This window comes from Vipera ursinii, assembly GCF_947247035.1.
Source record: "Vipera ursinii genome assembly, chromosome: 1".
NCBI lineage: Eukaryota > Metazoa > Chordata > Lepidosauria > Squamata > Viperidae > Vipera > Vipera ursinii.
Genome location: NC_139512.1, coordinates 114,723,307 through 114,795,395, shown reverse-complemented (window position 1 = coordinate 114,795,395; position 72,089 = coordinate 114,723,307). Strand labels below are relative to the sequence as shown.

The 72,089-nt window shown below is 41.5% G+C and overlaps 5 protein-coding genes and 1 pseudogene across 6 annotated transcripts; all 6 read left to right on the top strand.

Moving 5' to 3' along the window:
- Nucleotides 1-1,848: 1,848 nt before the first annotated feature.
- On the top strand, nucleotides 1,849-2,790 carry LOC310632560 (olfactory receptor 9G4-like; annotated as a pseudogene). Its single transcript has one exon. The product of its transcript is annotated as an olfactory receptor 9G4-like (transcript).
- Nucleotides 2,791-16,185: 13,395 nt separating this feature from the next.
- Nucleotides 16,186-22,431, top strand: LOC310632483 (olfactory receptor 9G4-like; the record flags this gene model as incomplete). The annotated part of the gene is made up of 2 exons (XM_083349703.1): nucleotides 16,186-16,645; nucleotides 21,944-22,431. 2 exons carry the CDS (start codon nucleotides 16,186-16,188, stop codon nucleotides 22,429-22,431), a joined length of 948 nt encoding a protein of 315 aa, XP_083205829.1.
- Nucleotides 22,432-31,782: 9,351 nt separating this feature from the next.
- Nucleotides 31,783-32,706, top strand: LOC310631907 (olfactory receptor 9G4-like; the record flags this gene model as incomplete). The annotated part of the gene is made up of 1 exon (XM_083348693.1): nucleotides 31,783-32,706. One exon carries the CDS (start codon nucleotides 31,783-31,785, stop codon nucleotides 32,704-32,706), a length of 924 nt encoding a protein of 307 aa, XP_083204819.1.
- A 12,033-nt stretch (nucleotides 32,707-44,739) lies between these two features.
- LOC310638616 (olfactory receptor 9G4-like) lies at nucleotides 44,740-45,681 on the top strand (the record flags this gene model as incomplete). The annotated part of the gene is made up of 1 exon (XM_083359828.1): nucleotides 44,740-45,681. One exon carries the CDS (start codon nucleotides 44,740-44,742, stop codon nucleotides 45,679-45,681), a length of 942 nt encoding a protein of 313 aa, XP_083215954.1.
- A 13,508-nt stretch (nucleotides 45,682-59,189) lies between these two features.
- On the top strand, nucleotides 59,190-60,131 carry LOC310644298 (olfactory receptor 9G4-like; the record flags this gene model as incomplete). The annotated part of the gene is made up of 1 exon (XM_083369146.1): nucleotides 59,190-60,131. One exon carries the CDS (start codon nucleotides 59,190-59,192, stop codon nucleotides 60,129-60,131), a length of 942 nt encoding a protein of 313 aa, XP_083225272.1.
- Nucleotides 60,132-68,042: 7,911 nt separating this feature from the next.
- On the top strand, nucleotides 68,043-68,987 carry LOC310632132 (olfactory receptor 9G4-like; the record flags this gene model as incomplete). The annotated part of the gene is made up of 1 exon (XM_083349121.1): nucleotides 68,043-68,987. One exon carries the CDS (start codon nucleotides 68,043-68,045, stop codon nucleotides 68,985-68,987), a length of 945 nt encoding a protein of 314 aa, XP_083205247.1.
- Nucleotides 68,988-72,089: the final 3,102 nt, after the last annotated feature.

Here is a 72,089-nt window from a genome sequence, read left to right as displayed (position 1 = left end):
TTAGTTTTGTGAGTGCAAACTCTTTGGATGAACTAATTATGTATATGTGACAGAGACTATCTTCTCCATATGCAGAACATGAATGGGCTCATCTTCCTTCTTCCAATTTGAGACTTCATTTGTCCAAAACTGGCATGTAATAGACTACCAAGGTGCCATATTGCAATGATTAAGGCAGTGATTCAGGTTTGCATCCTGCTCAGCTGTGAAGTTCACTGACTTATATCTAATTTTGTCACATTCACTTAGTCTATGATACATCACAACACTCTAGTACAGGGGTCTCCAACCTTGGGAAGTTAAGACTTGTGGATTTCAACTCCCAGAATTCCTCAGCCAGCTGGGAGTTGAAGTCCACAAATCTTAAAGTTACCAAGGTTGGAGATCCCTGCTCTAGTAAAAAGAATGGGGAGAAATCAACTGTACGTCTTGAGCTGATTGGAAAGAATTTTACTCAACAGATAATTTAAATACAACATGATTTCCCCATTAGTATAATGATCTGTGCAGGTTCACATATGCAAATGTAGACATTACCAAAATGCATCTCAGGGTCATAGGAATCTAGATATAAATTGCTAACGATTTTTTTTAGGAAGATATGCTTACCTGCTTAAAAGATACATAATTTATGCATCAGTTCTCCCACTTAACTAGAAAGCATGGTATTCACTAAACAGTTAGACTACTATTCCCATAAGGCATCTTGAGGAAATAACGTTTAACCCTGTAAATGCTGCATGTTCTTACATACAATGCTACTAAGAGTGTTGTATTAACCCTGTAAATGCTGTATACACTAACATAGTTCCTAATTCCTAAACTAGATATAAAATGGAGCAGCTGAATATATACTGGTCTAGCACATGTTCCTTGCCAGTTATGGGGAAATGTTCCTTATGATGGTGACTTGCTAGAGTTTATGGTATTCAGTTCTTTGCAACATTTAAAACAACTGGACTAGTTTAGAGGAATTTTTGGCTTTGCTCCCAGAGGCTAAAGTTATAAGGCTGAAAAATGCCATTCATTTCTACTGTTCAAAACTTACTATTTTTTCATTTTCCATAGAGAAATTCCCAAGCATCACTTTTTATTTTTTCCCCCTTGAGTAAATAGAGAGATTGTTGGCAGAAGAGTTTTCCTGGAGAATCAGGAAGAGCTTTGTCAAAAGCCTCAGCTGACTGACAATAATTTAGTATCATTTACTCATTTGACCCAATCTTTTGAACTTCATCGGTGATCCACAATGCTTACTGGGGATTCTAGCAAGATTCATGAGAAACATATGGAAAGAGTCCAAAAAGAAAAAAATCCATGGAGCATGGGAGGAGGAATCCATGGAATATATACCTCCTTTCCACTTTCCACTTCATCCCTTTAAAAAAAAGGCAACATCTCTTGAGAAATATGCAGAAGTGTTTTTTTATTACTAATCATAGATGATTTCTCCAATTTCACAGCCTTCTTCATGACTGTGAAGTTGGAGAAAGTATATATGATTAGTCTTCTTCATAGTCTTCCAACCAATTTCTCTTCAGCTCCAGCCTTGTTAACTGTCTAAGTTCCAAGAAGGTCCATCAAGTACTCATATATGTTGAGACAATCTTCAGAAAAGACTAGGCAAATACATGGAGAGCTACTAAGCAATGAGGGCCTTATAAACGTTGAATCCTATAATATATCCATGATATTAAAAAAGCAGATGCAAAAGTATTCTGGGGCAAAATTGGTAAAATCAAAATGTGTCAAGGAAAGGGGATTCAATACATAATTCAAAACATTAGCACACACTCTATATCAGGGCTGAAAACTGCACAATTTTTTTTTCAGGTTGTGCTTATAAAAATGATGGAAGTGAAAGGCAATCAGACACTGGTTACTGATTTTATCCTGGTTGGGTTTACAACAGACCCATTTCTACGCATAATCTTCTTTGTGCTGTTCTTGGCCTCCTATAACCTAACGCTGACTGGGAATCTGGTCCTCATAAGCCTCATCTACCTAGACTCCCATTTGCACACACCCATGTACTTCTTTGTGGGCAGTCTTTCCTTCCTGGATATATGGTACTCCTCGGTCTACACTCCTCGGATCTTATTTGACTGTGTTTCTAACAACAACCACATGTCCCTTGCTGGTTGTGCAGCCCAGTTCTTCTTCTCTGCTGGTTTGGCCTACACTGAATGTTTCCTATTGGCCTTCATGGCCTATGACTGCTTTGTGGCCATCTGCAATCCACTCCTTTACCACACTGCCATGCCCAAGAAGCTCTGTCTCCAGCTGGTGATAGGAGCTTATTCAGCTGGCTTTGCCAATGCAATTGTACACACTGGCAACACCTTTCGGCTATGTTTCTGTGGGAATAATGTGATCAACCATTACTTCTGTGATGGGCCACCACTTGTTAAAATGTCCTGTAATGACATAGGTGTCTATGAACTCATTGTTGCTGCTGTACTGGGTTCCAATTTGCTAGTTATAACCGCTATCATTGTGAGCTCGTACATTGGCATTGGAGCAGCCATAGTTCGCATCTGATCAGCTGCAGGGAGACGCAAAGCCTTCTTCACTTGCTCAGCTCACTTGATGTCAGTGTTCCTCTTCTATGGTTCTATTTTCATTATGTACCTCACGCCCAACTTTCATCATACTCCAAACTGGGACAAGACAAATGCATTGTTCTATACGGTGGTCAACCCTCTTGCCAACCCTTTCATTTACAGCTTACGCAACAAAGATGTGAAGGCAGCCTTCAAGAAAGTCTGGGGCAGATTCATAGCATCCAAATGAATGCCATCGATTGTCTCTTTTCCCAGATTTTACTTCAGAGAATTTAAACTTCTCCCTGTACGGTCAGGCTTCTTTGGGGGGACTTGTTTCCCACATGTGCATTTCCCAGTCCTTTTCCTACCTGAAAGCATTTCCAAATATGGTTCACAATAAGGGAAACAGAATGGAAAGGACTTCTGGTCCTGCGTGCAGCACAGCAGGTGAGGGGTTTGGGATTCTGTGCCCTCCAGCTGAGTTTCTTCCTCTTAGGGGACCCTAATGGGCCAGAAGCCACCCTGGAGAGGTGGCAGTGAAGGAAGGAAGTCCCAGGGACCTCGGAGAGAAGGCAGTTGACCCAATCAGTCTAGGAGAAGCCTTCCAGAAACCAACAGGAGAAAGGCTAGCCTAACTCCAGAGTCTAGCCTAAGCTGTGAGCAACCAAAGTCAAAAGCACTATTTTAAGCTGATCGTAAATAGCACGTTTGAATCTGGGTAAGAACATCAATTTTCTGTATCCTACCTATCAACTTTCCTGAAGGAGAGAAATTTCCAAGAAAAAAACCAAAAACCTTCCGAGAGTGAAGGAAGGGGGTTTCTGCCCCACCCTTTTGCTGATGGAATAAAATCTGAAAAATGAACCAGTGCTGACACCTACTGGTGGATGAGGATTATGACAGTCATGGTAAAATCTGGGGGGGGGATTAATCTGTACTTGTGACCTTCAAAGCTTTAATAATAGAGAACAGCTGTGTAGATAAAGTGAGAGTTACAAACCTGAAGGAACAAAAAAAAGTACTTTTTGAACTCTCTGGACTATAAGGATTTACTCAACTCTGACTCCAAAGCTATTTCCAGGGGGGGGGGGTGGAAGGGAAATCTGGACTTTTGGTCATCATGGAAAATCAGAGATTTATAGGAAATACTTATCAAGAAAAAATGAATATTTTTCAAGTTCATGTGGCAACTAATTCAAATAACAATGATCTCAAATCTCAAAGAAACTCAGAATAACTTTGAAAATATAAATCAACTCACCTCCAATTCAATTCTATACCAAAAAGACCCTCGGGAAAATACAACAGAGTAGGAACAGACGAAACAGATGACTGAACATAAATTTGAGGATAGAGACTTCTACAAAACAAAGAAGTATGATTTAATCCAAGTGGAAAAAAAATTACAAGAAATACTACATTTGGAAAATATAACTTATATTTCAACACTACAAAACAAACTTGAGGACAAGAAAAAAGACTGGATAAAACATACTACAGAGATACCAGGGAAAACACTGGAACTGGAGAGACAAAAAGTGACAAGAGAAGCAGAGAGAAAAAGAAGGAAAAAGATTCCCAATAAAAATGAGTGGACAAATGCCCCTAATAAAGATACTGATTTGCTTTTTATATCTACAGCAACATTTATGAACATACGGAAAAACCTTTTGATTCAGCAAAATACATGGATTAAGAAAGATACTGGCCAAAGGAAACCAAGAAAATAGAGGATGGGACTTATCAGAGAGAATACTTAAAAAAGAAATATTTGTTTGAATATGGTTAAAGAAATAGAAAATTTTTAGAATATATATGCTATTCTAAAAGGGATGAATTCTCCAAATAATATAGTATGCTTTTTTCTCTTTTGTGTTCTTTTTCTTGATATGAGTAATGCAAAAAAGTTGAAATGACTTAAATAAAGGAAATGTTTTAGATACTTAAACGTGACTGAATTTAAGAAAATTATAATGGATAAAAAATGTTTTGAATAAGAGTTAAAGGAATAGATGACGATGTATTGAATGGAATGTTTAAAGATCAAAGATATTCTTAATTATGGTTAAAAAGAATAAGAAATTGAGGAAATAAATATATATTAGCCTAGGAGGGATATATATTTTAAGTAATATGTTATTTCTTATTTTTCTTTACTCTTCCTCTCCTTTCTTTCTTTTTTATCATTTTATCTATTTCTTAAGAAAGGTAAAAGTTTGAGATGGCTTATATGGAAAAAATAGAGTTAAGTTTGTAAATGTAAATGTAAATAATCTTTAAGAAAATCTTCACCAGTAAGAATATCTAGAATTTGGTGGGAGAAATAAACTAAAATAAGGATTGTAACAGGATCTATGTTAAGGCAACCAGAATGACTGAATAGAAAAGAAATATTATACTGATATGATTATTATTTTTAGGAATATTGGAATATAATTATATATTTAATTGTTATTTATCAAAACAATAAGAATTGTATTAACTCAATGATTGCAAAAGAGGATATTTTGTGGAAAGAGGAAATCAACTAAAATTATGTGGAATATGGATTATAGAAATTAATAGCTAATGATTGTTTTACAAATGTAACCCAAACAACACACTGTTTACCAATTATTAAGTGATTTATGTTTTTTTAAAAAAATCAATAAAATATATTACAAAAAAAGAAAAGAATGGAAACATAGCAAGCATGATGATGGACATATATGGATGAAACATGTACTCTCAAACTCTACCCACCATTTGGAAATTACCTCAGGGGTATTCTCATAGATGTCATGGTTCTGACAGATGAGACCATTAAAAACAGAATTCCAAGGCAAGAGGTTTCCTTAATGAACATATTTATTGCCTACAAAGTATTGGCACGATCAAAAGTGAAACCAACTCTGATGTTCCCTCGCAAAGGTTATAAAGTTACAAAGTTGAACTTCCCACCCCAATAATATATCATTAATCACATTCCCCAATAAACTACTTTGGCGGGCTTTCTAACAGAAAGCTCAGTCCACCAAAACCCCAGCAGCACTGACCTTGATTCCCACTGGACAATTTATTTGTTTTGTCTAAAATTAAAAGCACACATTCCCCCCACTTTGGCTGTGGCAACCGAAAATGAAGTTGCAGTGTTGACAGTAGAGCTCTCCTCACAGCCATGTTCACATATGTGTTCCTCCACTGATGTAATTATTTTAAAAAGTGTACCAGCATAAATTGCATTGCCTCAAAACTGAGTCCTATCCTGCTTCAGCAATCTGGCTTGACAGTCCTTACTGGTTTCCTGTGGTATAATTTAAAGGCAGCCATTGATATATTTGTTCAGCTTCACTTCCTTCCCTACTGAGGATCATCTTAACTGAACACAGGTAGCTGCGATCCAGGATTAGCCACCTTTCAACTCACCAGAGTGACAGGAAAGAGCAACTGTGTGGTCTGTGCCAGTAACCTGTCATTCAGTCTGTTGTCGAACAGGGTGATGCACTCTTTGCATTAGCTGAAGCAAAAAAGAGCTATTTTCTCCTATGAACCTTTTTCTCATTTGTATATTCAGTTTTTCAATTTCCTTTTTGTGGCCTGTTGTTTTTCTTTTTTTTTTTTTTTATTGAAAAGTTTTACAATACAATTTTCCATTAAAAACCCCCATCCCCCTCCACCCTCCCCTCCCTACCTCCCCCCTACCTCTTCCCTCCCCCCTTCCCTCCCCCCTTCCCCCCTCCCTCTTCCCTCCCCTCCCTCCCCCCCACCCCCCTCCCCCCCCGGACTTCCCAGAGCTAAATACAAGGTATATATATATAAAAGCAATCATAAGCAACCATATACTAACAACCATAAATTCTAAAAACCATAACTCTCTAACTTATATAAGAACAAACAAAACTTAACATTATTAAATATATATAAAAAAAGAAAATAGGAAAAGAAAAGAAAAAACACGAAGGAAGACTTATTCGAATGCTAGATAAAACTTCTTAACCCTATACTTGTTCTGGATAAACTCAATCCACTTTCTCCATTCCATAATATAACGTTCTTGCGAGTGATCTTTCAAATAAGCCGATATCTTCGCCATCTCTGCCAGGTCGGAAACCTTTAAAGTCCATTCTTCTATAGTCGGCAGCTCCTCTTTCTTCCAATATTGTCCTATCAAAAGTCTTGCTGCCGTGACTAAATTCAGCATCAACTTGGAGTCCACCACTGTAGCATCAACAATTATTCCCAACAAAAAAAATTGCGGACAAAACTTTATCCTCCTTTTAAAGATCTTCTGTATATTCCACCAAATTTTAATCCAAAAGGCCTTAACCTTTTTACATGTCCACCATATGTGAAAATATGTTGCATCTTCAACCCCGCACCTCCAACACTTAGGCTGATAATTCGGATACATACTTGCAAGCTTTTTAGGATCTAAATGCCATCTATAAAACATCTTATAAAAATTTTCTCTTAAATTTTGAGCTTGAGTAAATTTCACATTCCTCACCCAGATCTTCTCCCACATGTCCATTGTAATAACTTCCTGGATATTTTGGGCCCATTTTATCATACAGTCCTTAACAAGCTCTGTTTCTGAATCAATCTCTATCAATGCAAGATATATCCGTTTAATATGTGCAGGTCCCTGATTTCTAATTTGCTTTATCAGATTTTCATCAATCGTTGCAAATCCAATTTTCTGGTCTTCTTTCCACCTGGCCCGTAACTGAGTATATTGAAACCATGTTTGAACAACCTTCTCTTCTCGCAAGAAGCTATATGATTTCAAGCACCAAACATTCCTTTCCAAACTTAAAATTTCCTTGTAGGTAGTCTCATCGTGTTTGAAACCAGCATGTATATTTTCTATTGCGTGTTTTGGAATTGCCCACAATGGTATCTTACAACTTAGCTTATGTCTATACTTCTTCCAAACTCTCAGCAATGCCTGTCTTAAAATATGCGTCCTAAACACAGTACCTACCTTCTTATCATACAACAAATATGCATGCCAGCCAAACAACAAATCATGGCCCTCAAGATTTAATAACCTCGATTGCGTCAAATTGATCCAGTCACTTATTCCTACTAATGCAGCAGCTTCATAATATAATTTAAAATTAGGCAATTTAAGGCCACCTCTCTCACGAATATCCTGCATAATCTTAAGTTTAACTCGTGGCTTTTTCCCTGCCCACACAAATTTATTGATACCACGCTGCCATTCCTCCAAATTAGAGTCTTTCTTAAGAATCGGTATCATTTGGAATAAAAATAAAAATTTGGGCAGGACATTCATTTTCACTGCTGCAATCCGCCCCAACAAAGTCAATTGTAATTTTTGCCAACTCTCCAATTCTTTTTGAATTTTCCCCCACAATTTTTCATAATTATTTTTATATAGCTTTGTATTCGAGGGCGACAAAATTACCCCCAAATATTTAACCCTTTTAACAATCTCAAATCCAGTTAATCCTTCCAAGAAGGCCTTCTGTGAAACTGTCATGTTTCTAGCCAAAATTTTAGTTTTCTGTATGTTTACTTTAAATCCAGAAACCTTCCCATATTGTGTTATTATCTCTATCAGGTCCACAACAGAGTTCTCTGGCTGGGTCACTGTAACAACCAGATCATCTGCAAATGCTCTCAATCTATAGTCCTGATCTCCAACTTGTATCCCCTTAATTTTTTCCGAATTCCGAATCTTGTTCAATAATATCTCTAAAGTTAATACAAATAACAAGGGCGATAACGGACATCCTTGCCTTGTACCCTTCTCAATATTACATACTGCCGTCAGACTATTGTTAACTATGATTCGGGCAGTTTGCTTTTGATATAATGCCCTAATCGGCTGTAAGAAATTTTCCCCAAAATCCATTTTATCTAACATTCTCAACAGAAATTGCCAATTCAATTGATCAAAAGCCTTTTCAGCATCTAAAAAGATTAGCGCTGCAGAGATCTGGTTGTGCCTTTCCAAATACTCTAACACATCAACTATATGTCTAACATTATTTTTCATTTGGCCTGTTGTTTTTCAAATCCACATTTGAATCAATGTCATGATTCCAAATAAAGCTGTCATTTGCAATTGACTGATGATGACTTTGTCATGGTGTTCAAGTGAAGCTCCAGCTCCAGCCACTGGGCCTGCTGGAGGATTAGGCTCCCTGTCCTCAGACCAATTAAGACAGTAAAATATTTTAAAACAGTAAAAAACCTCCATCCAAAATAGCTATGCATAGCAGCCAAGATACTTGACCAGTTAGTAATTCAGCCAGGAAGTGGGCTCCTGACATATTCAGCACCCTAGTTGCACAAACATAACCAGGTGTTTAGGGTCTTATTAAAGGTTAACAGGGTTGGGGCCATTCTAATCTCTGAAGGGAGGATATTCCATGGATAGGATTTTCTGACAGGATCTGTGGCATGCCCATTCTGCTATATTGAGTTGGATGGGTAAAGTCTCTTGGAGAAAAGCACTCCCTCAGGTAATCTGGTACCAAGCTAACCATCGCTTTGAATTGCACTTGGAAATACACCCAGTAACCAATGCAGCTCACATGAAAGTGGTATTATGTATGATGTATATTTGGCACCATTTATTACCCCCACAGCCATATTCTACACCACATCAAGTTTCTGCAGGGGCGGCCCCTGTAGAACATGTTGTAATAGTCTAAACAAGAGGTTACAAGGGCATGAGTCCCTGTAAGCAGCGCCTTCCAGTACAGGAATGGGTGCAATTGGTGTGCCACCCAAAGGTGTGCAAAGGCTCTCCTAGCCAGAGCTGCCACTTGCTCTTTGAACAGTAAATAAATAATGATCATAATAATTTAAAAGGATTCACTATGATCAAATGTATATTTCAAAGGTTTTTTTTCCGGAGAGGGCCCAAGAAGGTGGTAATTGCAGCTAAACCTCTGCGTGCCCTTAAGGTGGAAGATGTTTGTTTATCTGGAGAATTCAAGAACCCTCAGGGATGGTTTGTCCCTTTTCTTTTCCCAGAGAAACCACCCTCTGGAGAATTTAGGAAAAAAAGTTTAGTAATGCTCATAATATTCCCACTTCATATCACCAAGAGGGATAATTTAATCTATGTGCTTCTACAGGGAACTGAGGCTGCCTAATTGGAAACAGGGATGTGGGCACCTTATTCAACTCTCATATAGGCTGATCTATTGGCTTCTCCAGCAGACTTGGAAGGAAAACGTCCACAGCTTTATCAAGGTAAGTTTGGCATATCTGGGAATAGTTTAGATGTCCAATAAAATTCTAGGACTTGACCAATACTTACAAATCACCTTTTTGTCTCCTCTGGTTGTAAAGGGTCTCAGAGTCATGCACCAACCCATCCATTCCTGCCCTTCTGTGAATAGAAGGTGTTCATAAGTTGTTCATTTTCTGATTTCTGCTTCCTCCAGAAGCAGCTCCATGCATCATGTGCATGACGGTCACTTCTTCCAACCCTTTCTCTAAAGGAATGCGAGAGTCAATCCTGCCTCTGACAAAAGCCTTTGAATGGAAGATAATAATAATAATAATAATAATAATAATAATAATAATAATAATAATAATAATAATAATAATAAGTTGGAAGGGACCTTGGAGGTCATCTAGTCCAACCCCCTGCTAAGACAGGAAACCCTATACCATTTCAGACAAATGGTTGTCCAGTCTCTTCTTAAAAACTTCCAGTATTGGAGCATTCACCACTTCTGGAGGCAGGTTGTTCCACTGGTTAGTTGTTCTAACTGTCAGGAAGTTTCTCCTTAGTTCTAGGTTGCTTCTCTCCTTGATTAGTTTCCATCCATTGCTTCTTGTCCTGCTTTCAGGTGCTTTGGAGAATAGCTTGGCTCCCTCTTCTTTGTGGCAGCCCCTGAGATATTAGAACACTACTATCATGTCACCCCTCACCCTTCTCTTCATTAAACTACACATACCCAATTCCAGCAACCGTTCCCTATATGTTTTAGCCTCCAGTCCCCCAATAATCTTTGTTGCTCTTCTCTGTACTCTTTCTAGAGTCTCGACATCTTTTTTACATCGTGGTGACCAAAACTGGATGCAGTATTCCAGGTGTGACCTTACCAAGGCATTGTAAAGTGGTATTAGTACTTCACGTGATCTTGATTCTATCCGTCTGTTAATGCAGCCTAGCACTGTGTTGGCTTTTTTGGCAGCTGCAGCACACTGCTGGCTCAGATGAAAGCCAAAGTCCAGGCAGAGCTCTGAGAAATGACAGAGAAAGCTTTTTCTGTAGTTGATATTCTGCTGTTAAGAAATGCTATCCGTTCTTTTATCCATGGCAGACAGCTTCCTCCACAGTATAATCTGAGACTGGGAAAAGCTAGTCCACCTCTCTCTACCACATCTTGCAAAACTTTGTTTTTATTGTCACCATGAGTCCTAGCCAAGGGAAGATTTAAGCTCAAGATTGCATATTATTTCTTTCCAGAATTTGTTATAATTGCTTTGAAATGTATTATTCTTGCATCTTTGCAACCAAAACCTTTGATTATTTTCATCAACTGTCATACAGAGCTTTGAGGTCTCATAATAGTTAGTACTGCATCTTCTGCATAACACTGTGACTTTGACAATGAAAAAAAATGCAGAGAGCATTCCTTTCATTGTAAACTTTGCTATTTGGCCTTGATATATGCTCATGATTCAGAGTTTTCATTTTTCTCTGGGATTCATTTTATTTTTTGAACTTTATTTTTTGTCAGTCCATCTGTGCCTGGTGCCTTATCAATTTATATTTCATTTGTTCTTTCTTTGATCTCTTGAGTTGTTATAAATCTGCTTAACATTTGCTTGTATTCTTCAGTAAATACCTTAGGCTCTGAGATTTTAGTATAGGTCATCCTTGCTTAATATCCATTTATTCAGCCACCATTGGAACTTACAGTGTCACTGAATGAATGGACTTACAAGATCCAGCGATTGCAACATCCTAGTCATTTGAATAAAATTTTGGTTCAACTCACATTTACGGCTGCCGACCCTGCCACTCTTGCCTTCCTCCCCCCAGCTGTCCTTTGTCATCATCCTTGCCTGCCTGCCTCCTGTTGGTCTCACCATCCAAGCCAGGTGTGGAGAGATGCACTGTGGAAAAAACCCACAAGCCAGCAGGCAACAGCTGTGGATGTGAAGGCTGCTAGGGAGCATAGGTGGCTGGGTGTGTGTCACACCACGTGCATGCCACTACTGGCTGAGGCCTTCTTTCACACCAGCCTTTCATAAGCTGGCCTGGCTGGGAGGTTCTTTCACACACTGTCCAGCACCTTCTTTTGTGTACCAGCCAGGAACTCTGTGATGAAAAAAGGTTCCAGTAGGTGCACAAAAGAAGGACTTGACCAGTCCTGGCATGAGAGAATGATCTAGCTTGCATGAGAATGGTAATTATGAATGATCCTTTAATTCAGAGCACCCTTGTGATCACATGATCAAAGTTGGGGCACTTGGTAGCCTGCCCACATTTCTGATTTCATTTTGAAGAACCAACAATTACTTTTGCTGGGCACCCCTTGTAGCAAGAAGAAGATGGTGAAGGTCAGCTAATGGGAGTGGAGTCAGTAGGGATAGGCAATGGGTATAGAGTGAAGGGCAGTCAAAAGGGCAGAGATGGGGGGAGATAAAAGGTAGGGAAAATTGAAGTAGAGGCAACCGTGACAGGATGATAGCTCCTTGCCTGCCAAAGGGAGCTTACAGTATCTGGTTGGGAGGGGTCAGCGGAACAAACCCAGCAGTTCATGCAGGGCAGCAGAAGTGTGAGAGTCTCCCTTAATGACCACAATCAGGATTACTGGAACTGCCATTGTTAAGCAGTGCAGTCACATGATGTTTTTTTCAATCTAACAAAATGAAATTCAATGTAGGGAAAACTAAGGTTTTACATTTAGGCAAGAAAAACCAAATGCACAATTATAAAATAGGTGGTACCTGGCTCAACAGTAGTAACTGTGAGAGGAATCCTGAAGTGGACTAGGAAATGGACAATCACTTAAATATGAGCCAGCAGTGTGCTGCAGCTGCCAAAAAAGCCAACGCAGTGCTAGGCTGCATTAATAGAGGGATAGAATCAAGATCATGTGAAGTGTTAGTACCACTTTATAATGCTTGGTAAGATTATACTTGGAATAATGCATCCAGTTTTGGTCACCATGATATAAAAAAGCTGTTGAGTCTCTAGAAAAAGTACACAGAAGAACAACAAAGATAATTAAGGACTGGAGACTAAAACATATGAAGAACGGTTGCAGGAATTGGATATGTTTAGTTTAATGAAGAGAAGGACTAGAGGTGATATGATAGCATTGTTCCAATATCTCAGAGGCTGCCACAAAGAAGAGGGAGTCAAGCTAGTCTCTAAAGCACCTGAAGGCAGGACAAGAAGCAATGGGTGTAAACTAATCAACTACATAAGGAGAAATTTCCTGAGAGTTAGAACAATTAATCAGTGGAACGACTTGCCTCCAGAAGTTGTAGGTGCTCCAACACTGGAGGTTTTTAAGAAGAAATTGGACAACCATTTATCTGATAATGGTATAGGGTTTCCTGTTTGAGCAGTGAATTGGACTAGAAGACCTCCAAGGTCCCTTCCAACTCTATTATTCTGTTATTCTGTTTTACTTAGCGATGGAAAGTGCGGATAAAATTAAAGTCAATATAGGACAATATTTGTAGCTCAGGATTGAACTGGGGAGTCCTCAGTGCTCTCTGAGCTTGGCTGTTGTCTTTGAAACTTTTCATTATCAAACTAGGTAACAACATCATTGAGAGAGTGTGAGGTTTGCTCTCATTATATATACTTTTTTATTGAAAACTTTTGCAATACATTTTAAGCATAAACTCCTTCCCTCCCCCTCCCCTCCAACTTCCCCTCCCCCCTCCCCCCCCGACTTCCCAGAGCTGAATACAGGGTATTGCCTCTAACAAACTTGAGCTAAAATATGCTAACCAACTACAAATACACTTTAAAGCCTGTCACACTTTAAGTCCACTTAAACATAACTAAATAATAATGTATCTTATAATTCTAATACTCATTCATATGCTAAATGAAAATTTTTAGTCCCATATTTATTCTGAATATAATTGATCCATCTACTCCATTCTGAAATATATATCTGTTGCAATTGTTCTTTCAAATATGCTGAAATTTTTGCCATTTCTGCCAAGTTTGAAACTTTTAAAGTCCACTCTTCTATAGTAGGCAGTTCCTCCTTCTTCCAGTATTGTGAAACCAAAAGTCTTGCTGCTGTTATTAAATTCAACATCAATTTAGTTTCTATAACAGTACAATCTATAATAATACCCAGCAAAAATAACTGTGGGGAAAACCTTATCTTTTTCTTAAATATCTTCTGCATATTCCACCAAATTTTAATCCAAAAAGCTTTAACTTTTTTACAAGTCCACAACAGATAAGCTAACCATCTATCTGGCTTATTAGCATTGTAAAAAGTATTATGTTTGACATATCGTAATTTAGTTGCCACTTGATCTGTCCTCTTAACAAAACTGCCCTCTTAACAAATTAATTGCTCCTTTCAGCCTCTTATTAGATGAATTCAAAATAAAAGCCTTCTCTTTCATCTTTATTTCCTCCTCTAATTCTTTACGCTTATATTCCAATCTACGTCTATGTTTATTATTCAAATATATTAACACTCCTCTCATATAAGCTTTACTTGCATCCCAAACCATTTCAATGGGTGTACCCTTATGCATAATAAAAAATTCTTTCATTTGTTATTTACAAATCTTGTACCAGTATAATTCACCACTATCCCAGTTGGTATCTCCCATCTAAACTGGATCTGTCATTTTTTAAATTCATCTTCAGGAAAACAAACTCTTTCCTTTTTCTTAAAATTCTTGGTGGAATTTCTTTTAAAATTAAGACCTCTTGATCAGCCACTTTAAATCTGTTATTCTAAAAGGCTTGAATAATCGCATTTCTGATCGTTCTCTTTGTGAAATAAACAACCACATCTCTTGGTAATTTTCTTTGCCTAGCAATCCAGGAGTTGACACGAAATATTTTATCTATTTGCAATATAAAATCTTCAACTCGCCAACCCAAAATAGGCACCACATCTTTTGCCAATATCTCTTCCAAATTTTCTTGTGGATTTTCTTTCAGACCTCTTATCCTCAAGGCAAACTCCATGTCTCTATATTGTATCATTACCACCTCATCATCATTTTATCCATTTTATTCTCAGCTTCACATATTTTAGCCTCCAATATCAAATTATTTTGATTAACTTCTTCTACACGTTCATCCAGACTCTCAATACAAACTGTCAGTCTCTGAAATGCCAGCAAAATATCCTCTCGTATTTCCTAATTTTTCTCATTAATGAGCTCTGCCATTTGCTCAGATATTTGCTCAGATTGAAGTTTTAAAGCATCCTGTAAATCTTTTAGTGTTAATGTGGGTGTAGGTGCTGCGGGGGGTGGCATCAATGTCTGAAGTCCAGATTGCTGAACTGGTGATGCCCCCACACTTTTAGAAATGGTAAATCTAGGTGGTTTGGAAACCATTTTAACACCCAATTACCTTTCACTTCTCACTTTCACTTTTCCACCCAAATTACAACTTTGTTGCTTTACTGTTAAATATCCAAATCTTTTAAATCACTTTTAAGCCAACTTCAAATGTTTTTAACAGAGTCTTTTACAGCTTTAAAAATCCACTTTCTGTCTTCCTCCTTGATATTTTATTTTATTTTCCTTATTCTTTTGTTCTTCCCACTTTCTTTAAAAATTTATTCCGGTGCCATCTTCCTCCCCTTCTTTTAAGTTAAACCGGAGTTAAAGATCATATACTTGCTGTTTCAATATTCTCCTGCTCAGCTCTGCCTGCATCCAAGTAATCCAAAGTACAATATTGAGTGCAGGGATGGTTGCAGCGTCCTGCTCTGTTTTAAAGCCTTAAAACAGAGGAGTCCCCGAGTCCGGAGTTAATTCAGGCTCCGAGGGAGCTCTCGCCCTTCGGCCCCCAGATTAATCATTCTGGGGATCTAGGGGAGCTCTACCTCTACCTGAATGCTCACCCCCCTCTTCTCCCAAGGGGAGGTTCCCAAATTGCAAAACAGCTGATTGTCACTGTTTTCGCGATTTGAACGGAACAACGGGGCTGACAGTCCAAAAATGACTGTCATCGATGGAGCCTTGCCACCCGGAAGTCCCTCTCATTATATATTCTATTAGCTTTCTCTGCCATTGTTGGTGGAAGCGGTCTTAGTGGTTCCTTGGTTGGGTGGTTTATTGCTAGCTTGTTTGGCAGTCCCTTGATTGGGGCATTGTTTGCTTTTTTATTGTTAGCTTGATATTACTCTTGGTGTTAATCCATGCTCATCTGGGTGTTGATTGCTGGTGAGGAGGTGTTTTGCTCTTTTCATCCCTGTTTTGGCTTGTTGAATGTCTCTTTTTCAATGGATGAAGCCTGTATCCCATAACTATGTATAAAATGTTAAAAACTGGAAGCCAAATCAATTTGGGGCAAAGTTAACAGCAGCATACCAAATACTGTAGGTTGATGGGTTTTCAACACCTGGTTCAAAATTATTGCACAAATTCTGTATTCTGGGGGTTAAAATTGTCAAATTTTGACTTCTTTTTGTTTTCTAAACAGGTTATGCTTATGAAAATGATGGAAGTGGAAGGCAATCAGACACTGGTTACTGATTTTGTCCTTGTTGGGTTTACAAGAGACCCATTTCTACGAATAATCTTCTTTGTGCTGTTCTTGGTCTCCTACGCCATTACACTGACTGGGAATCTGGGCCTCATGACCCTGATCTACATAGACTCCCGCTTGCACACACCTATGTACTTCTTTGTGGGCAGCCTTTCCTTCCTGGATGTCTGGTACTCTTCAGTCTACACTCCTCGGATATTGTCTGACTGTGTATCCAAGAATAATCACATGTCCCTTGCTGGTTGTGCAGCACAATTGTTCTTCTCTGCTGGTTTGGCCTATTGTGAATGCTTCCTACTGGCCTTCATGGCCTATGACTGCTATGTGGCCATCTGCAATCCACTCCTTTATACCACTGCCATGCCCAAGAAACTCTGTATCCAGCTGGTGGTAGCAGCCTATTGTTCTGAACCAGCCCTCTTCTCGCACCCCTAATCAAAAGAAGAGTCTGGAAAGCGTCCAAGACCAAAAGGCTTCTGCCAAGTTTTAATTACACTGTTACAAGAATACAAGAGCTTGACTTCTCAAACGGAAAAGTTGCTTTCAGCAACCAGCCCCTCCCCAAACACTTCTTTTATAGAGAGCTCAGGGCGTGGTCTCCCTGTGCCTCCTCCCGAGGAGTCCCATAGCCTTTCTTTGTTTGTCCCTGCTCGTCTGCCTCCTGCGTCGGGCGTCCTTGAACAGGGCCAGCTGTGGGTCATCATCCTCCGCACTCTCGGGCTCACACAGCTGAGAAGAGGTTCCCGGCTGAGGACTCTGCAAAGTCTCCAAATCATCATCAGCCGGTTCGTTTCCCTCCTCCCCCACATCTGAGTCCTCCGATACATCGGACCCGGCTGTCGGACCCACAGGCTGGCCCTGAGTCACAACACTATCCCGCACCGCAGGGCCCTTCCCCCGGGTCTGCCGATCCGGATGCGGTCGGGATGGGAACTGTTCGTGAAACGCAGTCACCAACGCAGGGGCATGAACGGCGGTCGCGTCTTCCCATGTGAAGTCCTCCGGCCCGTACCCTTTCCACTCGATCAGGTACTGGAAGCGACCTTTCAGCCAGCGGGAATCCCTGATGCTGGCGACCTCGTACTCGGGGGTGCTGTCGCCATCACGAGGTCCTGATGGGGGAGGTTCCGCTTGGCGAAGTGGACAAGCCGGTTGTTCGGGGACCAACAAGGACCGATGGAAGACGGGGTGCACGCGCAGGGAACGTGGCAGAGTTAAACGATAGGCGACCGGGTTGATGACGGCCTCGACTGGGAATGGTCCAAGGTAACGGTGGTCCAGCTTCCTCGCCGGCCGAGTGGATGGTAGGTTCCTGGTGGACAGCCAGACCCGATCCCCCACCGATAATGGAGGCGTATCCCTTCTCGACCGATCGGCGAACCTCTTGTAGTCGGCCTTGGCCTTCTCCAGCTGCCGTCGCACCAACCGATGGATCGCCTGTAACTCCGCCATGAATTCGTTCGCTGCCGGCTCCGGTGAGTCCACGGGAGAAAGGGGGAAAAACCGAGGGTGATAACCCACATTGGCCAAGAACGGTGTCATCTGCGTGGAGGTGTGCTGCGAGTTGTTAAAGGCAAACTCGGCTATGGCCAAATAGTCCACCCAATTGTCCTGCTGCAGGTTAACGTAGCAGCGCAGATACTGCTCCAAAATGCCGATGACCTTCTCGGTACCCCCGTCGGTCTGAGGATGATGCGCGGACGAGAGGCAAACCTTAATGTCCAACGCCCGCATCAACTCCTGCCAGAAGCGGGCTGTAAACTGGGCCCCCCTATCGGAGACGACTCTATCGGGAAGGCCGTGCAGCCGGAACACCTGTTGGATGAACATGCGACTAGTGGCGCGAGCTGACGGTAAGCCGCGACAGGGGATGAAGTGCGCCATCTTGGTCAACATGTCCACCACCACAAACACTGTCGTGAAGCCGGAGGATGGGGGTAGATCCGTCAGAAAGTCCATGGACACAGCCCCCCAGGGTCTCTTGGGCGTTGGCAAAGGCTGCAGTAAACCAGGCGGGGCCCCTGTCGCTGACTTGGCCTGCCTGCATGGGACGCAGGAGGTGACATAAGACTGGACATCGTGTCGGACTCGGGGCCACCAGAATGTACGGGAGACCAGGTTCAGAGTCTTGAACAGGCCAAAATGCCCCGCAGCCGGGTTATCATGACATTGGCTGAGGACGAGTCCCCTGAGTGGCCCTCCTGGAACATAGAGCCGGTCATGATAATACAGGAGTCCATCCGTGACCGACCAAGGCGAATCTGGCCCCACCTCTTCCTTCCGCTGAGCCACCCACGCCTCCTGCTGCTGCGCCTCCCGGATCCGAGCCCGTATATCCACCGGCTCCCGCACCGCAGCAAAAGACTCGACGGGGATCACGGTCCTGGGCGGAAGCTTGTCTTCCACTCGGGTGTACTCGGGCTTCCTGGACAGAGCATCCGCTCTCTGGTTGTGCCCGCTTGGTATGTACCGCACCCGGAAGTCAAACCTCGCAAAGAAGAGGGACCACCGGATCTGGCGTTGGTTCAAATTCCGAGCGGTCTGCAGGCTTTCCAGATTCTTGTGGTCCGTCCGGACCTCGATTTGATGCCGCGCCCCCTCCAGATGATGCCTCCAAGCCTCGAACGCCGCCTTGATGGCCAGCAGCTCCTTCTCCCAGATGGTATAGTTGCGCTCCGAGGGATTCAATTTCCGTGAGTGATACGCGCAAGGGAAAAGGGTACCGTTGGGCGTCGCTGCCTGGAGTAACACGGCCCCAATGGCAATGTCGGAGGCGTCCGCCTCCACGACAAACGGCCGTTGCGGGTCAGGATGCTTCAAGATGGGCTCCTTCATGAAGGCGTCCTTCAAAGCTTGGAACGCCTGTTGTTCGGGGGCGTTCCACTGGAACCGAGTCTTCTTCTGCAGGAGCCGGGTGAGGGGGGCTGTCAAGGCAGCAAAGCCAGGAATGAATGTCCGATAGTAGTTGGCAAATCCAAGAAGTCGCTGAATATCCTTCACGCGACGCGGGGGTTGCCAACTCTGCAACGACTCAACTTTACTCGGTTCCATGGCGATGCCCTCAGGAGAAATGCGGTGACCCAAGAAATCAATGGTCACCTGGTAGAACTGGCACTTCTCCAACTTGGCAAACAGCCGATGTTTCCGGAGGCGCTGCAGGACCTGACGGAGATGCTGATGATGCGCTTCACGCGACGGGGAGTAAATCAGGATGTCGTCCAGGTAAATCACAACAAACTGGTCCAACAGATCCCGAAAGATGTCATTCATAAAATGCTGAAACACAGCGGGGGCGTTGGTCAGGCCAAACGGCATCACCGTGTACTCGAAATGTCCATAGCGAGTACCAAACGCCGTCTTCCACTCATCACCCGGCCGAACCCTGACGAGGTTGTAAGCTCCACGCAGGTCCAGTTTCGTGAAGATCTTAGCCTCCCGGAGTCGGTCCAAGAGCTCGGGGATGAGGGGCAGCGGGTAGCGGTTACGCACCGTGATAGCGTTGAGTTTCCGGTAGTCACAGCAAAGCCGTAACTCGCCCGACTTCTTTTTGACGAAGAGCACGGGCGCAGACACTGGCGAGGACGAGGGCCGGATGAAACCACGAGCCAAGTTCTTCGTCAGGAAGTCCCGCAATGCAGCCAACTCGGGCTCCGACATGGAGTACAAACGCCCCACTGGGAGAGGCGCATCAGGGACTAGGTCAATGGAGCAGTCGTAGGGCCTGTGCGGGGGTAATTGGTCCGCCTCTGACTCGCTGAACACGTCAGCAAAGTCGGACAGTTCGGGAGGCAAGGAAACCCCTGGGGAACCCTCCACCTGGCCGGCACAGATATGGCGGGTGTGGTCCACGCACTGCAAACTTGGGAAGGTGACCAAGTTCTGAGACCAATAGATCTGTGGATCATGCGCCCGGAGCCACGCCAGTCCCAAGACCACGGGGAAGTGCAGATCCGAAGTGACGTAGAACTGAATGGCCTCCACATGGGTACTGATGGCCATACACACGGGTTGCGTGGCGGCCGTGATAGGCCCGGACAGGAGCACTCGACCATCGATGGTCTCCACAAGCATGGGCGGATCCACTGGACACTGGGGAACAGCCCATTTGGCCACAAAGGCCGAATCCATAAAGTTAGTGGTAGCCCCAGAGTCAATTAAGGCATGGACCGGAATCCCCTCTGGCTTGCCAGGAAGGATCAGACGTGCCTCCAAAATCAAATGCCGTGGAGGTTCACAGGCACCGTCGGAACAACGTCGCTCGGTGTGGATGTTGTGGGTCGCCCGATCTTTCACACCGTCTAGATCGGGCTCGGGCCGTTTCCCGATAGCAAAGCAGGGGACTTTCTCGGGGCAGGCTTGGTCACTGACGCCCGCTGACGCTTCTTCGGGCAAGAAGCAGCCAAATGTCCAGGGTCCCCACAGTAAAAACACAACCCCTCCGATCGTCGTCTGTCCATTTCCGTCACCGATAGACGGGACCTGGCGGCACCCAGCTCCATTGGCTCCTCCCTCTGGACTGGGGGCTCACGCACAACAGGGGCGGCAGGGGTCTGTGGGGTGGCACGGCGACTCTTACGCTGCTGCAGCCGGGCATCGATCCGCAGACAAAGATGGATCAGCCCATTCAGGTCTGAGGGAATGTCCACGCGGGCCAGCTCATCCAACATCTCCTCTGACAAGCCATCCTGAAAGGCATCCACGAGCGCAGCCTCATTCCAGGCGGAATCCTGGCTAAGCAGCCGGAAATCGCTGATATAGGCCTGTAGAGGGCGCTGACCCTGCCTCAAAGCTTTCAGGCGTCGGGTGGCCGTCTGCGCCTTAATCGGGTCCTCGTACATGAGGCGCATATGGTCACAAAACCCCCCAAAGTTATCCAACAAAGGGCTAGGCTGTGCCAACAGAGGCGTGCCCCAACGAGCTGCATCTCCCGACAGAAGGCTCAATACGAATCCCACCTTATCTCGGTCAGTGGGGAAATCAGCTGCTCTCACGCTGATATAAAGCTGGCATTGTCCCAGGAAGGCAGGAAACAGTTCTGGTTTACCAGCAAATTTATCCGGCATAGCTATCTGACATTTCCTCCTGGGTGGGGGGGCAGCATGTACCTGAGCCTGCAGTTGTGCCACCTGAGTGGCCAGCAAGGTGAGTTGCTGGTTGAGCTGGGCATTCTCGGCAAGAAGCTGCTCCATCGTAGTATTAAGGGGTGGGTGGCTGAAAGCAAACTGTTCTGAACCAGCCCTCTTCTCGCACCCCTAATCAAAAGAAGAGTCTGGAAAGCGTCCAAGACCAAAAGGCTTCTGCCAAGTTTTAATTACACTGTTACAAGAATACAAGAGCTTGACTTCTCAAACGGAAAAGTTGCTTTCAGCAACCAGCCCCTCCCCAAACACTTCTTTTATAGAGAGCTCAGGGCGTGGTCTCCCTGTGCCTCCTCCCAAGGAGTCCCATAGCCTTTCTTTGTTTGTCCCTGCTCGTCTGCCTCCTGCGTCGGGCGTCCTTGAACAGGGCCAGCTGTGGGTCATCATCCTCCGCACTCTCGGGCTCACACAGCTGAGAAGAGGTTCCCGGCTGAGGACTCTGCAAAGTCTCCAAATCATCATCAGCCGGTTCGTTTCCCTCCTCCCCCACATCTGAGTCCTCCGATACATCGGACCCGGCTGTCGGACCCACAGGCTGGCCCTGAGTCACAACACCTATGCAGCTGGCTTTGCCAATGCCATTGCACATATTAGTAACACTTTCCGCCTACGCTTCTGTGGGAACAATGTCATCAATCACTACTTTTGCGATGTGCTGCCTCTTCTAAAAATGTCCTGTGATGATATAGGGTTCTATGAAGTCATTCTGACTACTCTCATAGGTTGCAATTGGCTGGTAACCTCAGCTATCATCCTGAGCTCCTATATTGGTATTGTGGGAGCCATCATTCGTATCCATTCATCTGCAGGGAGACGCAAAGCCTTCTTCACTTGCTCAGCCCACCTGGTGTCAGTTACCCTCTTCTATGGCTCCATTCTTACCATGTATTGCAGACCAAAATCTGAACACACTCCAAACTGGAACAAGGCAAATGCATTGTTCTATACTGTAATCGGCCCTCTGGCCAACCCTTTCATTTATAGCTTACGCAACAAAGATGTGAAGGCAGCTTTCAAAAAAGTCTGGGAGAGATTGACATCATCTAAATGAATGTCATTGATACTGTCTTTCTCCAGAGTAGATTTCAGATAATAAACTAATGTCTCACTGTAGTGTCAGCCAGTCTTCCTTCCTTCCTTCCTTCCTTCCTTCCCTCCCTTCCCAATGGTTGAGAGAGCCATTTTCAATATATCTCCACTTTTAATTTTCTTGGCTGAAAATTGTTTCCTTTGCATGCATCATCCCAGTCCTTCTCTGAACTGACAGCAATCTATGAAGTATGTTACCCAGGGAAGAAAATCAAATGGTATATATAATCCTTCCTTTCAGCTCTCAGAGCAGAGAGAAACAGATGTTGCATTATTTCAAGTTATTTCAAGGGCTTTCCATGACTTCCACACTGGGGAAAAATGTCTATTTTTCAACAGCATTTTATTCTGTGTGGTGTTTTCAAGTACACTGACCTTGCTTGAAATTGTCAGACATTTTTAGCCACATGTTATTTTATGGAGAACCAAAGACAGACCTCAGGGTTAGATTCGCAGAGGCTCTCTTGAGTAAATGAGGTTGATAGCTTTATTTTTGCACTTAACATGTGAGATATCCTACTTCTAGTGAAAATTCCTGTTAGGGATAGAGTTAGGCTTGCATGAAGTCTGGGCCAATAACATCTGGCTAAGACAATTTTCCCTGTGAGGAAGTTCTTCTCTCCCTTCAGAGTGGCTGGCACAATCCAACCTCTTAATTCAAACTTTTAAATCATTTTAGCACAGGGATGTCAAACTGCTAGCTCATGGGCCGGATACATCATGCCCAAACCGCACCCACCCCATTGCCGGAATGGAAAAAAAGTTGCAATACATTGCAACATGTCACGTGATGTTGCGAGTTTGACACCCTTATTTTAGCAAATTTTAGTTTGTTCCATGTTGTCAGTCTTTATCAATCCCATTTCCACTCACCTGGCAAGCTGACATGTAGCAGAGCTCAGCCCATGCCCAGAATCATGACATTGACATGTGGATAAGGAGTATCATTCTTTGCTGTTGGGTTGGAGGCAGTGGTGGGATTCAGATATGTGAACAACTGGTTCTCTGTGTGGATGCCACTTCCGGAAGTCCAATCTGGGCCTGGGCAACAAAAAATGAACTACCAGTTCTGCTGAAGTGGTGTGAACTGGCCGAATCCCACCACTGGTTGGAGGGAATGTGTGTGAGCATTTATATCACTAGTTAAATACTGTCAAATTAAACAATGGCTTGCTAATGGGGAAATAAAATGTTATGCAGAGAATGCTAATGTGTGTAAATATTCATATTTTTCAATTCTACACTGCATTCAAAGGAATGAGTTTGAAAACCCATAAAAATAAAATTATTTTTTTAATAAAATTAAAATAAGGCTTGTTTTTCTTGTATAAGCTACTGATTTTTAAAAATTCAAAAAAAATGAATGCACAAATTGTAGTTTATTTCCAAAATATAATGACACCTAGGGTCCTAGGAATTGGACTAGAAGGCCTCCAAGATCCCTTCCAACAGGTGCCCTGTTTCAATTAACTGGGATTTGTCCTCTGCTAATCGTAGGAAAATCCATGGGGACTCCGTTGCTGAAAATGCACAGAAGATCACAATTGCCATGCTCAAATTTCACAAGACAAGGAGTGACCACTATGTACTTACAACACTCAAACTATTCAAAGCCAAGCCAATAGCACAAGTTCTCTACAGAGCTCAGCTGGGCCCCTTCTACAATTTTGCATCATTACAACATGTTCAATCCAAATTTCTAACATTGGCCTTGAGGTCCTCAAATGTATTTCTAATGCCTCCCTGAGATTGAAGTCAGGCTCATGAAAATGAAGGCTAGAATGGCGATGATCATACTCAATTACTGGCTCAAATTCTCCTTTTTTCCCTTTGGTTTGCTTTACTAATTATGAGAGATGATTTTTAATCTACAAGAAAAAAAGACCACTGCAACTAAAGCCTCATCCTTGAGCTTGGATCTAGCCAGGTCCCCAACTTTTATTGTCAATGAATCTGATGGACTGGCAGATTTCTTAGTGCAGTAATCCCTCTTTTCAACTCCTCCCCAAGATGGCTGCTAAACAGTAGGAAGATTTTTCTCTCCTGCTGACGATCTGCCTATTTTGCTGCCAAAGCTGGTTCTTTGGCAACCCTGCTCCCTGGATTTGAATGGGAGCACCTAAAAATGACCCAAGAAGGTTTTCAGATGACCGTGCACCCGCCCAGGACAAGGAATCATGACTTCTCTTAAGCATGTCTGGGTTTCAACTACACTTTTTAAAGCTCCTGTTTTGCTTTGCTTATTATCTTTAAAAGTTGACAGGCTGGTTGAATGGTGATTTATTTTAACCCCCTACTGGATTTTATCTGTTTTTTTCTTGTTCTTTTCTTTTTAACTTTTTGGCTATTTTGAATAATGTTTGCATGTCTTAGAGTAGTGGAAGTGTTTGGACTTTGATTTACTTCTATAGTGGACTTTCACTATACTTTGGAGATTATTTTTTCAAAAAACATTTTTATCCTGGACTGAAACACCTAAAATATTCTCCCTGGGACTGTGGTCATTAATATATGACCACATATATTAGATGACAGGTTAATAATTTGTAAACAGAATTAGAAATTTGAAAAATTTGGGAGCCCTGTTTCATAAGGGGTGGGAAACCAATATTGTTATAATATATTTATCACTATTTAACTAGGAGGGACAATGTGTGTATATTTATTTGTAGGGGGGTGCACTTTTTAACATTTTGTTTCTTTTGAGTTTTTTTGTTTGTTCCTGTGAATTTTCTTTTTTGAAATTTTGTATTTTAACTTTTTTTGAATAAAAATAAAAATCATGAAAAGAAATCCCTCTTTTCATTTTCTCATCAGTTTATTGTTTCTTTCATTGTTTCTCTCTCTTTCTTTGAATGTTTCTGTAAAATTTGTTTAAATAAATAATTGCAATAATTTTAAAGGGATGGTCCCTATGAAATCTACATTCCACAGATTTTTTTTCCCAGAAAAGACCCTTGTAACAGAACTTCTAAGGGCCCTAAACAAGGAAGATGAATGGTTATCTGGAGATCTCAGGTAGCCTCAGGGAATGGTGCCTTTTCTCCTTTCTTTTCTTTATTTTTAGATGAAAATCTCTTTGGAGGAATTGAGAAAAAAGTTTGGCATGATACCAATTTTCCACCTTCAGACCATCAAGAGGAAAGCCTCAGTTTAAATACTTCCACAGGGAATGGAAAGAATCTAATTTAAAGAAGTATTGTTCTTACCTTACTCAGAAAAATACAAGGCTCCCATATAGGCTGCTCTGTTGGCATGCCCAAAGAACATAAAAGGAAAATATACTCAGCTTCATTCAGGTAAGTTTGGCATATCTGGGAATAACTGAGATAGATTTCAAACAGATTTTATGACTATTCCAGCTATGTCTTGACCAATGCTCACATATCTCATTTTGTCACCTGATGTGGAAAGAAAACTGTTCACAGCTTTGAGGAAAGAAGGCAGCAATCTGAATCTAAGTAGAGATGGCAATGCACTGATGACATGAGTTTTAGGAAGAATCTCAGCTGAAAACCTTTTGGCTGTATCAAGGGAGTTACAGTAGTTCCTTTCTGCAGCTCCACAGGCTGGGAATGAGATCACTCAGTGACGCCAGGAACATGAGTGGACATTCTCTTTAGGCCACAAGAAAGATCTTTCAGTGAGGCCCCCAGCTTACACAACAATAATAGGAACCCCACTTTGTTTATTGCTTGTATTTAAGAGATTTATTTTCAAAGATAGCCTGAATGGCAGTCAAAGTGGAGCAGTCAACTTCACCCAGCCAATTTGAGACTCTCATTAAAAAAAGAAAATCTTTCTGCTTCTTTCTTTTTCCCATGCCTGGGGGAATCCTGTTTGGATTTTATTTTATTTTATTGGCTGGGCCTGCCTAGTTATACTGGTGAAATTTGGAAAGGGAAGTTGCAGTCCAATTATACATTTTGGGGACAATCAAACAGAATAACTTAGTCAAGGCTGGTAAAAATATAGATTTCTGAAATTCTGTAACAAGGAGCAGGGCATGTCAGTGAAACCAAGTTATAGCCACAGTGCTCTGGAAAACACAGGGCTGAGAATGTAACGGCTGAGAAAAGCTTCAGAGAAGATAGAAGAAATATTTGAATGGTCTTCATACGAATATTAAGAATTATGTTGGCTCTGGAAATATGAGGAAATTTTCAACTTGGGGATCAGGATATTTTGGAGAACACAAGGAAGGGAGAGATTTAGGCATAGAGTAAATGACACTAAGGAATTGAGATTTGGAAGAGATTTAGGACAGATTTAGTAATTGATGCTAACTAACGAATTGAACTTACAATGCAGGTAAGCTGCACAAGGATAAAACACAAAAGGTTTCCCAATAAGTGGTGAAAAAGAAACAAGTTAAGAAGAAAAATTGGCATAAGTAAATAATTTAGGAATTGCTTTGGAAAATATTGGGAGAATTGGGAGTATATTTGGAGATATATTTTTTTAATCCCATTTATATCCCGCCCTCCTCCGAAGACTCAGGGCGGCTTACAATTTAAGCACAAACCAACGTGTTTAGCAATATTTGATGCCAGAATCTTGATTGTAAGGCTGAAACTACTGAGTCCAATAATAATACTGTCAAAATAAAGGGAATAATAATAGTGCAAAATAAAGGGAATAATAATGTCAAAATAAAGGGAGGTTTGAAAATGAGAGATGGGAACATGTTCAGATATTAATTTGATGCCACATTTGCGGTTGCAAGCTCCTCAGATTCGTTGATTGTGGATAAACAACAGAGAAACTTCTTTGAATGCTGACTTTGGGTAGGAGGACCTTCATCCTTACAGTTTCTTTTTCATTTTCCAGAATAGAATTCATTATTTACCTTTCCTTTGTGAGGTGTTGATAACCATAGTTCAGATCAAATTGTTATAAATAATTCCCCCACCTCTCTGCTTTTTACAGACTCAGAATACATCCATTGTTCTAAAACTGGGCCATTGGATCTTACCAGGTATTTATCCATGTCCGTTTCCTCACTTGTATTTTATCAGTGGGAGGCCATACCAAATCCAGGGTTCCCCAAACTCATGAGAGTGGCCTCATCTTGTCAGGAGCTCAAACTCTTTCATGCCTCCCCTCCCAACCATGAAGCCACCACCTTGTCTATTCCTTGCAAAAGTACCTCTAGGCCCATCTCAGTCCAAAAAAAAATCTACAAGTCCCACACTGATAAATTAAAAATCTTTGTGGTCTGCAAAGGAATGCTGGTGGGCTAATCAATGATTTGGTGACTAGAGGAGCATCTACAGTGTTGGGGCTTGTGGTCATGGTAAGCCATGGAGGCACTAGGCAACATGACTTTCAGGGCAGTGGTGGTGATTTTATTACTTAAAAAAAAGTCTGTGCTCTGTCCAAGGGTACAGGCCTGGTCTAGAATTTATTTTGGAGCATTCAACTATCTAGAGCAGGCATGTCAAACTCATTTTGTTTGAGGCAACTTTTTATAAAAGAATTGCCATTAATTTGTTTTAATAAAATAATTTTAATCAATTTTTCACTTGATTTCAAATTAAATGAATGAGATTTTTTTTAGTACAATTGCCAAATGCAATAAACTGGTTTTAGATATGTGTTACTGGAAGCAAAAAGCAATCCCTGTTGCGTTACTGATCCCAGAGAAACATTTGCATGTATGCAGGTATCCTTAGGGTGCCATAGTTATGGATGAGAAATATTGGTTGCAAAGTTGGCATTTCTGGATGTAATACAGATATTTTGGACTTATTTTTGTTTCTTTGCATGTTTGATATTTTTTAAAAGGCATATGCTACTGACTACGCTTATGCACATATGTAACATGATCACTGCTTGTCCAAAATTTTACTATACAGATAATACCCCCAGAAATTATTTTAGCCTTTTTAATAAATGTTGTTATTGATGTTAAACTCACCAGGGAAAACATATATTGTTATGTATATACTAGGTTAATTATTTAAAGACTGAAGTGCAACATGACTAGATTCTAAATAATCTATTTTTCAAAACACACAACAGTCCAAAAAGTAAAAGTAAAGTCCAAATTAAGAATATTTCATTCTTAAGAATTGTTTAGATTCAAAATAGTTTTCAAGAGTGTACAAAAGATACTATTTTTTTCTAGAACCAGCTAAATTAGACATATTACATTGAGAAAAATGTTTCTCATTTCTTTCCTGTTACCTTTGATTTCATTGCAGAGATGTTAACATAAGAAATAGATTATTTTGTTATCTAATTTTACCTTCCAAAAGACAGAAGCAGATAAAAAATGTGAGGTTCTTTCCTGTTGGCTTTTCTGAATTAGCTGTTTTAGATTCTAAAAGTTTAGTTCCTAAAGATGTAATCCTGTAAATAATTTTAATGTCCTCCTCTAGTGCAGGCTCTTTTATGACTCAAGGACTTCAACTCCCAGGATTTCTGAGCCAGGATGGCTCAGCTTGGAAACCTCTCCCTTTCCCCTCAGCATGGCTGGCTCAGGATTTCTGGGAGTTGAAGTCCACGAGTAATAAAAAAGAGCCAAGATTGCTAGCCCTGCAATAGGCTTAGGAAAACCAATAAGGGAGCTGGGTTGTTGTTGTTTTTTGCAAAAAAAAAAAAGGTTCCGGAACGCCGTTCTGAGCGTTCTATGAGAAAAAAAAGCCCTGATTGGCGTTATTTTTTGCTTTCTTTTGCCACAGTTGTTCTACTTCTATTTGCAGGACTTTATATTTTGTAATTTTCTCCAATTCTTTTTCTTCTGTTCTGCTGTCTCCAGGTATTGCAATGTTCACTATCTGGATTTCATGGTCTTTCTTATTAATGTTACGTGCAGGCCATTGTGTGGCAGATGCTTGTCCATTTGAATCCTAAAGTCCTAGAGCACTTCAGTGACTTTAATAATTTTCTGTTATTTTGTCTATTTTGTCGTCCCATCAATTCTTTCTTGCAGGCAAATGGTATTTCTTGCAGGAGCCCTGGTGGCGCAGTGGTTAGAATGCAGTATTGAATTCAAACTCTGCTTACAGTCAGGAGTTCGATCCCGACTGGCTCTAGATTGACTCAGCATTCCACGCTTCCAAGATTAATAAAATGAGGGCCTAGATTGTTGGGGACAATATGCTGATTCTGTAAACCACTCACAGAGTACTGTAAGTCTAAGTGCTATTGCTATTGTTATTTCAATCCACTGTTATTGCTACTTTGTCATGCTATTGTTTGCAATCAGTCTATGTCAGGCATGTCAAACTCGCAACATAACGAGACGTTGCATGACGTATCGGGACTTTTTTGTGGTTTCGGCATGATGCATCCGGCTTGCGGGCTGGCAGTTTGACATGCCTGGTCTATTTAATCTTCTTGCAGCAGCTAACTAGATAGTCCACAGTTGCTTCGGTTTTGGGGTTTTTTTGTTTCTTTTTTTTTAAGAGATGGGACTTACTATCTGTTGCTGTCTTCTCTATTCTCTTTGTATGCATTTGTTCTTTTATATATGTATTTTATTTTTTTATTTTTATTTTAATTCCATTTATATCCCGCCCTTCTCCAAAGACTCAGGGCGGCTTACAAGCTTAGCAGTAAAGTTTTTATTAATTTTTTCATACAATATAGTATTCAACAAACATGTCTGTGTTTATCATTCACTAATACAAATTTAATTCCTAATTCTTAATTCTTTTCTCCAGCCATTGATAAAATAAGTCCCAAGTTTGAAAGTATTCTGTTTCTTCTTTTTCTTTCAACCTCAAAGTGAGTCTGTCCATTTCTGCACATTCTAGTATTTTTTTTTTAATTATTTCTTCCTGTGGTGGTATTCTTTCATTTTTCCAATGTTTTGCAAATATGGTTCTTGCTGCTGTTATCACATGTAGAATCAAGTATATACTTTGTTTATCAATCTTTTCTGGCATTATACCTAATAAAAAAGCTCAGGTTTAAAATCTACATGTTTTCCCAACGTCCTTTCTAGCCAAGTATGTATTTTTGTCCAATACCTCTTTGCTTTAACACTTGTCCACTCTACGTGATAAGAAGTACCTGGCTTGTGTTTGCATTTCCAAAATCTATCTGGCATATTTTTAAACATTTTTGCTAATCTTGCTGGTGGCAAGTGCCACCTATAAAATATTTTAGTAGTAATAATAATAGTAATAATAAAGTTGGAAGGGACCTTGGAGGTCATCTAGTCCAAACCCCTGCTCAGGCAGGAAACCCTACACCATTTTAGAAAAAAGTTTATTTTATATTTTATATAAAATATATAAAATTTTATACAAGTTTTTTTTTTGTAGGAAGTTGATATTGTCAATTTTTAGGTTCTTTCCCACAAGGTTTGCCATTTTTCTAAATTTACAGTATATTATATCCAGAATTCTTTGCCCATGTTATCATTATTTCTTTAACTTGTTCATTTTCCATTTTCAAATTCAATAAAAGGTTATAGATTTTCTTAATTAATTTCTCATCAGATGTTCATAATGTCTGATCAAACAAGGTCTGTTCTTTATAAAATCCGTACAGTTTAACATTTGTATCATATCTAGCTTGCATTTGTAAGTATGTCCACCATGATAGGTCAATATTTTAGCATCACCTGGCAAAGTCACTTCAATAAACCAAACTTTCTTTTTTTCAATAACTGTTATCAGGCATGTCATGAACCAGATGCCTCTCTGCCTGGATAATAAAAGTCCTATAAGATCTTACCCACTGATTTTCCAAAACACTTTCAATTTGATGGTTCTAGCAGTTATTCATTCAGTACATTCAAATCCAAACCTCTGGGCCAAGTTTCCAGTGAAGAATTTTGGCAGTAATTATTTAATATTATTACTAAAAATTAATTATGTTCATCACACAGTCAGTCAGATGTAAAGACTGGATCTGGCATTTTTGACTGACAAATTTAGTCATTGCCAAAGACCAAGGATAGGCAGAAGTGAATGTTTGACAGTATTGTTGTTCTTATTGTTTAAACGTGTGTGCTGATTGTACTGACTCATAATAACATTTGTTTGTTTGTTTGTTTTATATGCTAAGACCAGTCATTAGAAAAGATCTTTAATCACCTTTAATCATGTGCACCTAATGCAATGAGAATGCAATGCTATTATTTTCATGTAAAGCCATTATTCCATTCAAGTTTACAAACTGTTCAAAACCCTAAAAAAAATCAGTTTGGGGCAAAATTAGCAATAGCATATAAAATATGCTGTTTTCAAAATATCTTTCAAAGTTATAGCATGAATTCATTGTTCAGGGCCCAAAACTGCAATACCTTATTTGTTTTTCTTCTTTGTTTTCTGCTCTGTGCAGGTCATGGGAAAAGATGGAACTTGAAGACAATCACACCTTGGTTACTGATTTTGTAGTGGTTGGGTTTACAACAGACCCATTTCTACGCACAGTTCTCTTTGTGGTATTCTTGGCCTCCTACATCCTAACGCTGACTGGGAATCTGGGTCTCATAGCCCTGATCTACCTGGACTCCCACTTGCACACACCCATGTATTTCTTTGTGGGAAGTCTTTCCTTCCTGGATGTCTGGTATTCTTCGGTCTATAGTCCTCGGATCTTGTATGATTGTTTGTCCAAGAACAATCGCATTTCCTTAGCAGGTTGTGCAGCCCAGTTCTTTTTCTCTGCTGGATTGGGCTGGAGTGAATGCTTCCTATTGGCCTTCATGGCTTATGACCGCTTTGTGGCCATCTGCAACCCACTCCTTTATGCCACTGCCATGCCCAAGAAGCTCTGTGTCCAACTGGTGGCAGGAGCCTATGCAGCTGGCTTTGCCAATGCTATTGCCCACACTGGTAACACTTTCCGTCTACACTTCTGTGGTAGCAATATCATCAACCACTACTTTTGTGATGTGCCACCACTTCTGAAAATGTCATGTGAGGACAAAAGAGTTTATGAACTCATCTTGACTGCTCTCATTGGTTTCAGTTTGCTGGCAGCCACTGCTGTCATTGTGAAATCCTATGTTGGTATTGTGGCAGCCATTATTCGCATCCGTTCAACTGAAGGGAGACGCAAGGCTTTCTCTACTTGCTCGGCTCACCTCGTCTCTGTCTCCCTCTTCTATGGCTCCATGCTCATCATATACTCCACACCTAGCTCTTATCACACTCCAAATTGGGACAAGGCAACTGCACTGTTCTATACAGTAGTCAACCCTCTGGTCAACCCTTTGATTTACAGCTTACGCAACAAAGATGTGAAGGCAGCCTTCAAGAAAGTCTGGGGGTGATTCACAGCACACAAATAGATGGCAATCTCCTTCTTTAGGGTAGACTGCAGATAATGAAATTAACGTCTAGTCTTCAAGTGGAGAAAGTCAGGAGACCAGAATTAACTTCAAAGATCAGCAATCATCCCCAAGGCTCATAATCCCCATGCATATTTTCTTCATCAGCAATTTCATTCCATATGTATAACTTCTCAATCTTCTCCTAACCTAGCAGCATCCTGACTTTTTATTTCATATTTTTAAATCGTTTTAGCAACTTTTAACTTGTTTTGTGTTGTTGATGATGTAGTTACCATTCTTGCTATAGTCTGGCATTGTGAGCCACCAAACTTGGCTGGAGGTTTATATTCATTCCAAATTCTCATGATAGCATGTCTGAGAAAATGATTTTTAAATTTACATTAATATTGACTTTATCATACTATAAATACCATTCCACCCAAATCGCAAGTCATCTCTTTCTAACTATAAAAGCTTTCTAAAGCTCCCAATTTGGAGTGGAAGTCTTGCTGGGAGATTGTGGTGGTGGCTCCAGCTCCGATTTGAAATGCCGCGGCTTAAAACGCCCCGATCAGCTAGTTTTCGGGGCAGATAGAGCCACAGCTTGGAATCGCTGGACGAACCATGGTGGGAGTGAATGCTCCAGCTTGGAACGCTCCAGCTTGGAATGGCTGGAGGAACCAGAGGAACCGCAGAGTGAGTGGATGCTGCTGGAGGAGCTGCGGCTTGAAACGCCCCAATCAGCTGGTTTTCGGGGCAGATAGAGCCATGGCTTGGAATGGCTGGAGCAACCGGAGGAACTGCGGCATGAGTGAATGCTGCTGGAGGGGCTGCAGCGTGGGTGTGTTGGAATGCTGCGGTTCACCCAGCGCAGGGTCCTGCATGTCGGTCCTTGCATGACGGTCCATGTTGCGGACTGCCGAGCGGCATGGACCATCTTGGTTTGGGGCCTGGTGGAAGATCAGCAGGATATTCCTACCTACTCCCCGCCTGTTTCTATCTGCTACCTACTGCAATCTACTTCCCGCTTGTTTCAAAGCAGCCATTGGAGACCATCGAGAAGGAGACCAGGATGGTGGTGGACTCCTATGTTTGCTAAGACCTGCTGCCTTTAATGGATCTGAGGCAGCTTGGGCTGCTTCCCAGGTTCTTGGCTGGATAGGTGGTGTACTGGCCTGTTGGGTAGCAACAGTCTTCCAATCATGGCCTGGAGTTATGGCTTCCAGGATCCTCCCCCTTGTGGTGAGGTGCCTCGGTCTCATGACAGTCGGCACGGCATGGGCCAGGGCCGGGGCCGGGCTCGCTTATCACCTATATGGAGATGGACTCCTGCATGCTGTTTCCCTTGTCCTCCAAAGACTCAGAAGGACCCGGGGTGAAGAGTCGCTGTGAGAGGGCGGCTCAGGTTTTTTTTCCATCTGCTACCTCTCTGGAAGTGAGAGATCCATGAGGGTATGCTGTTTTCCCCTGGATGGGGTTTCCATCCGCCTCCCAGATCAGTCTTGTGGTCGGGGTGAGAGAACGACTGCTGACTTGTTCTGGGGTACCCAGCGCAAGTGAGAGTGGTGCTGGACTGGTGGTTTTGGACTCATATACTCCTTCTGATTTGAAATCATCTTTATTCAACATCTGACTGCCTTTTGCCGAACTCCCATGGTTACTTATGGCGTGCTTACGTTATTCTGGCACGGACTTGTATGCCCTCAGGGGTGCCCCCCCTTCCTGGGTGCGACCCACCTTCTTTTCTACCTCTCCTCTTGATGACGGGCCCAATTGTTGGGACTCTGAGAGATGGTTAGGCATGGATTGGGGTCTCCAGTTTATTTCTAGGAATAGACCCCTGATCTGTTTTTTAGCTAATTTTTAAGGGGTTAAGGGGGAGGGTTGGATTGCGGTTTGGGTTGGAATTTGGGGGGCTTCCACTAACTGAGGTTCAGTTCAGGCTTGTGACAGGTCGCAGTGGGATCGGGCTTGGGTTGGGCGCCTCCAGGTCTCCAGAATGGGGGGTGGGGTTGCGGATCCCCACGATGATTGGGAATGGCAACAGGTGGTTGCACGGGGGGACGCATCAATATTCGGGAGCGCGCCCCCGCTATCCTCAAGAGGTGGCACGCTCCGACCCCCTGGATTTACCCCGTATTCCCGGGAGCGGGGATGAGCAGGCCCCTGAGCTCAGGCTGGTGTACTTTAATGCCAGATCGGTAGTTAATAAGGCTCCCCTTATTCGAGAGTTGGTTGAGGAGGAGCATGCCGATCTGGCTTCCATTACTGAGACCTGGTTGGGCCCAGAGGGAAGTGTCCCTCTGACTGAACTTTGCCCACCAGGTTTCCGTCTGCTTCACCAGCCTTGGGCTCAGGGAAGGGGTGGGGCTGTTGCGGTGGTTGTAAGGGAGACCTTGTGTCCGCGGGAGGCAACCGTTACTCAGATATTTGGGTGTGAGTCGCTCCTCCTGAGATTTGGCCCTGGGGCTCAGTTGGGCTTGTTGCTGGTGTATCTTTCACCTACCTGTGTAGCAGCAGCCCTGCCCAAGCTCCTCGACACCCTCTCTGGGTTGGCGGTTGAGTTCCCCAGACTTATGGTTCTGGGGGACTTTAACCTGCCATCCCTAGGAGGTTCATCGGGGTTGGCTTGGGAGTTCATGGCCTCCATGATGGCCATGGACCTGACCCAGGTAATTCAGGTCCCAACTCATGGGGGGGTCACACACTCAATCTTATTTTTCTATCTGGACAGTGGCTTGATGATCTGGGAGAGGGATCTCCAGCTATTACACCCCTGTCATGGACCGATCATTACCTCCTGCGGCTGGCCTTCCCTTTTGCCCCCCCATGTCACGGGGTTATGGAACCGACCAGGTGGTTCTGTCCCAGGTGCCTAATGGACCCTGAATTGTTCCAGGAGGCGCTTGGATCTGTGCCTGCCACCTTCGTTCACAGCCTGGTCGATGCCTTAGTGGAAGCCTGGGAAAGGGCGGCCACGGAGGCACTCAACCACGTTGTTCTCATTCGGGCCCTGACCCGGCGCAGATCCTGACGGGCACCATGGTTCTCCGTGGAGCTCAGGGAGATGAAGCGTCGGAGATGAAGCCTAGAGAGCTGTTGGAGGTCCAGCCGGTCTGAGTCTGATTGATTGCAGTTAAGAACCTTCACGAGGTCTTATCTTGCAGCGATGGAGGCAACGAAGTGTAATTACTTCGCTGCCCTCATCGCGTCCGCAGATAATCGCCTGGCTGCCCTTTTTGGGGTGACTCGCTCCCTCCTGAATCAGGAGGTGAGGGAGGAGCCCCTGCAGGGTCCTGCCGAGGAGTTTAGTCAATATCTGGCAGATAAAATCGCTCAGATTTGGGCCGGCTTGGACTCCGACTGGGCAGAGTCTGACGATGGGGAATCGAGCAGTCTTGGGAACATTATTTGGGAAGAATTTGATCCTGTGAATCCAAAAGAAGTGGACAGGATCATGGGGAGGCTGAGTTCCACCACGTGTTTATTGGACCCGTGCCCCTCCTGGCTGGTTTATGCAGCTCGGGAGGGGACATGAGGCTGGCTCCAGGTGGTAATAACTGCTTTTTTGAGAGAGGGTAGCTTCCCTGCTGCCTTGAAGGAGGCGGTGGTGAGGCCCCTCCTCAAGAAGCCTGCCCTGGACTCGGCCATTTTGAACAACTATCGTCCGGTCTCCAACCTTTGCTTTTTAGTGAAGGTTGTTGAGAGTGTGGTGGCACATCAGCTTCCTCTGTTCCTGGAGGAAGTGGATTATATGGACCCCTACCAATCGGGCTTTAGGCCCGGGTACAGCATGGAGACGGCATTGGTCACACTGGTGAATGATCTCTGGCGGGCTTGGGACAGGGGTTGCTCCTCTGTCCTAGTCCTATTAGACCTCTCAGCGGCTTTTGATACCATCGACCATGGTATCCTACTGCGGCGCCTCAGGGGGTTGGGAGTGGGTGGCACTGTTTTACAGTGGTTCTCCTCCTACCTCCTGGGTCGTTCGCAGTCGGTGTTGGCAGGGGGGCAGAGGTTGTCCTCGAGGCCTCTCATTTGTGGAGTCCCTCAGGGGTCGGTCCTCTCGCCCCTTCTGTTCAACATCTATATGAAGCCGCTGGGTGAGATCATTCGTGGTTTGGGGGTGGGGTATCATCAGTACGCTGATGATACCCAGCTTTTTATTTCCACCCCAGATCAACCCGGTGATGCCCTCGACATGATGTCCCATTGCCTGGAGGCGGTGAGGGTCTGGATGGGGAGGAACAGGCTTCGTCTAAATCCCGACAAGACCAAGTGGCTGTGCATACCGGCATCTCGGGTTGTCCACTCTATTCCATCTTTATCTATAGAGGGTGAGGTGTCAGGTTGGGTGTCCTCCTTGACTCACAGCTCAGTTTAGAAGATCATATAGGAGCTGTGACCAGCAGGGCTTTTGCCCAGGTTCGCCTGGTGCGCCAGTTGCGGCCCTATTTGGACCGAGATGCCCTACGCACACTCATGCGCTTGTGACCTCTCAGATAGACTACTGCAATGCTCTCTACATGGGGCTGCCCTTGAATACCACTCGGAGGCTCCAGCTGGTGCAGAATGCGACTGCGCGACTTGTGATGGGGGTCTCCCGATACTCCCATGTAACACCTCTGCTCTGTGAGCTGCATTGGCTTCCAGTTGTCTTCCGGGTGAGATTCAAGGTGCTGGTGATGACCTATAAAGCCCTAAATGGCATGGGTCCAGATTATTTACGGGAGTACCTTTTGCCAGCGTTAACTTCCCATTGTCCTGTGCGCTCCCACAGAGAGGGCCTCCTCAGGGTACCGTCGGTCAGGGAATGTCGACTGGCAGCCCCCAGGGGGAGAGCATTCTCTGTGGGCGCGCCTGCCCTCTGGAATCAGCTCCCTGTTGAGCTCCGTATGGCTCCCGACCTTCGCTCTTTCTGCCGTGACCTGAAGACTTGGCTATGGCCTGGACTGAGGGGACTGGGATTTTAGATTTTAAATTTTAAATTTTACATTTTAGAACGTGTTTTATTGTTTAGGGCTACTTGGTTTAATGTATTTTAATTTTTGTATATTATGTGTTGTATATAGTGTTTTAATTGCCCTGTACACCGCCCCGAGTCCTTCGGGAGAGGGGCGGTATATAAATCCAAATAATAATAATAATAATAATAATAATAATAATAATAATAATAATAATAATAATAATAATAGTAATAATAATAATAATAATAATAATAATAATAATAATAATAATAATAATGTGTCTTTAACTTTTAGAACAAGGTAAAAAGTTCAAAAAAATATTTTTTCTGCATTAAAGGGAGCTTGTTTAAAAACCCATAAACCTAAAACTATTTTTAAAAGATTTAAGCAAAGCTTAATGTTTCTTGCACTTATGCTTCTATTTTTTTTTTAAAAAAATGCACAAAAACTACTGCAGAGGAGTTTATCTCCAAAATATAATGAAGCTGAAGAGTTGTAGGTGCTGGACTAGATGGCCTCCAAGGTCCCTTCTGACCCTTTGATTCTCTGATTCTGTTAATCATCCACTTTAGCCAAACTCCATGCAACACACCTACAATGGAAATTCCACGAATTTAGGGAAGGCTGATCTACCTTTAATGTGTACATTAATGTCTACATCTCATAGAAAAATACTCCCTCTGCAACACAACACCCCTATATGCCACTTTCAGAGACTTTAAAATTGGAGACCTCGTCAATTGTGTGACATCTTTTTTTTTAATACGTATACTTCATGAAGGGATCTTACTCAGAGTCAGAGTAATCCCCAGGACCACCTCTCCAAGGGCATCAGAACTAAGAAACGTGTCAATCAACTCCATGGGAGACCTTCTCCTCAACATGAATACCCCTCCCCCAAAAAAACACTTGTGGAAGACACATTTCTGTTCTACTCAGACCACACAGCGTTACTTTCAAGAATACCTATTCGCCTTAAAAGACCATTGAAAGCACCAGCAAAATATTGCAGGGAACTTTATCTAGTACTCAGTTATCAAAAAAATCAAAATCATGGCATTTGCCAAAAGGCCCAAGAGCTACTCCTGGAGTTTAGATGGGCAGAAGACTGAGCAGGTCTCCTCTTTCAGGTATCTGGAAGTTGTCCTTCACTCTGCTAGCCCAGGGGGTCAAGACCATAATAAAGAAAGATTTGACTGATTCATTCATTTTAGTTAGTTTTGATCTGAATCCATGTAGGTTTAGAACCAGAGCTTCACATTTGGTTAATCATTCACTCTAAAATTGACTGACAGGTTTCTTTGTACACTAATTTTCCCCCCTCTTTTCTCTTCAGTTTGTTATTCTTTCTTTGTTTTCTTTCATTTTTCTCTCTCTCTTTGTATCTTTGTATTTTTCTGTAAATAATTATAAAAATTTTAAAGAGATGATCATTATGAAGTTTTTTTTTTTTACAGAAAAGACCCTGAGACAAGTGATAATGAAGCTTAACTTCTAAGGGACCTCAACATCGAAGAGGTTTGTGTCTCTGGAAATCTCAGGTAGCCTCAGGGAATGGTGCTTTTTCTTCTTCCTGTATCTTTAGACAAAACTCCCTTCAGAGGAATTAAGAAAAAAACTTTTGGCATGATACTGATGTTCCATCTTCAGATCATCAGAGGAAAGACTCAGTCTTAAATACTGCCACAGGGAACTATGGCTTCTTAATATGAAAGAATACTATGCTTAATTCGAAGAAATACTGTATTTAGGAAAACAGAAGGCTCTCCTACTGGCTGATCTGTCAACTTGTTTAATCAGACTAAGTGGGAAGATACACTTCACTTCATTCAGGTATGTTTGATATCTTTAGATGCCATTTAGGGAGATTCTATTATTCCTCCAGGTAAGACATGGTGAATTGTTTTATCTGGTCCTTTCTGTCGCATCTCAGTGCAAAGACTGTTATACCATGTTCAAACCCATTCATTCTTGCCCTTCTGTGAATAGATGTTCCACGTTGTTCAGAAGTGATTCCCTTTTCCAATTTCTCCTTCCATCCAGAAGCAGCTCCATTCATCGTGTGCATGATAGTCAGTTCTTCCAGCCCTGCCTCTGAAAAGAGCCTTAGAATGGGAGTTGAAAGACAAAGTCCAGGTAATGCTCTGAGAAAGGACTGGGAAATTTCACAGCACATGATTGAGATGTTTATTTACCTAAAGAGCTGACTTCTATGAACTGGAAAGAGAGCTGTTCACACCTCTGAGAAAGGGAGATAGTAATCTGGATTTTAGCAGAAGTTGGAACTGCCTGATCCAATGAGTTTCAGGAGGGACCTTGGTGAAAAAGAGGAATGAGGACAGATCATTTTTGCTGCTCCTCTGACTGGAAATGGGGTCACTCATTGAGACCAGGGAGAGGAGTGGACATGCTCTTTAGGCCACACGAAAGGTCTTTCAGTGAGGCACACAGCTAACACAATAGCACTGGGCACCCTCCTTTCTTTGTTGCTTTTATTTAAGAGATGTGCTTTCAAGGGCAACCTGAATGGCAGACAGAGTGGAGCAGCCACCTTCTGGCATTCAATCTGGAATTCTCATCAAAACAGAAAATCTTCCTGTTTTTGTTTTTGTTTTTTTTCCTTTTTGTCACATTTTGGAGGAATCCTGTTTGGATTTTTTTTAGCAGGGAGTGTGTCTGGTTATACTAGTGAAATTTGGAAAGGGAAGCTGCATGCCAATTATACATTTTGGGGATAATCAAAGAGAACAACTTATTCAAAGAACAGTGGATGGACTAGGGCTGAAATGATAGCGGTGTTCCAATATTTGATGAGCTACCACAACGATGAGAGGTCAACCTGTTCTCCAAAGCACATGAAGGCAGGACAAGAAGCAATGGATGGAAACTAATCAAGCAGAGAAGCAACCTAGAACTAAGGAGGAATTCCCTGACAGTTAGAACAATTAATTGGTGGAATGACTTGAATTCAGATCTTATGGGTACTCCAACACTGGAGCTTTTTAAAAAGAAGTTTGTCTGAAATGGCATAGGGTTTTCTGCTTGAGCAGGGGGTTGGACTAGAAGACCTTCAAGGTCCCTTCCAACCCTGTTGTTCTGTTATTCTGTTGTTCTGTTGTTCATGTCAGTGAAACCTAGTTGTAGCTATAGGGCTCTGGAAAACGCAGGGATTGTATGACTGAGGAAAGCTTCAGATAAGATAGATGAAATAAGATTTGCAGTTTACCTGCCTTGTGTGAGATGTTGATATAATTATTGTTTAGATCAAATTGGATCAAATTAATAGATATCATTCCCCTTCCCTCCCCCCCCAGCCAGTTTTTACAGACTGAGAATGCTTCCACTGCTGTGAAAGTGGGCTACTGGACCTGACCACGTCCCTTTTTTCAGTTGTATTTTATCAGTGGGAGGCCATGCCAAATTCAGGGTTCCCCAAACACATAAGAGTGGCCTCATCTTGTCAGGAGCCCAAAGTCTTTCATGCTTCCCTCCCAATCTTGAAGCCACCCACTTGGCTATTCTCGGCTTTGTTGTTACTTTTGCCATTGTGCAAGTAATCATGAGATTTTCTTCTCCATCTCAGTCCTATAAAACCTACTAGGATGATTTTGTTTGTCTTAATTTGGGATACTACGTATTACTTTGTTACAAACTCACATTCTTTCATTTTTCTTCCTTTGTTGTCCCTACAAAATTAAGCTTTTAAAAGGGATGCTTTACTGCACTGATTTAAAAGCAGTTTTATAACACAGAAGGCAGAAGGCAGTGATATGTCTCTTAAGCGCAGAACATGTATTCCCTTCAGGTCCAAATTTCTCCTCTCATTTTTATGCCCTTGATTGATTCTCTCCTTTGTCCACCTTGGTCCTTTCCCTGCTCAGGATTACTCACTCGTCTGTTTCAGCCCCTGGTGCTCTTCACATAGACATGGTTAGAACTGCTTCATTAAGAGAAGTCTTTCCTTAGCAGAGTTGGGCATGCAGGCACTGAGGCAGGGATCCTATCACAGTCCTTAATGCAGTCCCTTCTCTGTGGGTAATCTACATTTAGATTCAAGTCCTACCCAAGAGCTAACCAAGTAGCATTTAACAATATAAGTAGTTCTTAGCAAGGTGGCTTTTGAAAAATTAGGGTATTCAGGGTTCCCCCACCCCCAATTCAATATTTCCAGATATTGAGGGAATTCTTTAGGGCTCCAATTGTAATTCGTATAACAACACATTTCTTTTTCCATAGGGGTTCAATTTCAATCTTTCCAGTTGTTTCTCCTCCATCCTAGCATTCTCTGGTAAAGCCACATCAATGAGCCATACTTTCCTCTTTTCAATAACTTTTTATATTAGGCACGTCATGAACCAGATGCATGTCTGTTCAGATCTAAAAAGTTCCAATAAGATGTTTTCCCAAGCCTTTTCAACTTGATGGTTCAAGTAGTTTTTACGCTGTGTGTTCAAATCCAAACCTCTGGCCACGTTTCTAATGAACATTTTTGGCAGTTGTTACTATTTAACAATATTATCATTTATAATTAATTAGGGTTCCTGGCACTGCCATCCAGATGTTCAGACTGGATTAGCCATTTTTCTCCACATATCAAATCCTTCCCAAGGACCTAGAGGAGGCAGATGTTGATGTTTTACAGTGTTAAAGGTATTGTCACTGAATGTAAGCTCCTCGAGTAAAGCTGCCTTTTGCTTTTAACAAGTGGTGATTTTCTCAAAGCCAGTGACATTCAAATGAGGGTCCAATTGTTTAGGGATTGCAACCAAGTTGCCTTTGTTTTGTTTTGCAACAATTGTTCTATTTCTATTTGCAGTTCTTTGTCTTTTGTTATCTTCTCTAGTTCTTTCTCTTCTAATCTGCAACCTCCAGGTACTGCCATATCTGCTAGCCAAATGCTTTGTCTTTCTTATTGAAACTGTTACATTTGGGGTGTTATGTGGCATGTGCCTGCCTGTCTGTTTGAATTGTAAAGTCCCAGAGCACTTTAGCTTCTTCATTTTCCATTACCGTACTTTCGCTATTTTATGGTACCACCAGTTTTTGCTTGCAGGCAAATAGCATTTCCTGCAGATCTTCCAATGCACTATTGTTGCTACTTTATAATCAGTCATTGTTTGTAATCATATTTCTAGGCACTTGACTATCCAGTCAAATGATGGGGAGTCAAATACCTGCTTGTAATCAATCAATGCTACACTCAAGTTGGTCTTCCTTCTCTTGCAATTTTCCAGAAATTGTTGTTATGATTATTGTTATTTAAAATCATATGCCTGCTGACTCCCAACAATATTTGGTTGTTTATTTGTTTCTTTTATATTCTAAAATATAAATATACAGCTTGTCATAAAAAAGCATTTGAAAAACACATGGGGTCAAGTGCACTTACAGATGAAACTCGAAAAATTAGAATATCGTGCAAAAGTTCATTTATTTCAGTAATGCAACTTAAAAGGGGAAACTAATATATGAGATAGACTCATTACATGCAAAGCAAGATAGTTCAAGCTGTGATTTGTCGTAATTGTGATGATTATGGTGTACAGCTCATGAAAACCCCAAATCCACAATCTCAGTAAATTAGAATATTACATGCAATCAATAAAACAAGGAGTGTACATAGAACAATATCGGACCTCTGAAAAGTATAAGCATGCATATGTACTCAGTACTTGGTTTGGGCCCCTTTTGCAGCAATTACTGCCTCAATGCGGTGTGGCATGGAAGCTATCAGACTGTGGCACTGCTGAGGTGTTATGGAAGACCAGGATGCTTCAATAGCGGCCTTCAGCTCTTCTGCATTGTTCGGTCTCATGTCTCTCATCTTTCTCTTGGCAATGCCCCATAGATTCTTTATGGGGTTCAGGTCAGGCAGGTTTGCTGACCAATCAAGCACAGTAATCTCACGGTCATTGAACCAGGTTTTGGTGCTTTTGGCAGTGTGGGCGGGTGCCAAGTCCTGCTGGAAAATGAAGTCAGCATCCCCATAAAGCTCGTCTGCAGAAGGAAGCATGAAGTGCTCCAAAATCTCCTGGTACACGGCTGCATTGACCCTGGACTTAATGAAGCACAGTGAACCAACACCAGCAGATGACATGGCTCCCCAAATCAACACAGACTGTGGAAACTTCACACTGGACTTCAAGCATCTTGCAGTGTGTGCCTCTCCATTCTTCCTCCAGACTCTGGGTCCTTGGTTTCCAAATGAGATGCAAAAGTTGCTCTCATCAGAAAAGAGGACTTTGGACCACTGAGCAACAGAGCAGGTCTGTTTTTCTTTAGCCCAGGTAAGACGCTTCTGATGTTGTTTGTTGTTCAGGAGCGGCTTGACAGGAGGAATACGACATTTGAAGCCCATGTCCAGGATCCGTCTGTGTGTGGTGGCTCTTGATGCACTGACTCCAGCCTCGGTCCACTCCTCGTGAAAGTCCCCAACACTTTTGAATGGCCTTTTCCTGACAATCCTCTCCAGGCTGTCAGGTCAGCAGTTTTCCCCATGATTGTGATTCCTACTGAACCAGACTGAGAGACCATTTAAAGGCTCAGGAACCCTTTGCAGGTGTTATGGCTTAATTAGCTGATTAGAGTGGGATACTTAGAGCCTAGAATATTGCACCTTTTCACAATATTCTAATTTTCTGAGATTGTGGATTTGGGCTTTTCATGAGCTGTAAGCCATAATCATCACAATTATGACAAATCACGATTTGAACTATCTTGCTTTGCATTTAATGAGTCTATCTCATATATTAGTTTCCCCTTTTAAGTTGCATTACAGAAATAAATGAACTTTTGCATGTTATTCTAATTTTTTCGAGTTTCACCTGTAATGCAAAGAGGATACAAAATTATTTTCATGTAAACCATACACTACGTAAATGTTTACACAATGTCAGAAACCAGACGCCAAATCAGTTTGGGGTCAAAATTACCAACAGCATAGCAAACATCATAAATTGTTTACAAAACATTTTTCAAAATCATAGCATGAATTCATTATTCAGGGCACAAAAATGCAACACCCTTACTTGTTTTTCCTCTCTAAATAGGATATGCTTGGAAAAAGATGGAAGTTGAAGATAATCACACATTGCTTACTGATTTTGTGGTAGTTGGGTTTACAACAGATCCATTTCTACGCACAATTCTCTTTGTGGTGTTTTTGGCATTGTACATCCTAACACTGACTGGGAATCTGGGCCTCATGGCCCTGATCTGCCTGGACTCCTGCTTGCATACACCCATGTACTTCTTTGTGGGAAGCCTTTCCTTCCTGGATGTCTGGTATTCCTCAGTATACATTCCTCGGATCTTATATGATTGTTTGTCCAAGAACAACCACATTTCCTTAGCGGGTTGTGCAACCCAGTTCTTCTTCTCTGCTACAGCTGGTGGGAGTGAATGCTTCCTATTGGCCTTCATGGCCTATGACCGTTTTGTGGCCATCTGCCACCCACTCCTTTATGCCACAGCCATGTCCAAGAAACTCTGTGTCCAGCTGGTGGTAGGAGCCTACATGGTGGGGTTTGCCAATGCAATTGTACATACCAGTAACACCTTCCGCTTACGCTTCTGTGGTAGTAATATCATCAACCACTACTTCTGTGATGTGCCACCACTTATGAAGATGGCATGTGATGACAAAGGAGTATATGAACTGATCCTCACGACTGTCATTGGCTTCACTTTGCTGGCAGCCACTGCTGTCATTGTGAAGTCCTACATTAGTATTGTGGCAGCCATTATTCGCATCCGTTCAACTGAAGGGAGACGCAAAGCTTTCTCCACTTGCTCGGCTCACCTCCTCTCTGTCTCCCTCTACTATGGCTCCATGCTCATTACATACTCGGCACCCAACTCTCACCACACCGCAGATTGGGACAAGATAAATGCGCTGTTCTATACAGTAATCAACCCTCTGGTCAACCCTTTGATTTACAGCTTACGCAACAAAGATGTGAAGGCAGCCTTCAAGAAAGTCTGGAGGAGATTCACAGCATACAAATGAATGGCAAACTCTACCTTTAGGGTTGACTGCAGAGGAGAAAAAATAAACTCTCAGCTGCAATGCCCTCCAGCCAACCAGCCATTTTCTTTCTGTCCTCCTTCCCTCACTTCCTTCCTCCACAAAGTGGAGAAAGTCAGAGAGAGAGAAGACTTAAGGTCAAAGATTAGGAATCATCCCCTATGCTCAAATTCCCCATGCATACTTTTCTTAATCAGCAATTTTATCCCATATGTGTAACTTCCAAATCTTGTAACCTAATAGCATCAGCACACTTTTAAATTGTTTTAACAGTTTTTAATTTGCTTTGTGTTGCTGTTGATGTTGTTGCTATTATTGCTACTATTCTGGCAATGGAAGCCACTAAATATGTTCAGTGGTCGGAGGTTTTTATCTATTTCAAATTCTCCTAAAAGCACATCTAACAAAATGATTTTCAAAATATGCATTAATATTGGCTTTATCATACCATAAATATCTATGCCACCCAAATCTCAACTTATCTTCTTCTAACTACAAAAGCTTACTAATTCTCAGTAACATTCATGCCTTCATCTAAACCAGACATGTCAAACACAAGGCCTGGGGGCCAGATCCGGCCCGCGAAGTGGTTTCATGCGGCCCGCGAAGCCATCCTGGAAACAGCGAGGGAACGGCCCCCAACTGCCTTGGCTCTGGCCCAGAGACCCTCCTTCTGCCACAGACCCTCAGATCTGTCCCACTCCTGGCCCAGGCCCCCATAGGCACCCTTGATGCGAACTATGTAGAGCTGGCCACGCCCACCCAGTAGGCCATATGCACTCTAGCCATGCCCACCCAGTAGGCCACACCCACCCAGGCCATACCCACCTGGCCCGCTAAGGGCAACCGCAATGCTGATGCGGCCCTCAATGAAATTGAGTTTGACACCCCTGATCTAAACTAAACAACAATGTGCAAAATATTATCTCAAATCAGGTAAACCCAATCCTCCTATTTCCTTTGCATCGTGTAACACCTTAAAGATATACCTAAATCCATGTGTCCTTCACTCTGCACCAACGGCACATTAAAGATCTAGAGAACTTTCATATAGGCATCCTCTGCTCCATCCTTGGCACTTGTTCTCAATAATGTGTCTCCAACCTGCGGGTCTTGGATCGTGCATAATTCAGCAGGGTTGAGTTCTTGATAATCAGAGTCCAATTTAGGGGTGGGGTTGAGGGAAAATATCTTAAGAACAGATGGCCACTGCATGGTTGCTGTATGTTGTACTAAAGACTGGGAAGGGATCTCAAGATCATCCATGCAAGCACTATAAAGACACTATAAAGCAGACATGTCAAACACAAGGGCCGGGGGCCAGATCCGGCCCGCGAAGTGGTTTCATGTGGCCCACGAAGCCATCCTGGAAACAGTTAGGGAACGGCCCCCACTGCCTTGGCACTGGCCCAGAGACCCTCCTTCTGCCAGAGACCCTCAGATCTGTCCCACTCCTGCCCAGGCCCCCATAGGTACCCTTGATGCAAAGGATGTAGAGCTGGCCATTCCCACCCAGTAGGCCATACACACTCTAGCCATGCCCACCCAGTAGGCTACGCCCACCCTGGCCATACCCACCCGGCCCCCTGAGGGCAACCACAATGCTGATGCGGCCCTCAATGAAATTGAGTTTGACACCCCTGCTATAAAGGGTACCCTATGCCTCATGACATCCAGCCAAAGGAACTAGACGCTCTAGCTGCTGACAGAACCTGCTGCCAAGCCCTATGCTATGAAGGCTCCCTGGCTTTGAAGACAAAAGACAACTGATTGAAAACTCTCAGCAACATTGTTAGAATAATACACACAATTACTACAACAATTGACTTCCAGTGCCCCCATTGTGCCATAGACTTTGAGCTTCCATACTGGGACTGCAGAGCCATCTCCATAGATGAATTCCATAATAATATCTTCTTGGAACCCAAAGGACTACCCATACGAATGTTTGGTGTATTCTTGTGCAAAAAAACACAAACTTGACACCCCTTCCCCAGCTTATAAAACAAAACCTTTATGGTTACATCAAGATGGTGATTTTTTCCCCTTCAGGTTACAGGTGAATATTACAGTACTTAACTTCCTCTGACTGCCCCTTTTCTTCTACACAAAGGTGGCTTCTAACTTTAAATCACCACCCCAAAACATATGGATATTGGTCTATGAGTAGCTTCCAAGGGGACACACAGTGATTTAGTGCTGATGGGGGTTCAGGAATTCATCACCATTTAAATCACTCTAACAGAAAAAAGAGTTTGTTTCACAGCTGAAATCACATGCAATTGATGTCCAGATATGCCTGGAGATCTCATCGTCCCACCCCCACCTACCTTTGTGGCTGACATGTGACAGACCTCAGCCCTTGTCTAGAAGCTTAGGGTTCTAGCGGCTTGACTGGAAGGCCTTCCAACAGTTTTATTGTTTGATTTGATTCTCTGATTCTGTAAATTATCCACTTTAGCCAAACTCTATGCAACATGCCAACAATGCAAATTCAACAAATGGCTGGAATAAGCAAACATACTTGCAGAAGAGGAGGTTGGCTTTAGAGAAGGCTGATCTACCATTAGTGAGTTTCTAGTAGTCTATCATCTCATTGAAAAATTCTCCTTCTGCAACACAACCTCCTTATATGTCATTTCCATAGTCTTTAGAAGGTAAAAGGTAAAGGTTTTTCCTGTACAGTCGCATCCAACTCTAAGGGGTGGTGTTCATCTGCCTTTCTTGGCCTAGGAAGCTAGCATTGTTCAAAGACATTTCTTGGTCATTTGGCCACATGACTATACCCTGAGGCCCATAGAACTGTGTTACCTTCCCAATGAAGTGGTGCCTATTTATCTACTCACATTTACATGCTTTCAAACTGCTAGGTGGGCAGGACTTGGGGCAAGTAACAGGAGCTTACCCCATTGCTGAGCACGTGCGGGGGGAAAGTTCGAGACCTCCTCAATTGATCAACATCTACTTTGTTTAATATGTATGCATCAAAAAGGAACATCACTCAAAATAAAAGTAATGCCCCGGACAACCTCTCCAAGTTCATCAGCACTAAGAAAGGTGTGAAGCAAGTATATTATTGTCCCACTCCTTTTTACTTTCTACATTAACTCCATGGTGGGCCTCTTCCTCAATATGAATTTCCATCCTCAAAACATTTACTGGAAGATACATCTCTGTTCTATTCAGATGATGCAGTATTATTTTCAGGAAACCTACAGGCCTTAAAAGAGCGTTGGAAGCACTAGCACAATATTGCAGGGAACACTAGTTAGTACTCCATTACCAGAAAACGAAAATCATGCCATTTGCCAAAAGGCCGAAAAGCCATTCCTGGAGTTTAAATGACCAAAAGACTGAGCAAGATTCTTGTTTCCATTATCTGGGAGTTGTCCTTCACGCTGGACTCCATAATAAAGATTTAATTGCTTCTGTCAGGATCCACCCCCATCCACATCTTAGGAAAGAAAAACTCTTGGAGACAGAATTGTCCAAAAGGAACTTTTACTAAAACATGATGCCTAGTGGAAAATCTAGACAGGATCTGAAACTGTGTTACAGATTGGTACTTTTAAATTGTCCCCAAGTGAAAACCCCTCCCTTCAGTCCATTTGGTCAGTCCCGGATCAATAAAAGTTCAGGTGTCAAAATCTTCCATGGGAGAAGAATTCTTCCATGCCTTTACGACAATTACTTCCTCCCTTTCAGATTCTAATCGGAGATACAAACTAGATCTCTCCCCCCCTTCTTTGTTCTTCTCAGTTCAAAGGTTTTTCCCCTGCTCTAATGACACCTGCAGGCAGACTGAATAAACAATCTTGCATTAATTGGATGGCCAACTAACATCTTCTCCTGTCCTCCTTGGAGAAATGGCAGAATCCAGTGAGGGTGTAAGATTTTATAACATGCATATAGAGAATTATGAATGGGGTATAAATGGATTCTGACAATCTGCTCCCCTTAGAAAAAAGATAGGTCCATCTGTAGAGGAAATAAAACATAAATGTTAGCTTGGTTTGTTCGGATATTTTGTATGAAACCTCTTAAGCAACTTTGGTGCTTTAACGTGGTGTTTATTGACCCACTCATTTTCTGAGGAGGGGAGGTGTTTCCAAGCTACTAGATACTGAATTGCTCCATGGTGTTTCCTGGAATATAGGATTTCCTTCACTTCAAAGTGTTGTTCTCCTTCCACCATGATGGGAGGTGATGGGGGGGTTTGTTCGTAGGGGTGACTGTTGTTCTCTTTTTAGTAAACTGCAGTGAAAACTTGGATGTATTTGTCTAAGATTTTTGGGTAGTCCTAATTCAACTGTTACTGGGTTTATGATTCTTTTAATTGGAAAAGGTCCAATATATTTTGGTCCGAGTTTTTTACAGGGTTGTAGTGATTTAAGGTATTTTGTGGATAAATATACCATCTCTCCCACCCTGAATGATATGGGATCTACTCTTTTTTTGTCCGCCTGTGTCTTGTGTGCTTGTCTAGCTTCATCTAAAGCTTTCCTAATGATTGGCCAGTTGTTTTGTAATTGAGCAATCCACTCTTTCAGTTCGGGAGTTACCGATTCGGCTGGAGTTAGGTCTGGCATGGGGTTGAAACTTTGACTGGTAGCTACTTGAAAAGGAGTGTAACCTGTGCTGGAGTGGACTGCATTATTATATGCCGCTTCTACAAAAGGCAGTAGGTCCGTCCAGTTTGTTTGCTGGAAATTAATAAAGCATCTTAAATATTGCTCAAGCACTGAGTTAGCCTTTTCACATGGACCGTTCGATTGAGGGTGATGACTAGATGTCAGTCCTTGGGTAGTTCCTAAAAGGGATAAAAATTCTTTCCAAAATGCCAATGTAAATTGCACCCCTCTAACAGATATGATGCGTTGTGGTGCCCCATGCAATCTGTAAATATACTGTACGAAAAGTTTTGCTAAAAATTTTGCAGTAGGGATGTTTTGGCAAGGTATGAAATGCACTGGTTTAGAGAACAGATCTGTGACAGTCCAGACTACCATGTTCCCGTTGCTTTTTGGTAGTTCCACTATAAAATCCATGGCTATTTCTTTCCATGGGGCTGAGGGGTTTGCCACCGGTTGTAACAGTCCTGGTGATTTCCCTTGCAGCCTCTTGGCCATTGTACAAATTTGACAGCTACCCACATAGCTTTCTATGTCCTTTTTCATAGATGGCCACCAAAATTGCCTTTTAGTTAAGTGTAAGGTTTTTAAAAACCCAAAATGCCCTGCTGATTTTGTATCATGGCACAGTTACATGAAATTGATCCTCTGGGTGGCAGGTATGTATAACTTCTCACCCACCCAGGGTACTCCATCTTTAATTGAGCACGCATGTCTATTTTTCTGGAACCATTCATCATTTTCCAAAGACTTTTGGAATTCTATTCCAGTTTGGCTATCCTCCTTCGGCTTCATTTTTATTTGAGCCCTGGTGGTGACTGGTGCTGCCAGTTGTTGTTCAGGCACAAGTGGTTTAGAGTCAGTGGTCCGTGTGCTGTTATATTGGGGCATGTGAAATAATGCATCCACCAGGAAATTCTTCCCCCCCCCCCCCGGTAAGTGTTTGAGAGTGAAATTGAATTGGTGAAAATGTTGGGACCAGCGGGCTTGCTTAGGAATGAGGTTCCTGGGTGTTTTTAGTGCTTCCAAATTTTTGTGGTCTGTCCAGACCTGGAAGGGGATTTTATTTCCTTCCAAGAACTGGCACCATGTAAGTAACGACCATCTCACTGAATATGCCTCTTTTTCCCACGTGGGCCAACATTGTTCTGTCTCCGTGAGTTTCCTGGATGTATATGCACATGGTTGCAACGCCCCCTCATCATTTTCCTGTAATAATACGGCTCCCACCGCTACATCGCTAGCATCTGCCTGTATTACAAAAGTTTTATCAGGATCTGGGTGTCTCAGGACAGGTTCAGCAGAAAAAAGTCTCTTTAGCCTCTCAAATGCTGCTTGACTTTCCATTGTCCACTTCAGAGGCTGGCTAGGTTTCACTGAGGACCCCCCTTCATTTTCAACAAGTTTGTGAGGGGTAGGGCTATTTGGGCAAATGAAGGGATGAAGTGGCGATAGATATTTGCAAATCCCAGGAAACTTTGCAATTGCTTCCATGTGCGGGGGGGGTGTGTGTGCCCATTCTAATACTGCCCTGACTTTCCCAGGGTCCATTTCAATGCCCTTTGGGGATATGTGATACCCCAGATAGTCTATTCTTTCCTGGTGGAATCCACATTTTGATAGTTTAGCATTTAGGTGGGCAGCCCACAAGTTTTTCAGGAATGCTCTGACTAGGTTGATATGTTCCTCTTTGGTCTCAGTGAAGATAAGGATATCATCTAAGTAAACCAGGACCCCCTTATATAGGTGCTCTCTTAACATGTCCTTAATTAATTGCATAAATACTGCGGGGCCTCTTGCAGTCCAAATGGCAGTACTTTGAACTGGTAGCAACCCATTGGGCAATTGAATGCAGTCTTCCATTCGTCTCCTTCCTTAATCCTAATGCGGTAATATGCTTCCCTCAGGTCTAGTTTAGTAAAAATCCTTCCTTTCGATAGGTGGGATAGCATATCCTTCATTAGGGGTAGGGGGTACAGATTACATTCACTAATTGTGTTCAAATTTCTATAATCCACACACAAGTGAAAAGAACCATCCTTCTTCCCCCTGAACAGGACTGGGGCAGCCACTTTGGGTTTGGCAGGCTCAATAAATCCTCTTTCTAAGCTTTTATTTATGAATCTTTCCATCTCTGCCATTTCCTTTGGGCTCATGGCATACATCCAGGGCTTTAGGAGTTTTGCTCCAGGTTTGAATTCTTTAGCACAGTCTGTGGGGCGGTGGGGGGGAAGCTCATCTGCCCGTTCCTCACTGAAAATTTCAGCAAGGTCCCTGTATTCCTCCGGTATTTCTGGCAACTGCTTCTCTTCCCCCACCGATGCTGACTTCTCTCTTTGGGCTGAGGAGGTGCTTTCAGGGTTTAAGCTCCTAGGCTCCCCCTCTGGGAAGTTTAGTTCTGCTGTCCTCCAATTTATCCTGGAGTTCCATTTCTTCAGCCATTCCAGTCCTAAAATCATTGGGCATTCCATGCCTGGGGCCACTACAAACGTTATGTCTTCCTCATGAGACCCCAGGGATAGGTGAATTGGTAAAGTGGCTAGGGTAACTGCCCCCCCTGCTATTGACCCATCTAATTGGCTAAAGGAGATTGGTTGTTTTAGTCTCCTCACTGGGATGCTCAATCTCCTCACCAGTGTCGGGCTGATGAGGCAGCGGATGCAACCGGAGTCTATTAGGGCTTTTACTTTGACTGTTTCAGGCATAGAGGAAGCTAATATAGTTGTTCTGTACCAGCCTGCTATCGGCCCTGCAGAAAAGGCAGGGACAACCCCTTTTACAAGAAGGCAAGAGGCTGGAACTAAGCCTACCAAATTTTTGGATACAAAAGCAAACAAGACACGAACCATGAAACAGGAGCTATTCAAGCGATTGCCTTCAGCAAACCAACCCTCCCAAGCATTCCCCTTTTATACAGTTCAGGGCGTGGCTTCTCTCTGCTTCCTTCTGAGGTGCCCCATTGCCTCCCTCTGTTTACTCCTGATTGACTGCCTCCTGCGTCGGGCGTCCTTGAACAGGGCCAGCTGTGGGTCATCTTCATCCACGCTGTCAGGCTCACACAGCTGGGTCTCCATCGTGACCAGGTGGGAGGGGCCTGGCTGAGGGCTCTCATCAGCAAGCTCTCCAACCCCCTCAGCAAGCTCTTCAACACCCCCCTCCTCCTCTGAGTCATCCAACCCAACTGCCGAACCCACAGGCTGACCCTGAATCACAACAATAGTCACTGTCTTAAGGATCGGTGGAACGGATCCACTTACCAAAGGTTCTCCCTCTGAGCTGTCTTCCGAGGTGTCCACCGCCCCTGCGGTGTAGACCAGAATCCAATCCAAGTTCTTGTCAGGGGTTGTGGACTCTACAGCCTCTGTCCCCTTCATGGAAGATTCTTTTGGGTTGCCTTGAGGCTTCCCTAGTTTCTTGGAGGGTGATGCCTCTGATTTACGCTGGGGGGCTTTTGATTCAGATTCTAATCGGAGATACAAACTAGATCTCTCCCCCCCTTTCTTTGTTCTTCTCAGTTCAAAGGTTTTTCCCCTGCTCTAATGACACCGGCAGGCAGACTGAATAAACAATCTTGCATTAATTGGATAGAGATGGCCAACTAACATCTTCTCCTGTCCTCCTTGGAGAAATGGCAGAATCCAGTGAGGGTGTAAGATTTTATAACATGCATATAGAGAATTATGAATGGGATATAATGAATTCTGACAGCTTCATTCACTTTACTTAGTTTTCATTTGAATCCATATCACGTTAGAACCAGGGTTTCAGATTTGGTTATCATTCACTCTAAAATTGACTGGCAGTTTCTTAGTATAATAATCTTTTTTTTCTCTTCAGTTTGTTATTGTTTCTTTTATTGTTTTCTTTTATTTATTTCTTTTTGTTTCTCACTCTCTCTTTGAATGTTCACATTTTTCTGTAAAACCTGTTCAAATAAATAATCACAATAATTTTAAAGAGATGAATATTAAGAAGTCTACACTCCACCATTGTTTTTTTACAGAAATGGCTCTGAGACAAGTGATGATTGGGGATGGACGTCTAAGGGCCCTCAACCTGGAAGATGATTGCTTACCTGGAGATCACAGTAAGCCTCAGGGAACGGTGATTTTTCTCCTTCCTGAATCCTGTAAATATTGATGTTCCACCTTCAGATCATCAGAGGAAAGACTCAGTCTAAGTACTTCCACAGGGAACTGATGCTACTTAACTTGAAGGCATCTTAAGCTCCCACATAGGTTGATTTATTAGCCTGTCCAAATCAGACTAAGTGGGAAAATACACTTCGCTTCCTTCACTCAGGTAAGTTTGGCATCTTTAGATGGCATTTAGTGAGCTTCTCCCCCGATTTTCTATTATTGATCAATTGTTTTCTGCCCTTTCTGTCACATTTGAGTGCAAAGACTGTTTCAGCCACGTTCAAATTGGTTCATTCTTGCCCTTCCATGAGTAGATGTTCCACGTTGCTCAGAAGTAATTCCCTTTTCCAGTTTCTGCTTCCACTCAGAAGCAGCTCCAGGCATCTTCTGCATGGCGGTCACTTTTTCCAATCCTTTCTTAAAGAAAGGCTGGAGTCAGTCCTGCCTCTGACAATGCCTTAGAATGGGAGTTGAAAGACGAAGTTCAGGCAGATCTCTGAGAAAGGGCAGGGAAAGCTGTTCACAGTACATCTTTTAAATGTTTAATTTCCTAAACTGCTGACTTCCATGAAGTGGAAAGAGTGCTGTTCACAGCTTTGAAGAAAGGGGACAGTAATCTGAATCTAAGCAGAGAGGGCAACACCCTGAAGTGATGAATCTCAGGAAGAACCTTGGACGAAAAGCACGCAGTTTCACCAGGGAAATGACGTCAATTTTTTTCTGCTGTGCCACCAGCTAAAGATGGGGTGACTCAGTGACACCAGGAAGAAGAGTGGACACTCTTTTTAGTCCACAAGAAAGGTCTTCCAATGAGGCCCACAGTTTACATAACAACACCGGGGACCTTGTCTGTCGCTTGTATCAATGTGATGCATTTTCAAAGACAGCTTGAACGGCAATCAGAGTGGAGCAGTCAGCTTCAACCAAACAATTTGGGACTCCCATTAAAACAGAGAAAGTCTTTCTGCTTCTTTCTTTTCCCCACATTCGGGGGAATCTTGCTCAGATATTTTTGGATGGGATGTGCCTGCTTATTCTAGTGAAATTTGGAAAGGGAAGCTGGAGTGTAGTTATACATTTGGGTACAATCACATGCAACAACTTAGTAAGTTGGTATATAGATTTCTAGGATTTTATAACAAAGAGCAGGGCATGTCACTGAAAACCCCTGAGAAAAGCTTCAGAGAAGATAGAATTCTATATTCTCCATGCGAATATTAAGAATTATTTTGGCTCCATAAATAAGAGGAAATTTTCAAGAAAGGAGGGCATGCTCATGTCAGATAATTTGGGGATCAGGATATTTTAGAGAACGGAAAGGAGAGATTTAGGCATGGAGTAAATGACACTAAGGAATTGAGATTTGGAAGAAATTTAGGAGATGCTAACCAAGAAATTGATGCTAACCAAGGAATTGAACTTACAATGCAGATAAGCTGCAAAATGTTAAACTACTGAAAGGTATTGCAATCAGTGATGAAAAAGAAACAACTTAGGAAGAAAAAAATGACAAAAGTAAACAATTTAGTAATCGCTTTGGAAAATATTGGGAGCATTGGGAGTATATTTGGAGATCTTTGATGCCAGAATATTGATAGTAAGTTTGAATAACAACAATAACAGCAACAACAACAACAACAACAGCAACAACAACAACAACAACAACAACAACAATAATAATAATAATAATAATAATAATAATAATAATAATAATAATAATAATGGAAGGAGAAGTATGAGCCAAACACAAGGTTGAAAATGAGAGATAGGAACATGTTCAGATATTAATTTGATGCTAGACCTATGGTTGCAAGCTCCTCAGATACATTGATTGTGAATAAATAACAACGAATCTTCTTTGAATGCTGATTTTGGATAAGAGGACCTTCATTCTTACTTTTTTATTTCATTTTCCAGAATAGAATCCCTTCTTTACCTATCGTATGAGGTGTTGATATAACCATAGTTCAGATCAAATTCATAGACATAATTCCCCCCACCTCTGCTTTTTACAGACTCAGAATACATCCATTCTTCTAAAACTGGACCATTGGATCTTACCAGGTATTTATCCATGTCCGTTTCCTCACTTGTACTTTATCAGTGGGAGGCCATACCAAATCCAGGGTTCCCCAAACTCATGAGAGTGGCCTCATCTTGTCAGGAGCTCAAACGCTTTCATGCCTCCCCTCCCAACCATGAAGCCACCACCTTGCCTATTCTCTGTTGCTGCAAGAGTACCTCTAGGTCCATCTCAGTCTCCCCCCAAAAAAATCTAGTAGGATGATTTTGTTTGTCTTAATTTACAATACTATATATTGCTTTATTATAAACCCTCTGTCCAGTACCTCTTTGCTTTAACCCTTGTCCACTCTACGTGATAAGAAGTACCTGGCTTGTGTTTGCATTTCCAACATCTATCTGGCTTATTTTTAAACATTTTTGCTAATCTTGCTGGTGGCAAGTGCCGCCTATAAAACATTTTAGTAGTAATAATAATAATAGTAATAATAAAGTTGGAAGGGACCTTGGAGGTCGAATCCCCTGCTCAGGCAGGAAACCCTATACCATTTCATACAAAAGGTTTATTTTATATTTTATATAAAATATATAAAATTGTGTATAAGTTTTCCTTGTAGGAAGTTGATATTGTCAATTCATAGTTTCTTTCTCACAGGTTTTGCCATTTTTCTAAATCTGTATTATATCCAGAAATCTTTGCCCATGTTATCATTGTTTCCTTACTTTGTTCATTTTCCATTTTCGAATTGAATAAAAGGTTATAGATTTTCCTAATTAATTTCTCATTAGAAGTTAATAATGTCAGATCAAACAAGGTCTGCTCTTTATAAAATCCGCACAGTGTAACATCTTTATCATATCTAACTTGCATTTGTGAGCATGCCCACCATGATAGATTAATACCCTGATATTCCATCTCTTGTTTAGATTTTAGATTCCCTTCAGAATTTAGAATATTTCTATATGCCCATATTTTCTTGAAATGGACTATGTTTGGATGTAGAAATGCTTCCATTGTTAAAGCCATCCTGGAATTTTCAAGTATATTTTACATTTTATTTTTTCCCATGTTAGTGATAATGTGTTTCTTATATAGTGGTTTTGAAAATACTTATGAATTTTATTTTTCCCATACCATAAGAAAGCATGCCAATCAAGTTGTAAATCATGGCCCTCCAAATATAACAACCTTTTATTTCTAAGAATTATCCATTCTTTTACCCATGTTAGTACAGATGTTTGATAGTATAAAACTCTACGCATTTGTTCTTAGTGCTTGGTCTTCTGCAGCGAGAATTTGCCTCTTTCTTCAATTTTCCTGCTCTTATCCATTGCCAGATCTTTATTAATTATTATAATGGTTGGTCTCATAGTTGTTGTTGTTCTTGATGATGATGATGGGTGGGCAATCTACAGTTCAGTTCAAGTCATAAACAAACAAGTAGCCTTTAACAAATATAAGCAATTTCTAGCAAGGTAGCTTTTGAATCATTAGAATATTCAGGTTCCATCCCCAACTCAATATTTCCAGATATTGAGGAAATCCTTTCTGTCAGCGGCCCACAATCTTTTAGGCATCAGGGACTGGTTCCATGGAAAGAGGCTTTTCCGTGGACCGGAGGGCGCATGGCTTCATGGGCTGCCTACACCCCACAGATGGGTCTTCGCTTGTTTCCAAGGCCCAGTTTCAGGCGTGCTGTGGATTGGTGCCATTCCATGGATCGGGGGTTGATCTGTTTTAGGTATTGATCCAAGGGTTCCAATCACAATTGGTATAACAACAATTTCTTTTTCCAGAAGTGTTCAATTTTGATCTGTTTTTTTTTCAGTTGTTTCTCCTCAATCATAGCATCACCTGGTAAAGTCACTTCAATGAACCAAAGTTTCTTCTTTTCAATAACTGCTATATCAGGCATGTCTTGAACCAGACGCCTCTCTGCCTGGATAATAAAAGTCCTATAAGATCTTACCCACTGATTTTCCAAAACGCTTTCAATTTTATGGTTCTAGCAGTTATTCATGCAGTACATTGAAATCCAAACCTGTGAGCCAAGTTTCCAGTGAAGAATTTTGGCAGTAATTATTTAATATTATTACTAAAAATTAATTATGTTCATCACACAGTCAGTCAGATGTTCAGACTGGTGCTGGTGCTCATCTCCGTTTCAAAGCCGAAGAGCCAGCGCTTGTCCGAGGATGTCTCCGTGGTCATCTGGCCGGCATCACTAGACGCCAAAGGCGCACGGAACACTGTTACCTTCCCACCGTAGTGGTCCCTATTTTTCTACTTGCATTTTTACGTACTTTCGAACTACTAGGTTGGCAGATTTAGTCCTTGCCAAAAACCAGGGATAGGCAGATGTGAATGTTTGACAGTATTGTTGCAGTTATTGTTTAAACTTGTGTGCTGATTGTCCTAACTCACAATAACATTTATTTGTTTGTTTTATATGACCAGATATTTTAAAAGGTTTGCAAAACATAAAATCATGTGCACCTAATGCAATGAGAATGTAATGCTAATATTTTCATGTAAAGCCAGTATTCCATCAAACTGCTCAAAAACCTGAAGAAAAATGTGCTGTTTTCAAAATATCTTTCAAAGTTACAACATTAATTCATAGTTCAGGGCCCCAAACTGCAACATCTTGTTTGTTTTTCCTCTTGGTTTTCCTCTCTGTACAGGTCATGGGAAAAGATGGAACTTGAAGACAATCACACATTGGTTACTTATTTTGTGGTTGTTGGGTTTACAAGAGACCCATTTCTACGGACAATTCTCTTTGTGGTATTCTTGGTCTCCTACATCCTAACACTGACTGGGAATCTGGGTCTCATAGCCCTGATCTACCTGGACTCCCACTTGCACACACCCATGTATTTCTTTGTGGGAAGTCTTTCCTTCCTGGATGTCTGGAATTCCTCAGTCTACACTCCTCGGATCTTATATGATTGTTTGTCCAAGAACAACCACATTTCCTTAGTTGGTTGTGCAGCCCAGTTCTTCTTTGCTGCTGGATTGGGCTTGAGTGAATGCTTCCTATTGGCATTCATGGCTTATGATCGCTTTGTGGCCATCTGCAACCCACTCCTTTATGCCATTGCCATGCACAAGAAGCTCTGTGTCCATCTAGTGGTGGGGTCTTATATAGTGGGGTTTGCCAATTCTGTTGCACACACTGGTAACACTATCCGTCTACGTTTCTGTGGTAGTAATATCATAAACCACTACTTTTGTGATGTGCCACCACTTTTGAAAATGGCCTGTGATGACACAAGAGTTTATGAACTCATCCTGACTGCTCTCATTGGTTTCACTTTGCTGGTAGTCATTGCTGTCATCATGAAATCCTATGTTGGTATTGTGGCAGCCATTATTCGCATCCGTTCTGCTGCAGGGAGACGCAAGGCTTTCTCTACTTGCTCGGCTCACCTGGTCTCTGTCTCCCTCTTCTATGGCTCCATGCTCATCATATACTCCACACCTAATGCTTACCACACTCCAAATTGGGACAAGGCAACTGCGCTGTTCTATACGGTAGTCAACCCTCTGGTCAACCCTTTGATTTACAGCTTACGCAACAAAGATGTGAAGGCAGCCTTCAAGAAAGTCTGGGGGAGATTCACAGCATACAAATAAATGGCAATCTCCTTCTTTAGGGCAGATTGCAGATGAGGAAATTAACCTCTCTGCTCCAGTGTCTGCCAGTCAACCAGCCACTTTCTTTCTTTGCTCCTTCCCCCATTTGCTTCCTTGTTAAAAGAAAGTGGAGAAAGTCAGAAGTTCAGAATTAATTTCAAAGATCAGCTCAAACTCCCCATTCATACTTTTCTCAATTTTGTTCCATATGTATACTTTCCCAGTCTTCTTCTAAGCTAGCAGCACCCTGACTGTTTATTTCAGACTTTTTAAATGGTGTTGTCAGTTTTTAATTCGCTTTGTGTTATTGTTGATGTTGTTACTTTTACTGCTGCTAATCTAGTAGCGTCAGCCACTAAATATGTTTAGGCTCTCTCTGGTTGGAGGTTTATATCTATTTCAAATTCTCATAATAGCACATCTAATAAAATGATTTTTAAAATGTGCATTAATATTCGCTTTATTGTATCATAAATTGTACCACCCAAATCTCAAGTCATATCCTTCTAACATTCTATTTCTCAGCAACGTGCATTCCTTCATCCAAATTAAACAACTACCTGCATAATGCAATCTCAAATCAGGTAAACCAATTATCTTTATTTTGCATCTTACAACACTTTATATTTCATTCTCAAAGATTCACCTGTTGTTGTTTGTGTAGCATAGACATCATTCCTGGACTGTGTAGCAATGACACATATCTGGAGAGATTTCACATGCCCATCCTCTGCCCATTCTCGGTACTTGTGGATAAGACTCTGTTTCCAACCTGAGGGTCTTATATCATGAACGTCCACCAGTGTTGACTCCCTGATTATCGGAGGTCCAATGTGGGGGGTGGAGAATGGATGACCACTATATGCCTTGCCAGTTGCTGTATGTTGTATTAAAGACTGGGGAGAGACTTCGAGATCATCCATGCAAGCACTACAAAGACACTATAAAGGGAACTCTATGCCTCTGTGACATCCGGCCAAGGGAACTAGAAGCGGTGGCTGCTGACAGAACCGGCTGCCCAGCCCTGTGCTATGAAGGCTCCACTGGCTTTGAAGAGAGATGAAAACAAAGATTGATGGAAAACCTGAATGACACCATTAGAATAATATCCACAACTGCTACAACAGTGGACTTTCAGTGCCCCCATTGTGCCATAGATTTTGCGCTTCCAGATTGGGACTGCAGAGGCATCTCCACAGATACATAGATGAATTCCACAATAATATCTTCTTGGCATCCAAAGCACTATCCATACGAATGTTTGGTGTATAACAATAAAACAGCAGTTTTTCTTGTTTGGGACTATTGTCCCCAAACCCCCTAACTTTATACCCCCTCCCAGGCTTATAAAACAAAAACTTTTTTTTCCCCAGGCTGTGGGTGAATAGCAAATGCTTAATTTCCTTAGTCTGCCCATTTTCTTTCACACAATGGTGTCTTCTAACTCTAAATCACCACCCCAAAACATATGAATATTGTTCTATAAGAGGCTTGTAAGGCGACACACCGTGATTTAGTGCTTATGGTTCAGGAACTCATCATCATTTAAATCACTATAACAGAAAATAAAGTTTGATTCACAGTTGAAATTACATGCCCAGATATACCTGACATCTTATCATCCCCGTTTTTACCCACCTTACTGGCTGTCATTCAATCCTATATAAAGCATTCCCATTTCAGCCCCTCCCCTCATCCATTTGGTCAGGCGTCGGGCCCTTCCATGGGAAAGGGAACTCTCCTTGGTTTTATGGTTATTGCTTCCTTTTTAGTTGTAAATGAAGATGCAATCCAGATCTGTCTCTCCCCCTCCCTCCCCCAGTTCAAATGTTCCCTGTTGTTTGAAGATCGCCTAAAGTCTATCCTCTCCCCCCCCCCTCGGAGAGATGGCAGAATCCCCAGAATAAGCACATTGTTCTACCTATACATTTATGAAATGTGATATAAATGGATTCTGACAGGATGCCCATTATGAAATCTACATTCCACAGATTTTGTTTCCAGAAAAGGCCATGAGACAAGCGGTGATTGTAGCTGAATGTCTAAGGACCGTCAACATGGAAGATGATTGCTTACCTGGAGATTTCAGGTAGCCACAAGGAATGGTGATTTTTTTTTATTTTTATTTTTTCTTTTTGTTTTCTTTCTTTCTTTCTTTTGTAGAATAAACTTCCCTTGGAGGAATTAAGAAAAAAACTTTTGGCATGATCCTGTTGTTCCATCTTCAGATTATTATCATCAAGAGGAAAGACTCGATCTAAGTACTTCCAAAGGGAGTTGAGGCTACTTAATTTGAAGGAATATTGTGCTCACCCTATTTAGGATAAAACAAGGCTCCTATATAGGCTGATCTGTTAGCTTGTCAAAACAGAATTAGCAGGAAAATGTATTCAGTTTATTTCAGGTAAGCTTTGCATCTCCAGGTGTAATTTAGAAAGATTCCTCCCAAGATTCTAATTTCCCCAGCTAGGACTTGACTAATTAACTCCACAGTGTTCAAAGGTGGATCAGTTTTCTGATTTGCCCCAGAAGCAGGTCCATGCATCATGTATGGTGGCCCTTCAATTTCTTCCCCCTTTCTCTAAAATAAGGCTGGAATCAATCAATATTTAATTACCTAAACTGCTGACTTCTGTAAAGTGGAAAGACAACTGTTCACACATCACTGGGAAAAGGATAGTAACATGGACCTAAGCAGAAGATGGTAAGTCCCTGATGCAATGAGTCTCAGGAAAAACCTTGGCTAAAAAATAGTGTTGCACAAGGGGAGCAAGTGCAGATTATTTTCTGCTGGAAATCAGGTCACTTAATGACACCAGGAAGAAGAGTGGACATTCTCTTTAAACCACAGGAAATGTCTTTCAATGAGGCACACAGCTTACATAACACTGAGCACCCTCCTTTGCTGCTTGTATCTACAAGATGCATTTTCAAAGGCAGCTTGAATGCCAATCAGAGTGGAAGAGTCAACTTCACTCTGCCAATTTGGGGCTCTCCTTAAAACAGAAAAAAATCTTTGTGCTTTTTTCTTGTACTTTGCTTGTGCTTAAATGATGCCTTTTTGAGGACAGCTTGAATGGCAGAGTGGAGCAACCAAATTCAGGCATTCAGTATGGGACTCTCATTAAGAATCTTTCTGCTTCTTTCTTTTTCCCAAAGAACTATCTTGTTTGGATTTTCGATCTGGATGTGACTGGTTATTCTGAGGCAGTCTTGACAGGGAAGCTGTGCTTACATTATATAATACGAGCAATAGAACAATTTAATGGAAGTTGGTAAAAATCTATTTTTATGAAATTTTGTAAACAAAGAATAGTGCAAAATAGGGAAACTGATTAACTGTTTCTGAGCTCTGGAAAGCTAGGTGATTGCAAGGCTGAGAAAATTTTAGAGGACATAGAAGAAATATTTGAATGGTTTAATTTTCTGAGGGAGGATTTCAAGGGTCTAGAAGGCTGAAGGGTTTTTCAATAAAGAGTTACATCATATGAGATAATTGGGAGATCGGAATATTTTAGGGATTACAGGAAAGGTAGAGATTTAGGCATGAGATGGCTGAGGCTAATTAGGGAATCTAAATGCATTAAGCAGGGAAGCTGTAAAAGACAGGACACAGTAGATGTCACAGAATAGCATCCCTCTGCTTTCTTGAAATCCATTAATTTGCTATGTGTATTACCGTATATCTGAAGCTCCTGAACTGTCTACCAGTCTAAGATTTCCCTCTCTGCAATTTTGAAATAATTCTGCTTTGGAGGAATTGCTCTCCAGTTGATTGTGTTGAATGCAAATCAATTCATATGTGAACTAGCATCTTTGGTACCAAGCATTCTTTTATAGGGTGTCCTACATCAGCATGTTTGGAAGTAATTCATACTGGATTCATTGCAGGGGTTATGCCTAAGGAACTGCATAATGTTGCCCTTTCAACTGTTCCATATACCCTATCCTTCATTTAAGGAAATCCTTGAAAATCTGAAAGATCAGTCCTGGTTGTCAGCAAAATTAGAATTAATGTCAATAAGAAAAATGAAAGTGCAAATCTCAGATTTATTGAACAAGTATCCCCAGCATGTAACAGCTCCAGATTGCATAATGGTGTATTTATGCAAGTGATATGAAAGAAACAGGTTGATAGTGACAAGAAACAAAGGACAATCCAGAAGATGGTTTGGATATCTGGATACATTTTAGCCTTCACCACCGCAGCGGAAGCCATTGGTGAAGTCTGCTTTCTCTAGCCAGCTGCCTTCCCAGATGTGTTGACCATTCTGGATGAGCATTATGATAACTGTTTCCAGTATATCGGGAAAGAGAAAACCAAGTTAAGAATGTTTGGGTGAAGTATTTGAAGTTTGATGACAGAATATTAAGGGTGAAACTATGGAATCCACTACTAATGCTGCCAAAGCACATTAAGGTGAGGAGAGTCATGAGCCAAAAAGAAAGGCTGAGAATGGGGACTAATTTGATGTCAGTTGTCAGTTTTGTGAATGCAGGGCCCCCAGATGAACTAATTATGGACATACTGTATGGCAGAGACCCTCTTCTCTTAATGTAGAATATGAGTGGGACAATATTCATCCTATCAATCTGAGATTTCCATTTGTGCAAAACTGGCATGTAATACACTGGCGGGTGGTATGTCATTACTATGAATGCAAAGACCCATGTTCAGATGGTGCTCAAATATGAAGTTCACTGATTTTCATTCCATCGCTTTCTCTTGGTCTGTCACACCTGACAAGATTATTGGAAAAAGAATATTTGATCAGGTATGCCTCGAGATGATTGGTGTGTGTGTGTGTGTGTGTGTGTGTGTGTGTGTATGTGTGAGTGGGTTAGGACGCTGAGCTTGTCTATCAGAAGGTCGGCAGTTTGGCAGGGTTGAATCCCGAGTGCCTGTTACTCGTCCCAGCTTCTGCCAACCTAGCAGTTTGAAAGCACGTAAAAATGCAAGTAGAAAAATAGGGACTACGGTGGGAACGTAACAGGGTTCTGTGTGCCTTTGGCATCTAGTCATGCCGGCCACATGACCATGGAGATGTCCTCAGACAAGCGCTGGCTCTTCGGCTTTGAAACGGAGATGAGCCCCTAGAGTTGGAAACGACTAGCACGCATGTGCAGGGGAACCTTTACCTTTTATATATACATATATATAATGATTGGTGCTGGTTTATTTAGGAAAATGCAGACTTTCTAAAAAGATATGCTTGTCTGTTTAAAGATTTGCACAACAGATACATCAATTTCCTCGAGAATTATGAGATTTTTTTCCTCTGGTGGTCAGTTCCAGAGGTCATAATATTCAGTTGTTTTTGCAAGATTTAAAATATTTGAACTAAATTTGAATCATTCCAGAATAAAATCCCCTCTAAACCTGTTTTGTGAGATGCTGATATCAAATATTATGCATCATTTGATTTTTACAGACTGAAAATTCATGCTTTATTGTAAAATCGAAAGGTGCAAAACTGGGCCTTCAGATTCTCAGGTATTTATGCATGACCTTTTTTTCCACTTGCAGTTCATATTAGCAGCAGAAGGCCCGACTAAATGTACTCTTCCCCCATTACAATACAGTAGCCTCATCCTGTCTGGAGCTGAGACTTCAAATGGCGTTACACATTCTCCCCCAAACATGAAGTCCACACCTCACCAGATCTGCATTTTTTCTTTTTTAAAAAATAATATTTTATTAATTTTCCAATTTTACATTTAAGTATCTACAAAGTGACATGGTGACTGGGTTAATCAATAGTTCGATAACGAAATCTTTAGTAAAAATCTCAGGTTACAACTTCAAATATTTCTTCTCTTTTTCCCTTAACAGTTACTGTCTCGTATTCAAGCTAGTACAGTTCTAATTATATCAACTCAGTAAAAACATCATTATTACATTTATCAATACATTTTTAGCTTATATGTATCTTAATTACATTCAATCTTCATAAACAATCCATATCCTGTTATTATGTTTTACCCAAAATTTAGTTTCTTATCAATATTCCAGTTTAACCTTTAATATTTATAATTTTCAGGCTTTGGGTAACCAAGATTTCCCTTGTCTCAATTCATAATAAATTATAATATCCAAAATACACATTTTATCTATTTGAATGTAATCTTGTTTTATTTCCTAAAAGTTATCTGTTTCCTACCTTATTAAATCATCTACTTAATAACACAATATCCCTTTAATAACTCAAAACCATTATGTATATTACCTGGGTTAATCAGTAAACCAAACATATTCATAATAATTAATTTTATTTTTCCATTTAGGTCTAATTTTTAAATATTAAACAGATACAGTCCTTATTTTTAACTAATTTCCAAGTATTTTAAATCTAATGACCCAAATCCTCCTTATTTCAACATCTCCCTTTATCCCTCCAATTAATAATATGAAATCCCCTCTAATAAGTCAAAACCCCAATTTTCTTCAACCTTATCCTGGCTTTCTTCCTTTGCCAATTAGCCTTCCATATCAGTGCTTTTAGATCATCAAATAGATTTCCCTCTATTATTGTATATGTTATTTGAAATACAGGAGACCATTTAATTGCCATTTTTTGGAAGGACTAGCCCATTTGTATTCATTAAATTGTCTCCCTGTTAATCCAATTCCACATGCTTGCCCTGATATATTTGTCTTCAATTCAATCTGTTCTTTTTCTTTTTCAAATTTCTTCTGATTTATATAGAAAGTCATTTCCATTTTCAGTGTTGTCACTTCCTTTTCTGGATTTTTCATCAGCTGTATTTGTTGGTCAATTGAGTCCTCTGTGTTAATATTTGATTGTCCCACTTCTTCTGTTATCTTCTGCACTGTTGGTTCTTTGGTTGTAGTCAAAGTTTGGGTTTGTGTATCTAAGCTGATGTCTTGATCGTTTATGTTAGGTCTTATTTTATCACAAGCTGAAAGAATGGTTTCATGTATTGCTTTCAACATGGAAAGAATCTTTTCCTGGTCTTCATCCATCTCTTTCACATGTTTATAAATAGTCTTTCTAGTAAAAGTTGTTTGTCAAGCAAGATTTTATAGTCCAAGGTATTTCAACATCTCATATAGTGACCAATATTCCTCAAATAAAAAGATAGGAAAACAATTTCCCAGATATAACTCTGACAGTCAGTAAAGGTTAACATTCACAGTTCAAGTAGGCCAGTTATGCCGCCCAGCTGTTCTCTTAAAGCTAAGTCTCTCACATGTGGTGCCAAGGTCAGAAAAGTCTTATCTAAGGTCTCAGCTTTGAGCCAAGTCTCTTTTAGGAAATAAAATGTTGTAATACCAAATGTCACCACAAGATGTCACTGATGCATTTTTAATTTCTTTTGCCAAGTGATCAAGAGATCTCCATTTTAAGGTACTAAGATAATTTTCTTAATTTTAATTTGGAATGCTAGACATTGGGTCACTTTAATCTCTCATTCTTTTTTTCTATGTGGTCCGATAACAAAAAGAAGTTAATTATCTGAGCAAATATATAGAAGTGGTTAGATATAACTTGTCCTAGGTGATGTCTCCAACTTCACAGACTAATCTTCCCCATTGTCTTCCTCCAAATTCTACTAATCCCCAACTATCCCACAGGTTTGACAACCAATAATATCAATTAAGTACTTCCAAATGCTAAGAGGTATATTTAGAAAAAGCTGCCAAAATCAGTTTGGGGCATCATTTACAACATTGGATATAATTAATTCTAACCAGCATCCTATAAATGTGTATAGAACATTTAAAAAGTAGAACCAAAATCAGTTTGGGGCAACACTGGCAAAATTGTACCAAAGGTCTTGGGAGTTCAACAAAACTTTCAAAAGAGTGAAATGAATTCTCTATTCCTGGGCTGAGAACTATAGAATTCTTACTTTGCTTTCCTTTCTATGCAGGTTATGCTTATAAAAATGACAGAAGTGGAAGGCAATCAGACATTGGTTACTGATTTTGTCCTGGTTGGGTTTACAACAGACCCATTTCTACGCATAATCTTCTTCGTGCTGTTCTTGGTCTTCTACACACTAACATTGATTGGGAACCTGGGACTCATGACCCTGATCTATCTTGATTCCCACTTGCACACACCCATGTACTTCTTTGCGGGCAGCCTTTCCTTCCTGGATATTTGGTACTCCTCGGTCTACACTCCTCGGATCTTGTCTGACTGTGTGTCCAAGAACAATCACATGTCCCTTGCTGGTTGCACAGCCCAGTTCTTCTTCTCTGCTAGCTTGGCCTATAGTGAATGCTTCTTACTGGCCTTCATGGCCTATGACCGCTTTGTGGCCATCTGCAACCCACTCCTTTATGCTATTGCCATGCCCAAGAAACTCTGTGTCCAGCTGGTGGTAGGAGCCTATGTAGCTGGTTTTGCCAATGCCATTGCACATGCTGGTAACACCTTTCGGCTACGTTTTTGTGGAAACAATGTCATCAACCACTACTTTTGTGATGTGGTGCCACTTGTGAAGATGGCCTGTGATGACACACAAGTATATGAACTCATTCTGGCTGTTCTTATTGGTAGTAATATGTTAGCAACCACAGTTGTGATCCTGAGCTCCTATATTGGTATTGGGGCAGCCATAGTCCGCATCCGCTCGACTGCAGGGAGACGCAAAGCCTTCTTCACTTGCTCTGCTCACTTGGTTTCAGTCACCCTCTTCTATGGTTCCATTCTAATTATGTATTGCAGACCCCACTCTCAACACACTCCAAATTCAGACAAGGCAAATGCATTGTTCTATACGGTAGTCAACCCTCTGGTCAACCCTTTAATTTATAGCTTACGCAACAAAGATGTGAAGGCAGCCTTCAAGAAAGTCTGGGGGAGATTCATAGCATCTAAATGAATGTCATTGATACTGTATTTCTTAAATTAACCCCCATCTACACAGTCTTCCTTCCTTCCTTCCCTCTTTCCCTCCCTCCCTTCCCTCCCTCCCTTCCTTCATAAAAGATGGTGAAGCAAGACAGCAGACCAGAGATTACTGCAAGAATTAACCATCATCTTCAATCCTCAAAAATTTTCCACACTTGTCATTTGTGAGCAACTGTTTCTGATATACACATCTTTCCATTTCTTTTCCTATTTTACAACATCCTACACAGAGACAGGATCAGAATGAAACAGACTCAGCATGATCAGAATGAAATCATTGGACAATGAGAAGCTGAAAAAAAGTTTGACTTCGAGGTTAGAATTGGCAAACTGAAGACAGCTCTGCTGCAACAGAATGAAGTGCTGAAGAATAGACTGGCTCTTTGTCATTTCTTTCTGGACAAGGAAAAAACTTCAAATCACCTACAAATGCTCTACTATACAGTAGACAGTTGTTCCTTGCAAGGAGCCAGCATTCTGGAAGGTTTAGACTTCTGGGAGATAATACTAGCCTGTTGCTCAAACCATGCTTGCCACCTTTAAAAGAATGCCCAGGTTCACATATATCCTTCTTAATCACTTTCAGATATTGGTTGTTAATTGCTTTTTAGCTATTAGGGACCTATGGCTGGACAAGTCTGAAAACATCAGGTGAGTTTGCGTCAATACTTGAAAGAAATTTTAAATGTAAATTTAAGGATTTGTTTAAAAAAAACAGTAAAAGAGTGATTAGAAATTTGTTTTTAGAAAGTAATAAATGGACTATGGGGTCAGATGAACTGGAAATAAGATTTTGAAATTAATTAGAACAATCCTTCCTGTGAGTTTCTTAAATCCTTTTAACACATATGAAGATTTTGGATCTTAAGTGTAAGAATTCTTGTGGGAAAGTGTTGCAAATTAAAAACCATGATAAAAGGAGGTTGAATGCTAAGTGCAACTAGAAATGACTAAATATAATTAAAGGAGAAAAGCTTTACTAATATAGGAGGGAGAAAAATATATTAACTTTTTAAAAAACCAAGGATATTTGGTAATAATGCACTCAGAAATTTATTTTAAGATTGTATGCTACAGTAAAATAATTTTTAAAGAGAAGAGGATACAAATGATAATGAGACTGTTTGGAATATAGATATTAAAATGACAAAATAGAAGAATGATATGGAAAAAGAGATTACACTGTATTTACATATGAAACCAGGTGATAGCTTAATCACTAAAAGCAAGACAAATAATAAATCAGGAGAGTGACTTGGACAACTTACAAAAGAAATATGTTATACTCACAAAGAGTTCCTGAGAGAAAATTAAAAGAAATAAGCTTTGGGGACACTTTTTAAAAGGAAATAATATCAAGATTTGTAAAAACAAAAAGAAGGAATATTAATTATAAATCAAACCTTATTAAAATATATGTGATGCTCTTTCTAGTAACTCTTAGTAGGTTTTTCTCAATCGGCACTGATTTACAAGGCTTTAAAGATTTGTTTATAGATAAGACATGGAATGAACAGATTTTTTGTTGCTGAATTTTCAGAAAAAGTGATAAGCTAAGGTTTTAAAAGGAAAGGATATCAAAATTGTCTTATTTGATTAAGGTTAAAATATAGATGTTATTTCTGTGTTAAACTTGTAAAGGAATTTCTGAGTGGTAATAAAGAGAAAATGATAACAAATGAACTTGTTCAAATGTTATTTGAAAATTTTAAGTATAATTGTAATGAAATTATTATTTTAAAAAAGAGAGAAAGTTGACTGCTGGGGAGAATGGACACTTATGGATTAAAGGTGTGCTTAACTGTCTACCAACTCTACCCACTATTTGGAAATTACCTTAGGGCCCACCTCATAGTCACATTCATATACATGTTCCTCCATGTGATTATTTTAAAAAGTATACAATGCTCCAACACTGGAGGTTTTTAAGAAGAGACTGGACAGCCATTTGCCTGAAATGGTATAGGGTTTCCTGCCTGAGCAGGGGGTTGGACTAGATGACCTCCAAGGTCCCTTCCAAATTTATTATTATTATTATTATTATTATTATTATTATTATTATTATTATTATTATTATTATTATTATTATTATTATTAATCACATTGCCACAAAACCAAGTCCTATCCTGCCTGATCTATCTGGCTGGACAGTCCTTACTGCTTTCACATGGGATAATTTAAAGGCAACAATTGATGTCTTCCTTCAGCTTTACTTCCTCCCCTACCAAGGATCGCCCATTATGAAGAGAAAAAAATCAGCAATTATTTTCTTTACTGAAGGGTGGAGTGGGACTGCCTAACTGAAGGCAGGTAGTTGGGATCAAAGATTAGCCACCTTTTAATTTACCAGAGTGACAGGATAGAGCAAATGTGTGCTCTGTGCAAATAACCTGTCATTCAGTCTATTGTCGACTGAACTCTTCCACTCTTTGCATTGGCTGAAGCAGAAAAGAGCTATTTCTCCCTTTTCAATGCACCCTTCCTCCTTCCTTGAGACCTTCAACAGTAAAGCCTCAAGAAGAATCTTGAAAGGGAGAGAAAACCACAAGCAGCACCTCCATCTCCCAGAGACCAAGCGAGAGACACACATATAGTAAGCACGCACATTTCCATGACAGCTTCATCAGGAGAGCACTACTCCTATTTCTTGAACTCCTGATCTCTCCCTCTTTGAAAAGAGTAAAAACTGGGTTTGCAAGGAACCCACTTCGTGTACAATAAAGGTTTCACCAAACACCTGGCAGGCATGACAAGAAGATGCCTCAGTGGAAACCAGGCATCTGTTTTTCCTGCAGTGCCAGACAAAATGGCAGAGGGAAGATGAGAAGGACGACCTGAAGGAGGTAAGTCACCATCCCACAACACATCAATATTGCTCCATAAGAAGCTTCCAAGGAGACATACAGTGATTTATTTTATTTTATTTTAATTCCATTTATATCCCGCCCTTCTCCGAAGACTCAGGGCGGCTTACAAGCTTAGCAGTAGCCTTCATTCTATGTATATGCCTGCTTATTAGGGCTTTCACACACACCCCGAGCGGCATTATTACAAAGTCAGCTTAATTGCCCCC